Raw genomic sequence first — 70,130 nt, 5'->3', positions numbered from 1 at the left:
TTTCAATGTTGCAACAGAGCGTTCGATGGGAAAGTTCCCATCGGACGGGGCCCTAGCAACCCGTTTTCCTTTACATGATTGTGATGAACACGCTCAGATTCTAGGAGAGAAAGAGGTAAATCAGAGAGGAATTTGGGGAACTGGGAACAGCAGAGGAAGTTTCAGGGTGGAGTTTCGGGAATAGTTCATAACCTTGTTCATCGATGCCGTCTCTGTTTAGGCGGTCAGCCTTTATACAAGCCGCATGCGGCCGCCACCCGTTACATGTGCCGGATCAGTAACAGTAAAAGCCGTTAAGGCGATAGGGTCACATGGACCAGAACTCCGAAACCAGGCCGAAGCGGTGCTGTAGCCGGTCCTGACATTGCCGCCCCCTTAAAGAACAGCTTGTCCCCAAGCCGGTGCCACCGGATGTCGACGACGTAAATCCGCTTCATCTTCCCAGGTGGCCATATTGAGAGGCAGCGCACCCAGCAAACCTTGATTCGGGCAGCTGTTGCTCCAGCCTTTGCGACCCGAGCACGCTCCAGCACAGCCGTTGGCAGCAACACCTGTTCAGGACCAGTACAAACTGACAGAAGGTCTGCACTCACCTCAGCAGAAGTAGGAATGTGTTTCTTCAACTGAGAAACATGTACTACTGGATGGATTTGAGCATGGGTCGGTAGATTCAGTTTATAAGCAACAGCACCAACCTTCAGTAGTACCTTGATTGGTCCAAAGAATCGAAATGACAGCTTGCTATTGCCACGTGGAGCTACTGAGGACTGCAAGTGCGGCTGCAGCTTCAAATATACCACGTCACCTACTTGAAACTCCCTTTCACTGCGATGAGAATCACCCTGAGCTTTCATGCGCTGCTGTGCACAAAGTAACTGCTGCTGAATCAACTGTGTCAGCAAATTACGTTCCCAGAGCCAACTCCTCAAACCGGGGACGGTGCACTCTTGCAGATTGGTGACACCAAAATGTTGTGGTGTTTGCCCATATAGAACTTCAAAGGGAGTATGGCCCAAAGCTGACTGAAACGAGGTGTCATACCAATACTCGGCAAGAAACAACCACTTACTCCACTGTCGAGGACAGGAGTGAACCGTGCACCGGAGAAATGCTTCTAGACATTGGTTGAGGCGTTCAGTCTGGCCGTCAGTTTGGGGATGGTAAGAAGAGCTCATGAGTAGCTTTGTATCAGTGAGCTTGAACAATTCTTGCCAAACCTGACCGGTGAAAACTCGATCTCGATCTCGATCTGAAATAATTGCCTGAGGAAGTCCATGTAGTTTATACACATTATCCAGATAGAGTTGAGCCACTTCCAGAGCTGTGTATGGATGAGCCAGGGCAATGAAATGGCCATATTTTGAAAATTTGTCAATCACAACTAGAATGACATCATGATTGCTAGATTTGGGAAGTCCCTCTATGAAATCCAAATACACAGTAGCCCAGGCCTGCTCAGGTATTGGTAATGTCTATAAGAGCCCAGGTACGTGCTCACTTTTGGCTTGCTGGCACACCTAGCAACTCTAAACATATTCTACAATAGAAGCTTTCAATTTGGGCCAAGCAAAAAGAGACTTAACTCTGTGGTATGTGGCATGAATACCCGAATGCCCCCAATGCCACTGCTGTGTAAGGATTGCAAAATGTGCTGCTGGGCCAACTTGTTGTTGCCAATCCACACCCGGCCTTTGTACCTGATCAGGCCATTAGTTAGGGAAAAACCCTTGTCATTCTGAGATGTAACGGCAAGTTCTGTGAGCAGTCGTTTATCCACCTCATTGTCCATGTAACTGTCATGCAAGTTATCCATCCAAGATGGTGTACTGACAGAAATTGCCTGCAGGGAAGGTGAACCAGGACACCTAGACAAGGCATCTGCAGCAGTATTGGCAGACACTTTCTTATATTGAATCTTGAAATTAAGGTCCATTAACTTGAGGAGAGCATTCTGCTGCAACTTTGTGGAAGCTCTTTGTTCAGTTAAGAAAAGCAGACTGCGATGATCGGTCTTGATAATAAACTCTTGGCTCAAAAGGTAGGACCTCCACTTTTCCACAGCAAGCAACACAGCCATACATTCCTTCTCATAGGTTGAGAGGCCTTTGTTTCTGTCACACAAGGTTTGGCTCAAATAAGAGATAGGATGGCCCTCTTGCATCAAAATAGGACCTATACCCAGATCACTAGCATCAGTTTCAATAGTGAACTGCTTCTGAAAATTAGGTACATCAAACACAGGAGCTTGCACAAGTGCCTGCTTGAGAACAGCAAATGCCTCTTTAGCTACCTGTGTCCACACAAAAGGAACTCCCTTCTTCAGCGTGTTGGTTAAAGGCTTGCAGATCATACTGTAATGTCTGATAAATCTTCTGTAATAACCAGTAAGACCCAAAAAATCCTCTAAGTTCCTTTATTTTCGAGGAGTAGGCCAGGCTGACACAGCTTGAACTTTGGTTGGCTCAGTAGCAACTCCCTCAGCACATATGATTGTTAGATGCTTTAGGATCCCCTAACCATCAATTAGCTCGGTAATTGACTAACTAGGCAACAAAGTTGACTAATCTAGATCGGAATCGAGAGAGAGAGAGCCGTACCCCCCGTGGACGAACCGGCTTCGCTGGTGTTGGCCATGGCGTTGAGGGAGTCGTGCCGGAGTCGTGGACGAAGGCGTACGGGCGGCGGCGAGGTCGAGCGGTGTCGGCGGCGATGGTGCAGAGGCGGCGAGGCTCGGTGTAGGGGCAACGGCGGCGCTTCCCGCCGCTTCAACGCCTCCCCTTAGATCGGGATCGGATCGATTAGGGTTTTAGGTGAGTTCGTGGGCACACGGCGAACTTCGTCGTCCGTGCCCCCCGGCCCTCACCTCTCTTTTATTATGGCGCTGCGCGACGGGGGCCCACCCGCCATTGGGTTGGCGGTGCGCCCCCGATCGGGGCGCGTATCCAAATCCGGATCGGTCGTTGGACCGATCCGGGTTGAAATCAAACTAACATTCTCCCCTTTGATTTCAACTTACTTACTTACTTCTTACGTTCGATTTCATTCAGATCAAATATATTGAGCATGCCTCGTCGCAACAGTTATTACTATTGGATTAACAGCCACAACATACTTTTCCGTTTGAAACAGAACCGTACTTTTGGGCCCTTACTTATCCAGGAATCATAGGCTTTCCCGTAAACCCATGCCGGCTAAGTGTTCTCTGAACACATTGGGCGGTAAGCCTTTTGTGAGCGGATCCGCTAACATTTTCTTTGTGCTCAAATACTCAAGACTGATTATATGATCCTGGATTTGCTCTTTAACAACATAAAACTTTATGTCGATGTGTTTGGCAGCTCCACTCGACTTGTTGTTGTGAGCGTAAAATACTGCAGGCTCATTGTCGCAGTACATCTTTAGTGGTTTTTCTATGCTGTCAACCACTCTTAATCCGGGTATAAATTTCTTTAGCCATTTAACCTGCCCCGATGCCTCATAACAAGCTATAAATTCTGCATACATCGTAGATGATGCAGTTACTGTCTGTTTGGAGCTTTTCCACGATATAGCTCCTCCTGCAAGAGTAAAGACATAACCTGACGTGGATTTTCTATCATCCTTATCTCCCGCAAAGTCTGAGTCTGAATAACCCTCTATCACTAGAGATTCAGATCTCCTGTACGTTAGCATGAGGTCTTTCGTTCCTTGCACATAACGCAAGGCTTTCTTAACCATTTTCCAGTGCTCTATCCCTGGATTGCTTTGGAATCTGCCAAGTATCCCGGTGACAAAAGCTAAGTCAGGGCGTGTACATACTTGAGCATACTGTAGGCTTCCGACAGCTGAAGCATATGGTACCGCTTTCATCTGATCGATTTCGTACTGATTTCTGGGACACTGAAATTTCCCATAACTATCGCCCTTGACTATAGGAGCAGGTGTTGGCTTACTCGCATGCATACCGTACTTCTTTAGTACCTTTTCTAGGTATGCTTTCTGTGACAATCCTAAAACCCCCTTGTTTCTGTCTCGGTGAATCTCAATTCCTAAAACGAATGAGGCTTCACCTAAATCTTTCATATCAAACTTCGAGGACAAGAATTTCTTTGTCTCTAATAGCAGATCAATATCGCTGCTAGCAAGCAGGATATCATCCACATATAAGATAAGGAAAACAAATTTTCCATTCTTAAATTTCGCATAAATGCAGTTGTCCTCCTCATTTTCTTTGAAACCAAATTTCCTTACGGTTTCATCGAATTTTAAATACCACTGTCTGGAGGCTTGCTTTAACCCATAAATGGATTTCTTTAGACGACATCCCATCCTTTCTTTTCCTTCCACGACAAAACCTTTCGGTTGTGCCATGTAAACGTTCTCATAAAGATCCCCATTGAGGAACGCCGTCTTTACATCCATCTGATGTAATTCTAAATTATAATGTGCCACTAACGCCATTATAATTCTGAAGGAATCCTTGCATGAAACAGGAGAAAATGTTTCATTATAATCTATCCCTTCTCTTTGCGTGAAACCTTTCGCCACAAGTCGCGCTTTATATCTTTCTATCTTCCCTTTGGAGTCACATTTAGTCTTGTAGACCCATTTGCAGCCTACTGTTTTGGCTCCTTTAGGAATTTCTTCTAAATCCCAAACATCGTTGGTACTCATCGATTTCATTTCGTCTTTCATGGCTTCCAACCACTCAGACGAATGAACGCTTCTCATGGCTTCTTCAAACGAAGTGGGGTCACCCTCCATCTGAATTTCCTCGCTATTATAGATTTGATAATCACTCGAAATAGCGGGCTTTCTTATTCTTTGAGATCTTCTCGGTGCCTCAGCTATCGGCACTTCCTCCTCTTGGGGCTGATGTTGCTCCCCCTGATGCGCGGCTATCGGCTCTATCGGATCCTGAAGGACAGGTTCCTCGTTCTGACTTGTCGCCGCAGCTGGGGAACTAACAGCAGGTGCTGGCACCGAAGGTGACGCAGCAACTGGTGAAAAACTAGCAACAGGTGCTGACACCGTCGGTGAAGCAGCAACAGGCAACACGAAAAAGGGATCTTGGATCATCGGAGTAGGTACGAAGACCCGCTTCTCTTCAAGATCAATCTTCCGAGCTACCGTGCTCCCCCTCATCATCTGATCCTCCAAAAAGACAGCGTGTCTCGTTTCTACGAACTTTGTATATCCGTTGGGACAGTAGAAACGATAACCCTTCGACTTTTCCGGATAGCCAATAAAATGGCAACTTACTGTCTTAGGGTCTAACTTTCCGATATTTGGATTAAATACTTTCGCCTCAGCTGGACAGCCCCACACATGTAAATAGTTCAGTGTGGGTTTTCTCCCTGTCCATAACTCGTACGGTGTTTTGGGCACCGACTTACTCGGTACGCGATTAAGAATATGAATGGCGGTTTTTAACGCCTCCATCCACAAATTAATCGGTAACGTGGAGTAGCTTAGCATACTTCTCACCATATCCATTAAGGTACGGTTACGTCTTTCAGCGACTCCATTTTGCTGAGGCTCGCCCGGTGTAGAGTACTGGGCTACTATTCCATTTTCCTGTAGAAACCTTGCAAAAGGTCCAGGAACTTGGCCATACGGGGTGTGACGACCGTAGTACTCACCTCCACGATCAGATCTTACTATTTTTATTTTAAGATTTTGCTGATTCTCTACTTCAGCCTTAAAAATCTTAAATTTATCTAACGCTTCCGATCTTTCTTTAATTGGATAAATATATCCATAACGCGAGTAGTCATCCGTAAACGTTATGAACGAATCATAACCGTCCACGGACTTTATGGGAAATGGACCACAGATATCTGTGTGCACTATCTCCAAAACCCCTGAACTGCGTTTAGCCCCTTTCTTTATTCTCTTAACGTACTTTCCTTTAACGCAATCGATGCAATATTCTTCATTTGAAAAATCTAACGGATGGAGAATATTTTCTTTAATTAATCTCTCAATTCTCCCCCTCGAAATATGGCCTAAACGACAGTGCCATAATTTCGCTGAATTTTCGTTGTCGCATCGTTTGCGCTTATGACTTGCGTCGTTAGACGTGCGTTCAATACTCGTGGTATTGCTAACAGAATTTACAGTCTCATGCATAGGCAACATATAAAGTTTGTCTTGTCGGATGGCAAGACCAACACACTGACTTTCAATTAAAATCTCACATTGTTCTTTGCCAAAATGGCACTTATAACCATCATCTGCTAAGCATGATACTGAAATTAAATTTCTGGACAAAGAGGGTACATAAAGAACATTATGTAACTGGAGTTTAAAGCCATTCTCTAATTCTAACGTGAGTTGACAAACTGCTTCAACGTCGGCTCTAACTCCATTGGCGACTTTCAGCCATCTATCCCCTCTTTGCAGCATCGTCTTTGTACTTATACCCTGCAAAGAATTAGCAACATGAACAGTTGCACCTGAGTCAATCCACCAAGTAGATTTAGAATAACTTACGTACAGGGTCTCATCGATAAATGTGATAACATCCTCACCTTTCTTAATTAAATGCCTTAGAAAATCCGGGCAATCTTTCTTATAGTGTCCCGTCTTGTGGCACCACATACATTGATCCTTTTCAATGTGTGGTTGATCTTTCTTCGCACCCTTGCCCTGGTGAGTCGAAGAAGAAGAAGAAGAAGTGAAACCTCGTTTGAACTGAGGTTTCCCTTGTGGCCTCGTGTTTTTATCTGAAGAGTTATTTCTTTTGTTGTGCCTAACATAGTTGAGCGAGTCACCATGCGAGGCTTTGAGCCTTTCCTCTTCTTGCACACACATCGCAATGAGCTTTTCTAAGTCCCAAGTCTCTGGGCTGATGTTGTAGTTAACAACAAACGTCTCAAACTCTTTCGGCAGAGAAGCCAGAACCAAATGGACAACAAAAGCATGAGGAAGCTCCATGTCCATAGGTTTTAGCTTAGATGCCATATTGCTCATTTTCAATATGTGCTCTCTCACACCACCGCCAGTGTACTTATCATTGACTAACCTCTGAATCAGAGTTTGAGCATAAGCTTTTGAAGAGCCAACAAATTGACTCTCCACTTTCTTTAAGTACTCGACTGCGGTGGGGCAATCTGGGATTGCTCCCCTGATACTGTCTATGATGGAACTTTTGATGACCATCAAACACTTTCTATTGGAAGAGATCCATTTTGCTTTCTCAAGGTCAAATTTCATTTGAACACTTGCATGTTCTCTCTGACGAGCCTGCCAAGCGGCAGTGGTCTCTTCCGGGTCCCTCACCAGTTCCTCAGGGCAAACGGGAAACGGTGAGGTGATGGCGAAATCGATGTCTGACAATGCGAGAGCCACTTCTAACTTCTGTGCCCACATCCCGTAGTTGGAACCATCCAACGGCGGTATGGCATTAATAAATGTCATGGCATTAGATCCTGAAATTTAAATCAAGAAGGGTGAGAACTGCTTTTATGAAATAATAATAATTGCATATCTCAATTTAACGTTGGTCAATAGTAAGATATACAATTAACTAGCTGCATTAATTCTAAAACACCGTTGGGCAGAATTAGATGAAATGCATGGAAAACTTACTTAAAAGATTATAATACTGCTATTATCAACGTTGGTCAGAAAATAACAATATTATAACTATAAAAAACTGAAAACTGACTTTAAAATTGTAATATTGCTATTATCAACGTTGGTCAGAAAATAACAATATTATATCTAAAGAAAAAACTGAAATCTGACTCCTTTAATTATAATATCGCGTTGGGTCTAAAATAATTAAGGATATAACTTAATTAAAATTGGCAGCGGAAAAATAGACAGTGCTAATTTTCAGAAACATTCTTACTTACTATCCCTCCACAGAAAAAATTCACGTTGGTGAAATTTAAAACGGAGATCAAATCATACTTGAATTGCTTGAAAAGGGTTTCTGAAAATATATTAAAGCTCACTGTTCATTCAACCCAAAACCGGGCAAAATTGGGCCCAAAATGGCCCAACGCGGCCCGGCCCATCACGGCCAACGCGCGCTCGCGGGCGCTTCCCCGCGCACCAGGCCGCAACCTGGGCCTGGGCCGGGAAAGTTGCTTCCCGCCTGGGCCTAAAGAGGCCCGCGCCCCTCGGATCGACCTGCAGCCGTCGGATTGCATCGGACGGCTGTCCGCGCGTTTCGGCCCGAACAAAACCCCCCGCGCGGCGCCTCTCCCCCGAAAACCCTAGCCATTCTTTCTGCCTCCTTCGCCCGCTCCTCCCCCGGCCTCTCCTCTTTCTCCGCGTGACGGCGACCAACAGCGACGGCGCCGCCACGGGCCTCCTCGCCGGCGAGCGCGCTCGCCTGTGCGTGAGCGCGCCGCCGTCGAGTGGGCTCGCGGTGGTGAGCTAACCCGCGCGCGAGGCGCGGTGGGAATCCCCGAGCGACGGCGCGCTCGGGATGGCTCCGTTCATCGACGGCGGAGGTGCACGGGAGCTCCTGGGGCGGTTTAGTGCTGACCCTTGGAGCGTGGAGCTCCCGGTGAGAGGTAAGTACCCTCCTCCTTCTTTCTTTCTTGATTGAGGATAAGGCTAGGGTTAGGGTTAGCACGGGGTTAGGGTTTTGGGCTCGGGCTCAAGGGATCTTTCACCCGTGGGGTTGGATCTTGCTTTTGTTTTTGTTCCCTTGTAATTTCTCTCGGATTAATTGAAATCCCCTCCTTCTAATTGCTTTTCTTACTAACCCGAGGCTAACTACGATTAGGTAGGCTTAACTGATACCATTGTTAATCTCTTAGGGTCTCCTAATCATCAATTAGCTCGGTAATTAACAATACAAGATGGAGCTTATAGCAAAACGTGTAAGAAACAGAAAGAGAGAGTAAGCAGATTAGGGCCATACCACCGGTCGAGGCTCCAGCTTCACCGTTGTTGGCCATTGCTTGAGGGTGAAGCGGATCGGAGTCGTGGACGAAGGCGTACGGGCGGCGGCGAGATCGAGGGACGACGGCGGCGATGGTGCAGAGGCGACGGTGATCGGTGTAGGGGCAACGGCGGCGCTTCCCGCCGCTTCAACGCCTCCCCTTAGATCGGGATCGGATCGATTAGGGTTTTAGGTGAGTTCGTGGGCACACGGCGAACTTCGTCGTCCGTGCCCCCCGGCCCTCACCTCTCTTTTATTATGGCGCTGCGCGACGGGGGCCCACCCGCCATTGGGTTGGCGGTGCGCCCCCGATCGGGGCGCGTATCCAAATCCGGATCGGTCGTTGGACCGATCCGGGTTGAAATCAAACTAACAATGATATGATCCAGGTATCCCAGTTTTGGTTGGGCAAACACAAATGTGTAACACAGATCCTGAGCTTTGCGAGAAGCCTTGATCTTAGCCCATTTCTCATTGGGTGGGTGCTTCTCAGATAGCTTGGCATCGTCCTTCTTGTGATAGGATCGCCTTCTATAACCGGTAGTGAAAACCCGACTACCAGTTCTTACAATGTCTTTGTGCTCAGATTTGATGACAGGTTTGCGCCGAGCGGCTTCCACTTCCTCTTCATGCAACAAGGCCAAGGCACTAGCAGTATCCAAATTTTGAGGATGATGCAAGGCAATTGGAGCTCTAATTTCTTCCTTCAGACCTCCCAAAAAACGAGTAACAAAGTACACATCATCATAAGCATTGTTATAAAGCAGGATGCTGTGTGCTAGTTGCTCAAATTTAGCATGATAGTTAGCCACCGATCCAGTTTGTTTGAGGTTATCGAGTTGCTTAATATGTAACTGGTACTGGTCACGGTCAAAGCGGGTACACACAGCAGTGTGGAGCGATTCCCAACTCTGAACGTGACCTCGGAGCTCTAGCGTTTGAAGCCACGCAGCCGCAGGCCCAGTGAAATTCAAGGCGGCAAAACGGGGTTTCAGAGCATCGCTAACTGAGTACACCTCAAAGTACAACTCACACCTATCCTTCCACAACCGCGGATTCTCGCCATCAAACTTCGGAAACTCAAGTTTAGACAGAGGACTTGCACGGGGAAAACTCTGATGCAAATCAGTAGGGGGATCAGCTGGACGGGAAGCTGGCATAGGTGACATACCCGTGACCGGGCGTGACGGGGGAAATCCAAGGATCCCGCCGCCAACATCCCAGTGGTTGGTGGCAGAATGGTGCCCGCTGGGCTGCTCCGCGGACGTCGCAGGTGAGCGCGACATCCCTGGTGGAGCCATATTCAGGTCGAAGGGATCGACCCACGCCGCTGGTGGAGGCGGTGGTAGTGGGGGTTGCTGAGGTGGAACAGGCATTGGCGGTGGCGGTGGTGGTTGTGGCGCCAACTAGAGCCGAGCGACGCCGTATCTGTCGCCTTGTTCAGCAGCGCATCCATCGAGTCGCTGGCCGTCGACTTCCACGCCTCCAAGCCGGAATCCTTGTCGAGGATCTGCTGCATGACGAGGTCGAAGCCCTCGTACTACTTCGAGAGGTCGTCGATGGAGTTCTCCATTTGGAGTTGAACTTTCGTCGGCTTCCGCGCGGGTGCCAGGACGACGAATCACATCAATGGGGAGAAAAATTTCTATGTAATCGGTGGGGGAGGAGGCTCTGGATACCAATTGTGATGAACAGGCTCAGATTCTAGGAGAGAAAGAGGCAAATCAGAGAGGAATTTGGGGAACTGGGAACAGCAGAGGAAGTTTCAGGGTAGAGTTCGGGGAATAGTTCATAAGCTTGTTCATCGATGCGGTCTCTGTTTCGGCGGTCAACCTTTGTACAAGCCGCGTGCGGCCGGCACTATTGACGCATGTTACGGTATGATTTCGACCGTTAATATAATTAAAAAAATAGTATTTTTTCACACATATTTATTCTACTATCTAGAATAGTATTATTTCCACGTGTTTCTTAAAAAATAGAGCTGTGCAGGGAATTGAGCAGAAATAGAGAGAAAATGTACCCTTGAATCCAAAGCAAAAGCTATGGACTAATCAGAACACATCATTCAGTTTCATATGAATCAAAGAACCCACCAAGATAGTCAACCGCCTTAGAATATATCCAAACCACGCTCAGCAGTCACCAGGATCCATATGTCAGTCACTCAGCAAAGGCTGAGGTCGGTTGGAGCTCAACCTGATTTGGCCGAACCAGCCAGAGCTCCGCCGGCTTAACCCTTGCACATGGAGCTTCCTTATTAGCTCCCAATGGTGGTTCCAAGTGTCTCCTCTCGATTGCCGGCCGAGAGAGGGGAGGGGGTAGAAATGAAGACACACCTCAAGTTGCTCGCTCTTAAGTTTCTCTCCTGCTTAATCCATAGGTTAGTGGAGTTTAGTCTCAATTAGCTCTTCTTCGGGTTCCAGAGGTTGTCTAGAAGTATTCGGTATGGGTTTATCTCTTCCTTTCCTTTGTTATTCTCGAATATCTTTAATAGAATCATCTCCTAGATTTATATATTCGCATAATTTATATTCTGCGGTGTCAGACATATATGCTATAATTAATTTATACTTGTACCTTATGCCTTGCATGATTAGAAGAGTAAATCTAGTGCCACAACAATAATTCCTATATTGGTATGTTTACTCTAGTGTGATGTGTGTCTACCCGGAGGGTGGGGGCTCCGCGCAGGATGCTAGCGTATCCCTCGTTAGCGTAGACGTGGTGTCTGGGCTAGGTAGTGTTGCTCGATGCGGTCCTATCCCATGGTTTGAAGAGGTAGGCAGTAGGTGGTGACAGCCTTATCCGTCCAGCATAACCCTCCCCGTTCGGGTAGTGGCTAGAGGTTCATTAAGTTGATGAGTTGTCTGGTGGCTCCTCTGCCAGTCATGTGTGATTCTTCCGGTACTGGAAGTCTAGAATTGAGGATAATCATATGTATATGTATGAGTGTATAGTATATCAAGTTAGAAGTACATAAATCTCGAGTAGCTTTGTTCTTCCTTTCTCCCTATCTATATCTTTATCTATGTCTTTGCTTGAGTTTGAGGTTGAGTGACTTGTGTGTCACACTATCTTATTATTAATATTTGTCTTACCCTATTTATACAATAGAATACTCAACTAAGATATGATGAACCTGCTTATTCTATAACCGTCGTTTTCCCTGCGAAAATATAAATACAATATCTAAGGTTATTTATGGATAAAATATTACAATGGTATTCGGCACGTTTGTGAATTTATATATGACATAAAAAATACCGTACAGAAAACCTATTGCTAGGCATTAACGATCATAGTGACGACGCTAACAAAGGTCAAAACTCGTTACATGGGCTGGATCAATAACAGTAAAAGCCGTTAACACGATAGGCCCATGGGCCAGAACTCCGAAACCAGGCCGAAGCGGTACTGTAGCCGGTCTTGACAATGACTTCCACTGTTGGAGATCCGTACAAATAATTTTCCTCCGTCCGATTCGTTGCCTCCGCAATCCACGCCTCCACCTGCCGTACGCCTGCCGCCACCACCATTACTGCTGTTGCTCGGTGCCCACAACCGGGCGTCCGCGCGCTGCCGTTGGTGGCCCCAGCGCACGCCGCCGTCGAGGCTGCTGCTGGCCGCGCGCCCCTCGCCGCGGCTGCCCCGCGTGCCCCGTTGCTACTGGGGCTGTGCGCTGTCGCCGCGGCTGTCCAACTGCCGCCGCCCGCGCTCCTCTATCTGCGCCTCCGCCGCGCGCCGCCGCCATTGGCGGAGAAGCAGCTGTGAAGGATCCATATTTAGAAAAATGTTGGTTTAGGTATTGGTAAATGTCGAATGTTTTCTCTTGAGATGTTGAGATAGTTTGTAAAAAAAAGTATTGAATGTAGTACTTTCTCTAAAATGTTACAATGTTACAATGTGTTTTTGGAAAATGTTGAATCTATTATTTTCAAATGTGAAATTATTTTTCCATAAATGTTGAACCTAGTATTATAAAATATTAAAATTTAGATCTTTAATTTGCACTTAATGGGCTTTAAAGTTAAATTGCTTAACCGGCCTCCACAAGTTATATAGGAGTCCTCATGTGCCCGTGGATATCATGCGCAATGGAAGTGCTGTTCAGAGTTCACACAAGGGGGTGTTTGGATCCAAGCGCTAATATCCTAAAGTGCTAAAGTTTAGCACTATTACATCCCAAACATGAGTGTTAATGGAGTGGGCTAAACTTTAGCTAAGATTTAAAAATTTTAGCAAAAGATATAAGTGCTAATATATGTTAAAGTTGAGCACCTAATTTTAGCCCATGCAAACATGCTCTAAATTATACAAGTATATTGTTTCGAAACACAGTACGCAAAAGTTCACCTACATGCCCCTATGTTTACCCTTGAACCAGTCTCAGAGCGGATTTCATAAAGAATTTTATGGACATTAAATGTTGTACCATGTCAGCAAATTTGCTGACATAGTAGGATGATTATGAAGAGAGAAGAGGGAGAGAGTGATGAGATAGGAGTTTCATCACCATAACACTCCTCCGCTTTGGTTACCAAGTTTTCAGTTCTGGTAACTATGCGGTAAAACCATACACTGAAACTAGTCTTATAAATACAAATTATTCATTAAAAAAGATTAACATCAGATCAATGCAATGGCTAAGCTACACTTTGTATCTTTGCAATGTTTCTCTTCGTGAAATAAGTACATGTATTGCAAGCGATTACTCCACAAAGTCAGCCTATAAAGCTTTATTTATTGGGGCCATCCATTTCAATCCTTGGAATAGAATTTGGAAGAGCTGGACCTTGTGAAATGCAAGTTTTCCACACGGATAGTAGCTCATAAAAGATGCTGGACAATAGATCGACTGACAAGAAGAGAATTTCCTCATCCTACAAAGTGTCCACTGTGTGACCAGGCTGAAGAAACAATAGACCACCTACTTATTTTTTTTCCTTCACCCGTCAAATGTGGTTTAACATACTACAACAAGTTGGTCTAGAAGTCCTTGCCCCACATTTAAATGATCTGAGCTTTGAAGATTGGTGGGCTGGGGCAAGTAGCAGAGTTTCTGGTCACATACAAAAGGGGCTTAACGCCATCATTATCCTAGATGCCTGGTCCCTTTGGAAGCACCGTAACCATTGTGTTTTTTATGAACGCACTCCTAGCCTGATCAGGGTCGTCTCGGATTTCAAAGAAGCAGCGCAGCAATGGTCTGTAGCTGGGGGTCGAGGGAGTTTCTTATCTTATCGCCCTGGCTCCTACCATTTAGTCTGGTCCCGTGTTTTTGGTCCTGTTTTTTAGTGTTTAAGAGAGATAGCTTAGAGTGCTTTTTCCTGTAACCTTTTGTTCTGGGGCCTCTTTACCTCCATTTTTCTTCTTCTTAATATATTGATCCGCAGTTCTCTTGCGCGTTTGGGGGAAAAAATGCCTCTAGGCGCAGAACCTAGAGAACATACTTAGTCATCAATGAATGACTTACAGGAGCTGCTAAGTAAGATACAGGCAAGAGGAAGGAAGATTTTACAACTCGACAGTCAATGCTTCCACCAGCATAGATAGACAGCTTGGGCATATTTGATGGGGACCATATCTAATTGTAGAATGCGATGCCGGCAATAGACAACACAACCAGGGCAACTGCTTGCAAACAATGCGAGGGTGAAGTTCCAGCCTCATTTGGTTCCATCAAAGCAAGGTTGCTGTCAGGACTTAAAGAGTCACCATGTCTGGCTGTGTTGTAAGATGGACCTTAGATTTCACCTCACATTTAGGACCAGATGCTTTACCTGGATTGCAGCATTGCAGCCCTGCACATGGATATCTTCCTTGAATTTTGCAGCCATGCACAGGTACATCTTCCTTGAATTTTGCTTTCTCCTGGTCACGCTTTCGCACAAAAAGATTAAAACCACACTGGTTCAAAGATATTCATTGGAATCACCGTCAGCATCCTCTTCTTCGTCGCTGCTGTAAGTTTGTAAATAGGCCTCCTCCCCTTCATCCTGGAATCGAAGCATCTCCTATCAACTTTCAGTGGCAAGTAAAAGACCTTGAGATAAATATCTCAAGGAACATCTTAATTAAAAATAAAGCTATAACAAAATATCTTGCTGGTGGAAAAAGCAATCTCCGAGCTCATGCAGGAGGTTGTTTCTGCAATCTAAGTATTCGATGCTCTTGCCTCATATATTAGCCTTACCTCTACATCAACATCGTCCGATGAAAGGTCATCCTCAACTGTTTGAAGTAGCTTCGAATCCTCTTTTTCCTTGGCCGCCTTCATCTGTACCTGATGATGGTAAACATAGAAAAGGTATTATCACAAGTGAGTTGAACAAGAAAGTATAAGAAAACTCAGATCCAAGGAACTGAATGCCCTACAAGTTGCGTATTCAACTTCCAGATCTTGTTTTGCAGACTTGAGATATGATGCTTTAACGCCTGAAAATTCAGCCCATCCAGTGAATAAGAGGTAAATACAACTTACACAAAAAGGAAAAATGGAAGAGCAGAGTTCACAGTGCAGTGAAGTTACCTCCCGCCTTTGGAGCTCTATAGAACGCGCCAATGCTTGTCTCCTTGTTAATAGATTCCTAGGCTTCATGATTTCGGGTCGCCTGTAGTTTTTACCCCGGTAGAAAATGATTGCATATCCTTTAGTTGTCTTGTCAACTGAAATGAGAACACCTTCACTCTCAGCTTCTAGAGAGATTGCAATATGCTTCACTTGTGCAAAGCTCTTTCCCCTGACAATAATTTTAACCAATTCTCGATGCTTCCAATGCAAGTGCATGTTTTGCACAGTTCCATCAAAAACTTCTCGTCTGCCTGTGAAATTTTAGTAAATAGATGTGGATCACCAGATGTTCATCTCATGAATTCTAGTATATTGCAGCTGTATAGTGAGAAGCATCAGCAATACCAAGCATCAAAAAGGCCCTCATTTTGAGGCCAATTCTGCGAAATAGGAAACGCTCCTCATCTGTAACTGTTTCCAAATCAGTTGGAAGCTCTGCCGGAGAGAGAAATTCCTGAACTTTCGCTAAAGCCCTCTCTGCTTTTGCAACTTTTGTTTTTGCCTAAAAGTACAAAAAAATTAATATAAACATATAATTATTATGCTCAATAGTTGCAATAACATCTTCTAAATAGAGAGTGGAAATATATGAATGATGAAAATTGAAATATGGAAACTTTGTTCCAGGTAGAGATTTTGAAAAACATACTAAAATCAGTTTTCTCTTCAAGTTATTCAAAAGAGAAGTGTGCTTCATCAAAGCCAAACGCTTCATCTCCTCTTCCCTCTGCTTGTCATTAAGTGAGTCTCCCCATCGAGATTTTGCTTCTGTGGTTTCTGCAAGAGTGCCAGCAACTAGAGGGCCCTTCAATTCATTGGGGATGGTTGTAATTGAGGCTGATGCTTTAAGACGAGCCAGTTCTTCGTCGTCCTGTTGAGTAATGGATTGTTCTTGCTTCTCCACCAAGACCTGCCTTACTTTAGGTGTTATGAAATCATTGCCCCTGTAGAAGATAATGTATTCCTTATTCCTTGACAAGAGCACTCCTCCTGTCAATTTCTGCAAGTGTTTTATTACACAGACTCAAAACACGCACGGGGTGCAATATGCAGCAAGAATTCAATGACCAAAATTTGGAAGTTGATCATCAGCCATGTGTGGCAATCAATCAAAGTAGGTAATTAAATGATTCAGACAAACCAGAGGAGAAAATTAGCATGGAACAGCAAAAAATCATACCGCAAAAGATCAATCAGCGGATGGTCTACAGTGCTCTGTGCAAAATTGTGTCTCATTGCTTCCTCAGCAACCATACTTTTTCATGGCTAAGCATGAGACAAATCCTAGGATCCAATGGCCAGATGTTGGATCATTACAAGATAGTAGAGCAAGAGCAGAATAGATGCATATAAACGAACTTATATGATTTTAAGCAGGTAATCCTCATATACAGTTATTAGATTCAGAAGTTACTTAATCATACAATAAGCATGCAGCTGAGCTAACAGATAAAATGTGACATGTACTGAAACTTTATACAGCTTTACCTTGATTTCTTCTGCCATTCTGTCATTGCATGTGTTTGGGACCCCTCTCTTGATGGCAATCTTTGCAATAGCACTTTTCTCCCATAATTTAACCATAGCAGCAGCTAAGCCTTGGTGCTCTCTGTTTCTCCCTGTCCACCGACAAGTACATACAAAGGGTTCAAATGAATTGAAGATTGAGTAATATTTGGTAGAAGCAAGCAATTCAGATACAACTCCAATACCTAGAGCGAAATGAGGAGCAGTTTGCCTTGCAAGCCTACGTAGAGCTGTCATTTCCTTATCTCTTAGAGTGCTCTTAATCTTGTAGGGAAGTATTCTAAATGGTGGTTTGTAGCCAGGTACTACACCAGGAAGCAAGTCAGCATCAACAGGGATAGGGCTGCGACCAGACCAATCCTTGAACCGTGGTCCCAACTGATCCAAGAAGGCATCAATATCAAATGCTTGTGTGTCTTCTAGTTCTTGAGAGAAATTGCCACTAGATGTTGAGCGCTTCACACCATCTGCCCTTGACTTATGCGAGTTGTGACCTCCATGGATCGGTACAGCACTATTAGCATCAGCAACTTCCTTATCAGAATCAATTTCTGTAAATTTCGCATATGACTGCACACATTGAAGGTTGTAGTTCATTCCCCTATACAACACAACTGATCTCCCTGACCTCCATATAACAATTCCTCCAGTCCTATCCTGATTGACAAAAGCAAGATCATAAATGCAAACCATTTTTTATTGGATTGAAAAAATAGCTCATAAACATGAATGAACCATAAAATTAGGTACCTCTAGTAAATCATGAGCTCTCTTCATGTTCAGGCTCGGAGGGCCTTCAAACCTCATCTTGACAACCTCATCCACTTTCCATTTCCTGTGGATGTTCTCCACAATGTCCTGAGTAACCCCTCCTGGTCCAACCTTTATCCTCTCCTTCATCCTTAATGCCGCATCCCTGAGCCTCCGCAGCTCATGCTCTGGGATAGTCCTATCCGCCAGCTCAGTATTGCTGTGCCTCCCCACCTTGCCACCACCGAACACCTCATCATCTTCCTCCTCCCTTTCCCATGGTAGGAGCACAGGACCCAGCTTCTGGACGAAATCTTCCGCATTAGACTGTTCAATTGTGACATTTGGACTACTTTCCTCCATTGAACTCCTCAAGGTTTTAACAATGCTGTTTACACTGCCCCGCCTCATACTCGTATCAGACCCACCGACATTATAACCTCTGTCCACTACCAAATCCCTCCCATAGGAAGAATTCGCAGTCGGTACGACATAATCCTCATACCATTCCTCTTCTGAACTCTCATTAAGGAGCTCATCACCACGGTCCAGTTCCTCATCATCTCCTTCTGCCAAGCCCAGTTCATCATCAGAAATGTCATCCATGTCCACCCCTTCCTCCCCTTCAGCCACCGAACCGGAAACCCACTGCTCATTGGTTGATTCTTCACCGTGCATCCACGGCGCAGAGACTGGCTTGTTCCCAAGCAGATAGCTCGGCCGGAAATGTGGCCCATCGTCCTGGTCCTGCGCCGCTTCAGCCCGGACCGCTGCGGTGTCGCCCGCCCCTTTCTCTTCTCGCTCGCTGTCATCGCCGGAGGATCCGCCAGCGAAGTAGTCCACGATGGACCGCAACGTAGCGCTTGAGCCTCTTTCCCGGTCAGCCTGGTGCGGCGGCGGCGGCGGCGGCGACTGCTGCTCCCAGGGCACGGAGACACGCTTGGAGGGCGCCCTGGCGGACCAGCGTCGGAGGGCCTGATCCTCAAAGCTCGGCTTGAGTGGTCTCCTCTTCTTCTTACCCTTCCCTCCAACAGCGACGTCCGACGCCGCCGGCGAGGAGGTCGAGGGAGAAGACGCCGAAGCCGGAGGAGGGGAGGATAAGCTTGCGGTGTCGGTGGTGATCCTGGTGCATCTTACGCGGGGCAGCCTAGCTGATCGGGGAGCGGAGGGGAAGGGGGGCTTGGGTGAGAGGGCGGGAGGTGGCAACAGCAGCGCCATGGGAGTGGAGAGAGGAGCTTGCGAGGAAGGGAAGGAGATGCCGCCGAAGGGATAGGGAGGGCTTATCTGGCAGGCCTTGGGCTTTTTTGGGCCTTTATTGTGGTCTTGGGCTAGCCGTCCCCGGTTAAACTGGGAAAACCCAGAAGGCCAGAATCAGTCTGTCATGTTTTATTCCTTCTCAAAGGCACTAGGCTGTTTATAAAAAAAAAGGCACTAGGCTGTGCTAGGTTCAGACCCTATTTGGTTACCGTCCCATCACATTGAATATTTGATAATAATTAAAAGTATTAAATATAAATTAATTATAAAATCAATTGTATAAATGAAGACTAATTCACGAGACGAATCTATTAAGCCTAATTAGTCTATAATTTGATAATATTGTGCTACAGTAAATATGTGCTAATGATGGATTAATTATGCTTAATAGATTCGTCTCGTAAATTAGTCTCCATATATGCAATTGGTTTTATAGTTAGATCATATTTAGTCCCCTCTAATTGGCATATAAATATTCAACGTAACACGGGCTAAAAATAAATCAACGGATCCAAACACCCCCTCAGTCATTTGCCTGTTCCTAGCCCCTCCTGTTACCAATTGTGATTTGAACGTTTCCGTAGCATCATATAGTATGTATTCATCCACGGCTCCGCAGCTTGCTTGTTGCAAAAACTTGCTGCAAGTCTGGATGAAGATTTAGTGCAAGTCCGAGTAAGGATTTATGCCATTGCATTTTAGCCTGCCAGTGCACTCTGGCACTTGAAATCAAACTTTTTTTTTGCATATTCAATTGCCTGAACTGAATTTCTTCCACTTTTGCCTGCTGAATATTCAGAAAGAAATGTTCAATTGTTGCCGTTGCCTGTCTTACCTTGGTCCACTGTTGCTTGCTGAAGGTAGCGTCAGGTTCAGGTGAAGCAGTTCTTGTGTATATTCAGTTGAAATTATTGTCAGGTAGACCATTAGAACTAGACCATCAGGACCAGCCTGCTATATGGTTGATTCGTGAAATGATGATATTGCGATTATTTTTTTTAAAAAATACAATCCACAGAACACTATCAGTGTTCCCTACAAAAGGACAGGAGAAACCATGCTGCAGGACCACTAGAAACTTTCAGCTTGCCTAAGCTTCTAGATAATTCTTGCCAAGCGTCTTGCTTCCTACTTGTCTGTACATGGTAAAGATATCTTCAGGACGTGAAAACGATGCTAGTGACATACTGACATGTGTTGGAAGTGACCTGGTGGTATTTGATGTCTTCAGAAGATTGACAAAAATTAGTTTGATTTTAACAACGCACATGCAGTTAAGCTACTATGAAAAGATAACATTACAGCATGCTTACATCACCCGTCACTGCACAATTCTACCATGCATCATGTTGTTGAATATTTCAGACAACAGCATGCTTCATTGCATGTAAACTTCATTAAATGTTTAAAACCCAGTACAATGGACCTAAATATTTTCTACAAGATGACAGTGAGAGCAAATGCAGCTCGATCCCTACAAAATCGTCTCATTTTTATCTATGGGATACTTGTAAACATTACAAAGACCACAAGTACAAGATGAACTGATGAATAAAGGGTAAAGCGGTGCCATGGCACAAGAGTTCGCCACATAAAACGCTAACAGCAGTCTGTCTCAGTAGAGCCTGCCACAGCAATCAGAAGCGCCACAATAGCAATGTTTAACCTTCTCCTTGCCATTCTCGTCAAGGACCTGACCTACTGTATAATTATAATGGTAGGTCAGCTCTTGTAGTGGTGGGATATTCTCAACAGCAAAAAGCATGACATGCGGCATCCTCATGTCATCATGGTCCCAGAGAACATTTTGGGCATAGAGGTTCGGTGAACAACTATGGTTGATGAATCGTCCGACATTGCCGCACTCAGCTGCATCTATTGTAAAGCCCTCCATTGTCTTGGAGGACGAGGTAGAAGATTGTACACCAACGACCGACTTTAGCCCCTCCCAAAGTTCTTCATCATGGTAGTTACTACCAATATCAAATAGATACTCATCATTCTGTCTCTTTTCAGCTTCTTTATCTTCCAGGAGCTCGCCGGCATACTCGCATATGAAACTGCCTGAAGATATCGAACAGAGGGATCTTACACCCCAACCTGTCTTACCTGTCTTGAATATTTCTAGTGGAATTTTGACACCATGCTGACTCACCCTATTGTGGCATGTTGGCGGACACCTGCAAGTAGTGGTTGAAATTTTGGTTAGCTCACTTGCATATAAAGCTGGACTATTAACTAAGTTTGAAGCTAACTGTCTGGCATGCATCAATACGTTTGCTTGTTGTCAAGATCTAGCTAACTTCAGCAGAACTAAACTTTGTGAGAGAATCTTTCATATGTTCACCTTCTGCTGTTCCTAATGTTTCATAATATGTCTCATTCTCATCTGGATCTAAAACCAGCCATCAACCTTAACGTGACATCACATAGAAGTTTCAGGTGAATGGGAAAATTTCTCCTTGCTTGAAATTTAAATGTGTTAACTTCAAAACTCAAAAGAACTAAATAACAACAAATAAATATTATGTCAGGTTGACAGTTATTTAGGTTAATTAAAGTATTTGCACATCCATACCTGCATGACGGACCACACTCATATATGAGAGGGCTGGCCTCGACGATCGCACCATTGGAATTGAACAGGATTTCCCCTCCATTCTTCATTGCACAAGCACATGTAATAGAGTCCGAGCAGCCGTTTGTGCAGTCACAACCCTTTGGAGGTTCTTTCTCATACCAAGTTGGATATATGACTTTGTTGATGTATTTAAATGGTGCTGGCCTCATGTCATCAATTGTGTTGATGACACATATGGGTATTCTCTCGCTTCCTTCAGATATATCAGGCAAACAAAGACCTTCACGAACTTTGGACTTCCTTGTCGCCTTGACTGCGTGTAGGGCTAATTCTGGTTGCCCTGCAATCCTCTGTAACTTGTACTTGAAGACCCTCTCGCCTTTCAGGCCTTCTTGCCAGCATTCTACCACCTGATACAACCCATCATAAATAAATGTCGAAGTTTGCTTGCCTTTAGAAGGACTTACTTCACTTCTACTTTGACCTTTGAACCCATGAATCACTCTAACCAGGGTCTTGGTATCTATGCAATTTTTCAGGGCGAGATTACCCCTCTCAAGCTTTTGATCGTCTCCTTGTTTATTGCCGCCAGCCTTACCTCCGGAGCCAGTGTATATTAGTTCATCCGAGCTTGACAATTCATCAGGATAGCCTCCAGATGCAACAATACTTATAGCAATAGGAACACCATTCACCTTCGTAGTGTCAATACCTCCTTGATATGGGCGATGGAGACCAACCATTGACAACTCAACTCTAAAGTGAAATTCATCTCCAACTTCAACACCGGGAATATTGCCAACAATGGGCCCAGGCTTGTTATAGATAAGGTCTTTCTTTAAAGCCTTAATTGCTTCAAGGTCAGCCCTTCCGAGATCACGATTACCCTGTTCGATGAGTTGTGTAAGCTTTCGGTATGCTGCCTGGAACAATTGGAGCAACTTTCTAACTTTGCTTCGAGCATCTACATCATGGTCCCCAAGTTGCCTGTGGTGTGACCCGGAAGGAACAGACGGAGGAACCATGACACATATTTCTTGCTTTTCTCCACATGCAACTAGCGCCTTGGAGTTGTCGTCATCTTTCAAGTTAGAGTCGTCATCTTCCAAGTTACGGTCATCTTCCAAGTTAGGGTCGTCATTGTCCTCCATTGTCTCATCGTTGATCGATTCACGGGAGGCCACTTTTCCTGTAAGTAATTTTCTTGGAATAGCATCCTTTCCTTTAAGCTTGTTCCTAGTAGCAAGCGACTTGGAAGCACTAGCAATAGATTTTCTTCCTCGTATCCAAGGGCATCTGTCAGGAGCCATCAATGCTACAATTAGTTGGTCAGGGATAAGGTTCATATCACCACTTTCTTCGATTTCATTGGTTGCAACATGTTTTCCAAACTTGTTCAGCTTACGAGCAGATTTATTTTGCTTTATGTTCACATTTGAGCACACCACTTCCTTCTTAGTGCTCAAAGTCTTACTCTGCATCTTCCCACCAAGCAACGCCACATTCATCATGTCACTCTCCAACCTCTTTCCTTTTGTCTTTGCATCAATGGGATCGCTCAAAGGTGACTTAAGAGTACTTTCATGCAAGCTTCCTTCATTTTTATTTTTCATCTTATCATCCACCACTACTCGTGCTATCTGCCTCCCTTCATGTCGTGACAGTTTCCCCTTCATCTTGTCATCGGAACTATTCATCGGTGTAGATTTTGCATCAACATTTCTCTGCATGTTGCCATCTTGTTCAGTGCCTATAAAATCATCTAGAACTTGGTCCCTACTGTGAGCATTGCTATTTCCTTCGTCCACCATTTTCTTGCTTTCCATTTTCTCATTAGAGACATCTAGTGCTAATGTCGGAGAAGCAAACCCTCCTGAAACTGGAATTTCCGCCAAGGCATCACCATTGGTATCCTCATCTCCACTGCCTGTGGAAGTAAGAGCAGACCTCCCATAGCTAGGAGGAAATGTGCTTATGGGTTTGACATCCAAAACTTCTCTGTCTATGGCGGTAAGAGTGGCCCTCCCACAGCCAGGACGAAATGCGCGTGCAGGTGAGACCTCCAAAACTCCACTTTTTTTTGTTGTCACAGCAGTCCTCTCACAGCCAGGTGGAATTTTGCATATGGCTGCGACTGCCATCTTCTTAGGCGGCAGATTCACAGCAGACGTCAAGCATCTCTTCGCTCTGCTACCTGCAAATCCATTTTCCTTCCTCTCTGACTCACCACCACCTGCTCTGTTTCTCATCTCCATGACATCCCCATCACCAGCAACCTCCTCCCTCCCCACATCTCCCTCTGCCGCCAACAAACCACACCTCTCACCACCGTTCTGCGCAGAACTACCAGAACCAACAATGTCGCAACCATCCGGTACCGCCACCCCTGGTGCCATCACCTTGACCAACCTGTTCCCCTCCTGACCTTCCATTGCCGGCACGCCTGCATCATCCAGCAACTGTGTCTCTCCATTCTCACCCCTGTCTTCATCCACCCCTGCCTTCTCCAGGCCCGATTCAGGCAGGGTACGCTGGATGCCGCTGTTGGACGCAACAGGCGAAACAGGTGAAGGAGCAACCGTCTCACCCATCTTATTATGGCCCTGCCGAGGAGGTACGCCGTTTTGCACGGGGCCGAGCGCCGCCTCCACATTATCCAGACCCTGCTGCCGAAGAAGAGCGCCGTTCCGCGCCACAGGTGAAACGGCCGCCTCGTCCACCGCATCCGAGCCCTGCTGCCGAAGTAGGGAGCCGTTTTGAGCCGGAGGCGAAACGGCGGCGGGGTCGGCGACCACCTCGTCCGCTCCGCCGCCGAGGACGCGGGCGCCGCCAACCGCGCCATTCAAACCATCGCCTGCCGCGGGCGGGGGCGCGGGGGAACGGCCGCACCCGGACGACCAGGACCGCTTGGCGGAGGCCCTCCTATGCCTCAACCTGCGCGGCGACAGACCCGCCGCGGCCTCCGCGGGCGGCGCCGGCGGCTCCACGCCGACCCCCACCATCCTCAAAACCTGCAAAAATCCGGATCGCGATCAAAACAGGGGGGGGCAATGCCAATCGAACCGACGCGGCACCAATGAATCGCCGCAACCAAACCCTAGAATCCCCACCCCAACTAACAACAACTCCGCACCGGCCACGCCGGCGAACGCGGCGGGAGACCCCCGACAGGACGACCAGACCAGGAGGAGGGGCGCGCGAAGGTCTAACCTTTTTCCTTCCGAGACGCGCGGGCCGGCGCGGGCGTATGCTGCGGCGGCTGCCGGGGGGCGGAGCGGACCTGTCCGGGGAGGGAGGCTGGAGTGGAGACGGAGAGAGCAGGGGAAGAGGCGACGGACGGTGACGAGCGCGGGGGAAGTCTGCGCGGTGCGCCACGCCCCCACGCCCCCACGCGCGGGCGCTTCGGTTTCGTGGGGGTCGTGCAGCTGCTGCAGCACAGAGGGGGGAGAGGCGCTCGCTGTCTGCCTTTCCCCGAGGAAACTGGGAGCCTGGGAATCTGAAAAAAAAAAAACACGCGTCAGACATCAGTGTGGTCTCTTAATGACGGTAATATTCATTAATCTGGAGGGTGCATGTGCATATGCAATCTTTTTTTTATACCTCGACCCTTCACCTACTCTTTGAATACAAGGCGTAGTATCTGAACTCGAGCGCAAACTGACACCAGCACTCGCACGAACCCACTCACATAAACGCGGTATGCATGCTAGACCTACATATATACCCATAAGCTCCACATGGTTTAGATATATTCGAAGTTAACAACTGGCGTCGTCCGCATTATTGTGGTGCATCCAAATGTGAGGCTGTAATAGAAAAGCTAGGGAATAAATTCAAAAACTCACACCGAGCAGCACTCGAACACGGGTGGCAAGCGCTAAGCGGGGTTGCGGTTATATATCATCCGAGATGACAATTTTACCGACCATCACTTACAAACTCCTCCACCAACTATATTTCATGAGCCGTCAGCCTAACAGGCCGGTGCATGAACTGTTTGCTCGTACAGCTCACTCTGGGGTTAAAAAAAATCTATCTACCGTATCTAACCATGACCACATGTAGCGCTGCACAGTATGAAAACGGTGTGTTAGCAAAGTAAAAATTATAAAATTATGACTCCACGTGCTCAGGACATTTAATATAAAAAAATTATAAATTTCAAACCGAGTATCTAAATTAAATTTTAATTTCACATAATATTTCTTACAACGAGATTTTCGAATCAAGACCACACTTGACTATATTCGGAATAATTAATTTTAACTATTGTGAATAAGATTAGAACAAATAATTATGTAATAAGAACAAAATGATTAAACAAGAAAAATAAAAAAGTTGCACATTCAGAATATTTGAAAACTAAATATCGCAAACAAATAAGTTCACGTCACGGAAAAATTTAGTCTAAATCGAACAAATAATCTAATATCACGAACAAATTAGTCTACAAAATAAATAAAATGTTATTTTTATATCAAGAACAAATGTGTCCCAACACGAATAAATTATCCTTACACATGAACAAATTATTCTTATAGATGAACAAAAGGGAAAACGACGAAAATTAGAAAAAAAATGTACAGAATATTTATGAAAACTAAATAAAAATAAATAACTAAATATAAAAATAGAAACCTAAAATAGAATAAAGCAGATAGTATACAAAAGAAAATAAAAAGGAAAAAATTACAAATAGGCTGTTAGACCCGGGGTCACGGAAGTACGCACATGGCTTACATCTTACAGGATAAGGGGTGGGACATGGTCCACGTTCTACACCAGTTATAACTACTCGTAGCATAGTAAGACTACTCATACGGTAATAAAACTAGTCGGAGACAGTAGGAAACTATCCGAAAAATACTCGGGGAGGACTCCTAAATTTGTATCCGACTAGAACTTCCATGTAACCCTGTTCCCCCCAGACTATATAAGGGCGGAAAGGACCCCCTCCAAATAGGAGATCACCCGATCATCACTTAAGGCAATACAAACCACACAGGACGTAGGGTATTACGCTTTTGGCGGCTCGAACCTATCTAAATCTTGTGTTCCTTTGCACCTTCGAGTTCCTGATCTCGGCGACACCCTAGGATACCCCCGAGGTGGTGAGTTTGTAGGTAAGGTGTTGCCGAGATCAGGAACTCGAATGTGCAAAGGAGGACCAAGGAATACCCCTAAGGTGGTGAGTTTGCAAAGGAACACAAGGTTTAGACAGGTTCGGACCGCTGAGAGCGTAATACCCTACATCATGTGCGGTTTGTATTGCCTTTGATGATGATTGTCCCTGAGGGGGTCCCTGTCCATCCTTATATGGTCTGGGGGATAGATTTACATGGAAGTCCTAGTCGGGTACAGGCCCAGGAGTCCTACCCGAATACTTCTTGGGTAGTTTCCTACCGTGTTCGACTAGTTTCACTACTGTACGAGCAATCCTACTGCATTACGAGTAGTTACAACAGATGTAGCGTGTGGGCCATATCCATCCCGTATCCTAAGAGAAGTATGCCACGTGTACAGCCCCGTGTACTCGGGTCTGACTAGCCCCCGTGCTCTTCGTAGCCAAGTACTGTAGGCATCCGAGTACTTTTGAAGGCGTCTTCGAGTTCTCCTGAACTTCATCTTGAAGGTGTCCTCCGAGTACTTCCTTGGCTACATCGAGGCTGTGAGGTGCTAATGCTCTGAGTAGTTGTCCAGTCTTCTTTATATGGGGTTCGATTATACTCGCACTCCATATGGAGTTGCTCTCGAGCCTTAGGTTGACTCATAGAATCAGGTTGAGGGTTAATTTAGTCTTCAGTCTTCTGTCCTTATTCCATCAGATTTGAAAACTAAGTCGCTGATGATACGTACCCTGCAGCCCCCGAGTCTTGAATCCAAATTCCCAGGTTTTGGAATAAAGGATCCAAGAATCGTGGCATGCAATATATGACGGTAAAGATTTGATGGTGAATATGGGCAAATTGATGCAATAAATTTGAAAACCTCTTTTTTGGGATGAATTTTCTGAAAAAATGGTTAAACAAATACCATCCCAAAAAGCACCCAAAATTACCTCTCATATCAACTTTTGTATCCTGAGCCAATGACTAAATAAGTCCTCTGGGTAATAATTTGAACAAACCCCTTATTTCGGAACAAAATCTCTGAAATAATGGTTAACAGACATCTACTCAAGATAAATCTTAAAAAGCCTCTTGGATCGGGTATTGTCGAATAGTTGTACAGCATCCAGCATGTAAGCATGAGAGTTATCCCTTGAGGCACGCTGAGTGCCTTGTCCCATCAAGCCCCCGAGCCAGGAGCCAGATGATAAGCATAAAGTAGTTGTAGCAGAACGGTGGTGCTAGCCCCCGAGTCCAGCCATTGGCAAATAGCCACTGAATCTTGAATAGTCGATGAAACCATCTAGTCGGAGTCGATCCCGGCTAGGATTGTAGTCAAGATGAGTAGTCGAAATAGTCGAACATATGTAGAACTAGTCGTAAACTAGTAAACTTCTTGTCATGGGAGCGAGGCCCCTTCAATAACATAGTGTACTAGTCGAAAACAAGTAATGTGTTACTGAAAAATAAGGGAGCAAGGCCCCTTCAGCAAACTTGCACGTAGTACCAGTCGTAAACCAGTAGAACGGTATTATACTAGAAGTATGAGGATAATGCCCCTTTAGTAACCCAAGAGACTAGTCGGAAACTAGTAATTAGTTACTGGAAATAAAGGAGCGAGCCCCCTTCAGTAAACTTGCGCGTAGTACCAGTCGTGAACTAGTAAAATGGAGTTGTACTAGAAGTGTGAATCTCCAGGCATCAATAGAAGATGTCCCCAGTTGATCAAGGATGAAACCGACGTAGATGTTTAATATTCCAAGAATTTGGTACCTCGTGGCCATCAGGGTACTATAATCAATAAGATCCAGGGCCTGTAACCTTATGCACGATGAAAGGCCCTTCCCATCGTGAGTTAAGCTTGTGTAGCCCAATATCATCTTGGATTCATCGAAGGACCATATCTCCAACATTGAAAGAGCATCGTTGAACGTTTCTGTCGTGGTAACAATGAACGCCTTGCAAGTAACGGGCCGACTGGAACAAGACATTGCATCTGATTTCCTCAGCTGAGCCAAGCTCAAGATGTCGTGCGGTGTCAGCCTAACCTTCTTCAAACATCTCCGGTCGTGGAGACTTCCACATCACGTCAGCTGGTAATATAGCTTCATACCCGTATACGAGAAAGAAAGGTGACTATCCTGTGACTTTGCTTGGTTGTGTGTGAAGCCCCCAGACTACTAATGAGATCTCATCGATCCACTTGCCGCCTTTTTGCTGTTCTCGTTATAGAGTCGTTTCGTCAATCTATCAAGAATCAAGCCGTTGGCGTGCTCAACCTGGCTATTGGCCCGCGGGTGAGCCACTGAAACATATTTGACTTCAATGGAACTGCGTTCAAAAAAGTCCCAGAACTGATGCGAGTGGAAATTGGATCTCAGATCTGTAATGATAGTGTTGGGGAAACCAAAGCGGTGTAAGATGTCGTAGATGAAAGTAACCACTCGATCCGTAGAGAGCGTTGCGATTAGCTTGTACTCGATTCACTTGGTAAACTTGTCGATGGCCACCAACACGTGGGTGAAACCTTCTGGCGCAGTTGTTAAGGGCCCTATCATGTCCAGGCCCCAACATGAAAACGGCCATGAAGGTGGTATGGTGATGAGGTTATGAGCCGAAACATGAGGCTTTTTGCCAAAGAATTGGCAATTGGTACACCGGCGAACGAGTGCTTCGGCATCTGCCAAAGCAGTCAGCCAGTAGAAACTAGATCGAAACGCCTTGCTAACGAGTATGCGGGAAGCTGCGTGGTTCCCGCACACGCCTTTGTGAATCTCCTGGAGTATTTCTTTGCCCTCCTCCTTGCTGACACACTTCATGACTATGTCTGATGCTGATCCACGCTTGTACAGGTTACCCCCGACTAAAACATACCCTTTGCTACGTCTTAGGATGCGAGTAGCTTCAGCACTCTTTAGGTCGACACCGTGGGGTAGTTTGTGCTCCTGGATGTAGTCGATGAAGGCCACCCTCCAGTCGACCTCGATCATCAAGACCTGTCGGTCGGGTTCCTTTGGACCTTGAGCGATGGAACTTGAGTCTGGTGCCCTGACGGAAGGGTGATGCAACTGGTGAACGAAAACTCCCGGTGGGGCATTAGCTCAATCAGAACCCAATTTGGAGACCACATCCGCGCCCACATTGTTGTCGCGAATCACATGGTGAATTTCCAACCCCGAGAACTTGTTCTTGAGCTTGTGTATTTCCATAACATAGGCGTCCATGGTGTCCTTGTTGATGTCCGACTCCTTGTTGACTTGTTGAACCACCAGTAAGGAATCACCGTAGACGAGTAGTCGCTTGATGTCCTGGGAGACTGTCAGGTGTAGCCCGTGCAATAACGCCTCGTACTCGGCTTTGTTGTTAGAGACCTCAAATAGTATTTGAAACACATACTTGAGCTGTTCTCCTCTCGGGCTGATGAAAAGTACTCCTGCACCACCGCCACCGAGCTTGAGTGAGCCGTCAAAGTACATGACCCAATGCTCTGGCTGATTGGTTGGGGCTTCCACTTGATTTTCTCGCCACTCCGCCATGAAATTGACTAGTGCCTGCAACTTGATGGCTGTCTGGGCTTGAAGTTGAGTGTGAGGGCTCCCAGCTCTACGGCCCACTTGAAGATGCGCCCAGTAGTGTCCCGATTGTGGAGGATATCCGCCAATGTGAAGTTGGAGACCACCAGGATATTGTATGCATCAAAGTAGTGGTGGAGCTTTGTGGAAGTGATGAGTATACCGTAAAGAATTTTTTGAATCATTGGGTAACGAACCTTAGATTCAGAGAGGACTTCGCTAATGAAGTAAACTGGCCTTCCTTCTAGCGTTCCACCACAATTGCCGTGCTGACAACGTGAGTAATCGCGGCGATGTAGAGTAGCAGATTCTCACCTGGTTTGGGAGCCGTCAGGATGGGTGGCGACTGCAAATGGTGATTGAGATCTTGCAGCGCCTGGTTTGTCTCCTCGGTCCACTGGAACTTGTCGTGGAGTTTGAGCAATTTGAAGAAAGGTGGGCCCATTTCTCCAAGTTGGGAGATGAATAGATTCAAAGCTACAATGCAACCTGTGAGCTTCTGGACATCCTTGATCGTCCTTGGAGCGTCCATGGCTATGATTGCATTGATCTTCTCCGGGTTTGTTTCAATTCCTCAGTGACTAACAATGAACCCGAGTAGTTTTCCTTGTGGTACACCAAAGACGCACTTCGTCGGGTTAAGCTTCCATCAAAACTTCCGCAAGCTGTTGAATGTCTCCTCGAGATCAGTGATGAACTCGTTGTGGGATCTGGTCTTGATGGCCACGTCATCCACGTAAGCTTCAACGTTGCGGTGTAGCTAGTCTGCAAGGCATAGTTGGATGGCCCGTTAGTAGGTGGGTTCTACGTTCTTAACCCAAATGACATTGTAGTGTATGTGTATGCTCCGAAGGGGGTGATGAACACTGTTTTGATCTGATCTTCCTCCTTGAGAGCTATCTGATGGTAGCCCGAGTAGCAGTCGAGGAAAGAGAGTAAGACGCAGCCAGCCGTAGAGTCGATGACTTGGTCGATGCGTGGGAGCGCGAAGGGGTTCTTCGAGCAATGTTTATTGAGATCAGTATAATTTATACACATCCTCCATTCATTATTATTCTTTTTCAATACTAGTACAAGGTTTGCTAACCACTCGGGGTGGTATACTTCTTTAATAAAACCAACCGCGAGTAGTTTTGCTAATTCTTTTTTTGATGGCCTCCCTCTTGTCGGGGGCGAAGCATCATAGTCGTTGCTTCTTCGGAGTGGCGTTAGGGTCGACATTTAGGCAGTGCTCGATCAACTCCTTAGGCACTCTTGGCATATCCGCGGGTTTCCATGCGAATATGTCACGATTGACCCTGAGGAAGCTGACGAGTGCGCCTTCCTATTTGTCACCTAATCCACCCCCGATCAAAGAAATGTTGGACGGGTTGCCTTCTTGCAGCTGGATGGCCTTGATGCCGACGTTGCTGGGGTTGGGTTTAACCCTCGACTGGCTAGGCCGCTAGTTGGAGATCTCCATCTCTGAGTCGGTCAACTTCTGCGCGGCCGCGAGTACTTCTGCAGAGGGCTCTGACACGCGTGATGTTGTGGCGTACTTGATCGCCTCTTGGTCGCAGTCGTACGACTTCTTCAAGTTGCCACGGAGTGTGAGTACGCCTATCTTGCCTGGCATTTTAAGTAGCAGGTAGACGTAGTGGGGAACGGCCATAAATTTGGCTAGTGTCGGTCTGCCAAGGAGGGCATGGTATGACGGTCGAAATCCGCCACCTCAAACTTGATGTATTCGGTGCGGTAGTTGTCCTTCGTTCCAAAGGTGACTGGCAGGACCACTGATCCGAGTGGTGTAGCCGCGTTACCCGGGACAATACTGTAGAAAGGAGCTTTGCTGGGGCTGAGCATCTTGGAGATGTCCAATCCCATCTTCTTCAAAGTACTCGCGAAAAGCAAGTTGAGGCCGCTCCCTCCGTCGATGAGTACTCAGGTTAGCTGTGAGCCCGCCACGATAGGGTCTAGGATGAGCGGGAATTTTCCTGGCTCGAACAAGCTGGTCCATTGATCATCCCTAGAAAAGGAGGTCGAGACCTTGTTGTATCTCAGAGGCCTTGTCGTGGTTGGCTCCATAGAGAGTATTTCATGCAAGGTTAACTTCTACGCGTGCTTGGAGGGGAATCCTCCGTCTCTACCAAAGATGATGTTGACAACGTTCTTCAGGTCATGGAAGTCTTGAGCCTCCAGCTTGTCACCTCCCTCATCATCCTCCTGGTCCTTTCGCTTTCCTCCTTGAGGGAGGGGTGGTGCATTGAGTGACTTGCGGATGGTGATGCACTCGAAGAGCGTGTGTTGCGACTTCGGGTGTATCGGACACTGTTTATGCATGACTTGCTCGTACTCCGAGTGGTTGTTGCTCAAGTTCTTACCACGCGGATAGCACTCGACAGTCATGACTTCATGGTCTGGCTTGCGCTTTCGGGTGTTCCCCGAGTGGTTCCACTGGCTTTTGTCAAAGTGGTCATTGCCATTGTCTTGCTTGTTGTGGTTGCGCTTGGGGAAACGGTCGTTCTCCTCATCCTCTTGGTCTGCCCACCGTGACCATCATGTCGCGCAGCTCTACAGCAGTAGTCGGGTGGTTGCGCCTGAAGTCGTGGTACATATGCTTTGAGAAGAGCTCATTCTAGAAGTAGCGGATGACGTCTTCGTCAGTGATGTTGGCGATGGTGGTGCGCATCTCGAAGAAACACTGGGTATAGGACCTCAGTGTCTTGTTCATCTCTTGCTTCACCTGGGATAGATCGTGGTGAGTGCTCGCCCTGATCATGGATCCTTAGAAGTTTTTGATGAAGGCCCGCTTGAGGTCTTCCCACGAGTCGATGGAGTTTGGCTTGAGGCTTTCAAGCCACGTGAGGGGTGCGGACTCCAGAGCCACCGGGAAGTAGAGAGCTTCTGTGGAGTTGGATCCCCTGAAACTTCAATAGCGATGGAGTAGCAACGAATCCACTGGCGCGGGTCTTGCTTACCATCGTACTTCGGGATTCCGACTTGTTTGAAGTCCTTTGGATAGGACTTGTCGGTGATGCTGGTGGTGAAGGTGAGGAAACAGTCGCTGTCGTCGTCGTCATGGTGCCTGCCGGTATGGTCCCTTCTCCTCGCTTCAATAACAAGCCGCACGTTGCGGCCTTTGTTGATCTTCTGCCTGAGGTCGATCGTGGGAGCGTCATGGAGGTTGGCCTTGAGTGGATCTTGGCCTTGATGTGTTGCACCATGCTAGTTGTGAGTGGGTTGTTGTACTTCTTGTTCATTGGTGCCAAGCGCGGACGGGTGGCCCTTGTTGCGTTGGCGGTTGTCATTCCTCTGGCTCCCGGGGCCTCCTCCGGGGGTGCGACTGACCAGCGCGGTATCACCATGGCGCTCAGACCTCGAGGGTTGATTCCGAGTGGAAGACATTGGAAGTTGCCCATCGAGTTGCACGAGCGCGTGTTGGGTCCGATACTGCAGCCTTTGTATCTGAGGGTTGGGTGAGAGTTGTTGAGCTAAGGGCTACTTTTGCGATGGCGCCAATCGGCGTATGGTACTCCCGATCCGCGATTGCTGCGAAAGTGTCGTTTAGATCCCTTGGTTCGCGGACGTGATTCTGTGCATTGCGCCTGCGTTGGGCGCACTTGGTGTTCTTTACCCGCCGGATGCTTCGGTGCTCCTCGTCTTCATCCTGGGGAGCATTAGCTGTGGGCTCATCGGATGAGACATCCACGAGTTGCTCATTGTCGTGCTGTTGATCCAGCTCATCATCCTCCATGTTGCGAAGGGAGGCTATGCAGACTTGATGATCCGGCGAGTGGTTAGCTGTACGGCTATGGTCGAGTAGCTCTGTGCTACTTTCTCCTTCTTCCGTGATGGGAGAGAGAGGTCTACCCTCCTGGAAGGTAGTTCCTGTGTGAAGGCCACAAGGCGGGACTCATAATCGAGTAGTTCGGAGGGCTCAAAGCCCTGCCAGTACACGAAACAGCCTTGCGGTGTTGATATTATGGTTAAACCCAGATGGCTGCCCGAAAAAGATTCGGTGTGGCCGTCGGGTTGCGAGTGGTTTTCAAGGGCGGGGGCTGCCCGACGAGCGGTGGTTCCCTCATCTCCGAGTCCTTTTCGGGACTGGCTTGAAGGTGTAGTACTACGCGGGATGTACTCTCCGTTGGAGTCCGAGTAGATGTTGAAAATGCCCCCCCGGCAAGCGGTGGCTGCCACGTCCTTGATCTTGAGCAGCGGATCCAAATCCTCCTCCAAGTCGAAGAGGGATTTAGATCGTGAGATCTTTTTAGATCGGTTTGCATTCGGCCCGACTAGATTTGGTGCGTCACGTGTGGAAGTTACGCGAAAACGGACATCTTTTCGATCTGCAGGGCCACATTGGGAAGCAACGGATCGTCAAGGTTGTTGATGAACTCGTCGGGATCGCTGTTTGGAGTTGGAGAAGAGGCCTCCGGCTCCTTGGAGTTGGCTAGATGGCTGTTGAAGCCACCCAAAATGTTGGCGACGTAGATCAGGGAGCCGAAGATGAATGTTGTGCCCTCGTGGAGCATAGCACTGGTGAAGTTGAAGGATGCCGTCGAATTCTCCGGTGGATGCTTGATGAACACCCCTACCTGGCGCGCCAGCTGTTAGTATTTTACCGCCACGCCCACCGAGGGATACCCCCGAGGTGGTGAGTTTGTTGGTAGGGTGTCGCCGAGATTAGGAACTTGATGGTGCAAAGAAACATAAGGTTTAGACAGGTTCGGGCCAGCGAGAGCGTAATACCCTACGTCCTGTGTGGTTCGTATTGTCTTTAATGATGATTGTCCCCGAGGGGGTCCCTGTCCACCCTTATATAGTCTGTGGGGACAGTTTTCCATGGAAGTCCTAGTCGGGTACAGGCCCAGGAGTCTTACCCAAGTACTTCTCGGGTAGTTTTCTACCGTGTCCGACTAGTTTCACTACTGTACAAGCAATCCTACTGCATTACGAGTAGTTACAATAGATGTAGGGCGTGGGCCATATCCCATCACGTATCCTAGGAGAAGTATGCCACGTGTACAGTCCCGTGTACCCCGGTTTGACAGCGGGCGTGGCAGTAAAACACCGACAGCTGGCGCGCTAGGTAGGGGTGTTCATCGAGCATCCACTGGAGAACTCGATGGCATCTCTCAGGTTCACCAGCACCGTGCTCGATGAGGACACAACTTTCATCTTCGGCTCCTAGATATGCATCGCCAACAGCATGGGTGGCTTCAACAGCCACCTAGTTGACTTCAGGAAGCCGGAGGCCTCTACACCAACTTGATGCAGCGACCTCAACGAGTTCATCGACAACCTCGACGAGTTGCTGCTCCCCGATCTAGCTAGACAGATAGAAAGGATGTCCGTTTTTCACGTGATTTTAACTCGTGCTGCACTAGAACTAGTCGGATCGGACTCAAACAGATCTGAGGGGCCTATACAGTCCAAGTCCCTCTCCGACTTGGAGGATGACTTAGATCGTTTGCTCAAACTTGAGGACGCGGGAGCCACCGCCTATTAGGGGGCCCCCATTTTCGACAACTACTCGGACTCCAACTAAGAGTACTCGTCGATTAGTACTACACCTTTAAGCCAGAACCGAGAAGGACTCGAAGACGAGGGAGCCACCGCTTGTCGGGAGGCCCCCCGTTCTCGACAACCACTCACAACCCGATGACCACCCTGAATCCTTTTTGGGTAGTCACCTGTGTTTGACCATAACATCTACGCCGCAAGGCCATTTCTTATATTGGAAGGGCTTAGAACCCTCTGAACTACTCGAATACGACTCCTGCCTTGTGGTCTTCACGCAGAAACTGCCCTTCTAGGAGGGCAAACCCCTCTCTCCCATCTCCGAAGGGGGAGAGGGCAGCACAAAGCTACTCGAGTACAGCCATACGGCTGACAACTCATCGGATCATCAATTCTACATGGCTTCCCTTCACAATGCGGATGACGGTGAGCCGGGTCCCGAGTACAACGACGAACTACTCGCGGATGTGTCTGTTGACGAGCGTATGGCAAGCACCCCCCAGGATGAGAATGAGGAGCACAGAAGCATCCGGCAGTTGAAGAACGCTAAGCGCGCACAGTGTAGGCGGAACATAGAAAACCGTGCTTGCAACCCAATGCACCAAAGGAACCTCAACAACGCTTTTGTAGTAGCTGTGGATCGAGAGTATTGTACACCAATTGGCACTATAGCAGATGCAGCGCTCCTAGCTCAACAATTATCACCCAACCCCTAGATACAAAAGTTGCAGTATCTAACCCAGCGCGCGCTCGTGCAACTCGATGGGCAACATCCAGTGTCCTCCACTTGGAATGTGGCCTCAAGATCTGAGCGCCATGGTGACACTGCGCATATTAGTCGCACCCCTGGAGGAGGCCCCAGGTACCGGAGGAACGACAATTGCTAGTGCAACTAGGGCCAGCAATCCGCGCGTGGCAACGTCGAACAAGAGGTACAACAATCCACTCGCCCACCTCGCAACCGGCGCGATGCAAGGCCTCAAGTTGAAGCTCCACATGAGGCCAGCCTTCATGACGCTCCCACGATTGATCTTAGGCAGAAGATCAATGATGGCTGTGCTGCGCGATGCATCATCAAGGCAAGGAGAAGGGACCGTCCCGACAGATACCACGACGACGACGATAACAATCACTTCCCCGCCTTCACCTCCAACATCACTTAGAAATCCTACCCCAAGGATTTTAAATCAGTCGGGATCCCCAAGTATGGCCAGCAAGACCCGCGCCAATGGATTCAATGCTACTCCGCTGCCATCGAGGTCTCGGGGGGATCCAACTTCACCAAGGCACTCTACTTCCCAGTAGCCTTGGAATCCACACCCCTCACTTGGCTTGAAAGCCTCAAACCAAACTCCATCGACTCCTGGGAAGACCTCAATCGGGCCTTCATCGACAACTTCCAAGGATCCATGATCAGAGCAGACACTCGCCACGATCTATCCCAGGTCAAGTAGGAAATGAACGAGACCCTGAGGACCTACACCTAGTGTTTCTTCAAGATGCGAGCCACCATCGCCAACATCACCGATGAGGACCTCATCCGCTGCTTCCAGAATAGCCTCTTCTCAAAGCACATGTACCATGACTTCAGAAGCAACCATCCGACTACTGCTGTGGAACTGCGCGACATGATGGCATGGTGGGTCGATTAGGAGGACGAGAAGAACAATCGCTTCCCCAAGTGCAACAATGACAAGCACGGCAAAGGCAACAACCACTTCGACAAGGGCCAGCGGAACCACTCGAGGAACCCCTGAAAGCGCAAGCCAGAACAAGAAGTCACGGTTGTTGAGAGCAATCCGCGGGGCAAGAAGCCGGGCAGCAATCAAGCTCAGTTTGAAAAAGTCTTGCACAAACGATGGCCGATGCACCCGAAGGCCCAGCACACGCTCTTCGAGTGCATCAGCCTCCGCAAGTCACTCAGCGCTCCTCTCCTCCCTCAAGACGGGAAGCGGAAGGATCAGGAGGATGACGACGAGGGTGACAAGTGGGGGCTCAAGATTTTCAAGACCCGAAGAATGCCGTCAACGTCATTATTGGCGGAGACAGCGGCTTCCCCACCAAGCGTGCCATACAAAAGCCTTTGAGATACAACGAGGTTCTAATCTCCTTTTCCCGGGATGATCAGTGGACCAGCTTCTCCGAGCCGGGAAAATTCCCGCTCGTCCTGATCCTGTCATGGTGGGCTCACAACTGACCCGAGTACTCATCGATGGCAGGAGCGGCCTCAACCTACTCTTCGCGAGTACTTTGAAGAAGATGGGGTTGGACATTTCCAAGATGCTCACCCCTAGCAGAGCTCCGTTGTACATCATCGTCCCGGAAAACGCAGCTACACCATTCAGTTCAGTGGTCCTGCTAGTCACCTTTGGGATCAAGGATAACTACCGCACGGAGTACATCAAGTTCTAGGTGGCTGACTTTGAGTCGTTATACCACACCATCCTCAGCAAACTAGCATTGGCCAAATTCATGGCCGTGCCTTACTACATCTACCTACTACTCAAGATGCCAGGCAAGACAGGTGCCCTCACGTTCCGCGGCGACTTGAAGAAGTCGTACGACTGTGACTAAGAGGCAATTGAATACGCCGTGACATCACGCGTGCCAGAGCCTTCTGCGGAAGTCTTCGCGGCCACACAAAAGCTCACCGACTCAGAGATGGAGATCTCCAGCCAGAGGTCTAGCCAGTCGAAGGTTAAACCCAACCCCAGTGACGTCGGCGTCAAGGCCATCCAGTTGCAAGAAGGTGACTCATCCAAGACTGCTTTGATCGGAGGCGGCTTGAGTGACAAATAGGAAAGCATGCTCGTTAGCTTCCTTAGGGCTAACCGAGATATATTCACGTGGAAACCAGCGGATATGCCAGGGGTGCCTAAGGAGTTGATCGAGCATTGTCTAAAAATCAACTCCAAAGCCACTCCGAAGAAGCAACGACTACGACGCTTCACTCCCGACAAGAGGGAGGCCATCAAGAAGGAGCTAGCAAAACTACTCGCGGCTGGTTTTATTAAAGAAGTATACCACTCTGAGTGGTTAGCCAACTCTGTAATAGTCTTGAAAAAGAATAATAGTGAATGGAGAATGTGTGTGGATTACACTGATCTCAACAAATACTGCTTGAAGGATGCCTTCGCGCTCCCACGCATCAACCAAGTCATCGACTCTTGCTGATCAGCTACATCGCAACGTTGAAGCCTACTTGGACGACATGGTCATCAAGACCAGATCCCACGATAAGTTCATCCCTAATCTCGAGGAAACCTTCAACAGCTTACGCAAGTTTCGATGGAAGCTTAACGCAACCAAGTGCGTCTTCGGCGTGCCACAAGGAAAACTACTCGGTTTTATCGTTAGTCACCTTTCACATCTTTCTACTGATGGCAGCATGTCAAGGAGGTTGTTGGAACTAGAGCCATCCACACCAACTAGAGCTATCGCTTCTGTTTCTACACCGAGCCCTATGACAAGGGGTTATAACTCTTCCACTCTTTATGTATTTCTATTTCTTATGTTTAATGTGTTGATATGTTTTTATATCCACTTGCAGTCGCAAAAGAATGCTGGAACTTGAAGGCATCATAGAGCCCGTTGCTTCTCCAACCACATCTCCAGTTGCTATTGAGAAGGGAAAGGCAAAGAAGTTAAAGGTTGTTAGGTCCAGAAAAAATTAGAGTATGCTGAAAACACATGAAGGCATCATTTTGGAGCATTATAGCTCAAAATGTGTTATTTTCTAGTGCTGTACTTGCTAGGGAAATGTGGCTGAAACATGTGGTGTACTTGATGCCAAATGTGGTTGAAACCATGTCATTTTGTATTGCTGAATTTGATAGTTAAATATGGATCAACCATGTATTTTTCTATTGTTGGATATGCTCCCGCTGCTGTTAAATGATCTATTTGAAGGTTAGGGATATTCTTGTCCAGATTTATATGTCTTGTAACCTGTTTGAGGTGGAAATGTTATTATATGAGCCATAGTGTCTTTCAGCAAATGGGTATGTATTTGTAATGGCTTCTAGCAAAGACATACTTTTTTAGTGGTTTTCAGCAAAGTTCCCCTTCTAACGGTGTCCCAGGGCAAATTTTGCCTTTTTGCGCTCAATTGTGTGAGGTTTGCGTGAACAAATTTAGGGACCAAGCGTGGCATTCTTAGCCTGATTTGCACTTTGCAGTCGGATTCGTCCATTTTTCTAGTCTGAAATTTCCTTAGAAGGTCGAGTGCATTCTGGTAGTGCTAGTGCTAATAGGTGGTTGGGATTTGGACAAATGTTAGCTCCTGTGCTGTCAGTGGCTCTGAAGTTTCGTGTCTGAGGATACGACACATTAGATAAATTGGTTGCAAATAGTGACATTCTAGATCCCTTGATTGTTTGCTTGCGACTTCTGATGATTCAAGAAATAGTGAATGGACATAGTATGTTGCAGATAGTGCAGACTGCTGAATATGTGTTAGATGCGGTATCCTGCACGGAGGTGGTGAAACACTACCGATTTGTTCTATGCTTCTGTGTGACAAAGGAGACTAAGAGCGAGTGAACAAGCAATCCTATTTGTTCTATAGGATGTAGCTTTGGTCTGGGACCTGTGTAAAGATAGGACAGAACTACAATTTGTTTCTGTAATTATACTAGACAAAAGCAGGCTGTGATTGTGTGAGGTTGTGCAAAGCACTTACGACTCAGTAATCATGTAATTTGACAAAACAAAATCCTACAGTTGTATTGAATGTGAATGAATCACCTTTGTGTTGTAAACGGATTAAAAGGGAACATTCTGGTAATGAAATGGGACTGGTTTGTGCATGGTTGGTAGCAGAGTAAAATCAGTTTGTCAAAGGCTTTCCATTGTTTGTAACATGCTAGGCGATTTTCTTTTTTTGCTGTTCACATCTATATAGAAACCTCGGGCTTATTACATCACCCCCAAAAGATATTTCGTGTTTATGATTCAAGGGTGAGAGCTGGAACCTGTTTGCACTTCCTGTCTCACAATTCACTGAGCTGTGATTGTAGGGAGCTTGGATCTTGTACGGGAGCAATAGATACGTGTCTCAACCAACATATATCTAAGGAAGAAAAATAGGTTGGTAGGCAATACCATATACCCTTCCGGATTCATTTTGTTGGCAACTTTCGTTGAATCATCAAGTAATTTATTCATTTTACTTTAGCATTTTTGCATTCTGATTCTAGCATTTTTATGTGTTCCTACTGATAATTTTTTGGATTTCATGCATGCAACTTATGCTAAACCAGTATATAAATTAATCATACTAGCTAAGCACTTTTCTGTTATGATTTTTAGCATTTTTCGCGTATTGTGACCATCTGCCATTCTTCTGTTGTAACAATCTATTCATGCAATTCATGTGTAGGAAACCTTTTCTAAATGAACAAGAAAATTATTCATTCAGTAGCATATTTTCTAAATTATATTTCTAGCCTATACAATGGCTAACTTTAAGATTACCTGTCAACCTCACAGGAGCTAGGAGTAACATGCCATCAGCAGATAGATTGAAAGAGCATAAAGGTAGTTTGGATTTCTCTGTACATGATTGCTTTTTCTAAATCACTATTGCTTCACGAGATTCTGTGCGACATGGCTCTGCTATTGTAGTTGTGCTCGGTAGAGATATACCTGCATGTTGAATGATGATTGCCCCTCTTTAATAAATACCGCAGCATGTTTCTCACTTAAGCAACAATATGATTTTCATTAGTCAATAACATGGTTTTCACTAGGCAATAATATGGCTTTCATTAGGCAACAACATTGTTTTGTGTTAGTCAATGTTGTTACTAGTTAGGCAAAAGTATTGCTCTCTTCTCTGTCAGGCAGAATACTATTTTTATCTGCTTGCACATGTATTCTAAGTTTTTATATTTTGCTTGCATATTTATTCTAGGGTGCTCGTGAGTTCAAAATAACATGCCTACAACTTTAACCAAAATGCTTACTACTGTATGAGAAAAGCTAGTTCTTCAGCTCATCCAACCTTCATTTCCCTTACTTTCCACTACATGCTACTGAACACGTTTTCCTCTTTTTATGGCAGGTCATTAAGTAGTTCAACATGAATGCAAATATGAAGTACAATAATGTTCTGAGAAGCAAATATGATGTGCAGTATGTTCAAGTATTAAGCAAGGAAGCAAATGTTGTATCTTGCAGCACTGTAAATAAGTGGTATTGCAGGAATGCTTGGTCAGTCTCTGCTATGCAGCTATGATAATAATACAGCCAACAATTGCTGGAGTTTCTAACCTGTAGATGTGAACTATGTGTAGGTTTTCTGAAATATTGCTATACTGATACTTACTGCAATCAGTAGCAGCATGGCAGAGAATGAAGCAAAAGAGGAATGTCTGTACGAAACAAGCGCACAAATTATCAAAGTAAGTCCTGACTGATAAGCTGGCTTCAAGACAGGTTCCCTAACCACATTCTTCCACAGTAGCATTTCAAGTGCACAATTGGCACTAGTAAGTCACTGTGAATCGTTGTATAATAGGGCAAAACACTAGGCCAGATTTTGTTTACTCTTTATCCTACAACATCATGATTTTCTACGCTGTAGGAGCTCACAGAACCCTGGTAGAGAAGAGCCATGAACCCAACAAGGGTTAGAACTCAGAATTCTGTTTTTATTCCAGTTCAAAACCATCCAGTGGAAATGCTAAAATGGAAGGTGTTCTATTGAATATTGATAAAACAAGTACCTCCTGTATAACCCCCTCATCTGATCGTTTAGCGTGCCGTTGAACACGTGTTGCACCGAGCGGCAACACCTCGGGGAACCCAAGCACCAGGATCTCATTGCCATCAAAATACACCACCTCCTTGGGGCGCCAAATCCTGCAACTTTGGCCCCAGTTAACTACAGCGTAGAAGCGAGCCCCCTTTTCTTTTCTTTTTTTTTCTTTTCCTTTTTTAATCTATTGTTCTGCGGTGTCACGTACGCACTTGGAAGCGGATCGAGGCGCGGTTGACAGAGAGGTCGGCGGCGGTGCCCGTGAAGGTGCAGGCGACGAGGTCGGGGCGGAGGCCGAGGTCGTAGCGGCGAGACGCGGCAAAGCGCGGGAGCCGCGCCTTCCCGCTAAACTAGCTTGGCGAGCGTGCCACCGCCAGCGACGGTGCTGGCGCGACTTGCGGCGAGGGAGGGCTTCTTCTACCGCTTTAACGTTCATGCCCTGCGTGGCGTGATTAGGAATTTTGGATCAAATAGCAGGATTTACAGAGTTAGAGACTCACTAACCTGTAGTAGTGAAAAAAAAAGTTGCAATCAGGGGGTCAAAATTTCCGCAGAACTTCACCCATTTCAACAATAAGCGGAAATAAAACTAAGATGAAGAAAATTTCAGAAAATTTGAAATTCGCCCTCGCTTCAGCAACGTGCTGAATATCTTGTGCATGCATATGCAGGGTGTGCCTTTGCATTTAAGTTCAGATAAACAAGAGAAAGTTTGGATTTGAATTGTTGTGTTTGAAATCATGAGTTATAAATTCGGTTAACTTATATCACTGCTGGAAACCATGATTTCCCTGTGGGTGAGAAATTAGTTGACGGCTTTTACAAAAAACCACAGGAAAATTAATATTATTCTGTTGGTTTTTGGGAAACGCACAAGAAAATTACTTCGCACACAGGAAAAATTAGTAATTACCTGTCGGGTAGGCAAAAACACACGGAACAATGGTAGATTCATAGTGTATTTGATGAGTTTATTCACGGATATATACCAGTTATCCCTGTCTGATAGTGAAGCAGTGCTATTTCGTTAAGAGCATGCATGGTCTCTCCCACATGCAGCTCAATACTTACAAGTTGCGCCTTGGCAGCTGTCGTGCAAAAAATATAAAAATTTGTGTATAATATAATGTAGAGATCGGTCTCTCAGGCTGGCCACTGTATTGGAATAATTCAAACGCCAAGAATGTTGTGGTAACACTGCACGTACGTCGGCTGGACAAGTTTTATGGTCTTGGAGCTTGCGACACCTCTGCCAAGGCGCTTGCGACACCGCTGATTCTTCGTTCTACGAACGGGACCAGGCGCTTCATCTTCCACGCCGCTTCATCTTCCCCGTTCAGTACTTGTTCTGGACATCTGGTCATCTACCCACCCTCGAAGATCACGTAGTAGCACGGCCGGCCACCGGCGTCCATGTCCAAAACGCTCGCCAGCACAGCGGCTCTACGTGTTCAAAGCCCACGACGCTGTCGCCGTTGCCGCTGGCATCCACGTCCAAGCTGTCGCCGTCGACGCCCCCGGCGGCGTCCACGTCCACGCCGCCGCGGCGGTGCACGTCCAGCACGCCCAAGACGCAGTCTCCCTCACCACCGTCGGCGTCCACGACTCCACGTCCCGTCCGTCGATGATGTCTCGCCGCCGCCGTTGCGGATCTGCATGTCCAGCACGCCCAATACGCGGACGCCATCGCTGCGGCCGGCGTCCACGTTACATCCATCGACGCTGTTGCCGCCGCCCTGCTCGCCCAAGACACGTACGGCCGCCGTCGCCGCGGCCGGAGTCCACGTGCACAAGGCAGCAGTGGCACTAGCTGCCTGTGAAGGTGAGACGAATGAAGCGACAATGCAACGGCAGCTACGGATGTCACAGTGGTCAACCGCGTGGATGCTCGGGGTACTCTTGATGGCCGGCAGCGGGGGCTGAACCAGTTGACAAGGGGAAGATGCTCCAATAGGATCTGCTCGATGGTTTCTCCAGGTACATCCCCATCTTACATGTTCTTCAAAATCAATCCTACTGAATCACCTCTGGAGCCATTTCCTGCTGAATTTGCATGTGCCCAAGGAGGAGCTGGATTCGTTTGAGCGGATCATCGTCCTGTTAGCGCACTGGATCTACGAGGACAACTCCGTCGAGCACAATCTCAACCTCAACTCCTCCATTCCCTCTCAGTGACTTCACCTTCTTGAGCAGGAGCAGGAGCAGGCTCTCTATTAAACTCCGTATTTTAGTTAATATAAAAAAACTAACTCCAGCATGCTCTCTATGAGCCTCTAAGATAAGGAGAACTCCAAATCTTACCTTTCACCCAGGAGGCCCAGAGGCCTCCAGAAACCCACTATCCGTGGGCCCACCCAACTGCCTCTTCTTTCTCTCTCCTAGGCGCGCACTCTGCTCCTCCCTGGCCGAAAACTTCGTCGCGCCGCGCCGCCCTTCTCATCTCTGTAGCCGCGCTGTGCGCCCGAGCTCCGGCCGCCCTTCGCCTGGCCGCGCCGCACGCCCCTCGCTCGTTGACGCCACGCGCCCAAACCGGTCTCCTCGCCTGTCCCGCCGGCGCCGCGCAAGCCGAGCTCCGACCGCCCCACCCGCCGGTGCCGCGCGAGCCAGGCTCCGGCCACCCTTCCCGCCAGCACCGCACGAGCCGAGCTCCGGCCGCCCCTAGAGCCGCCACCGCGCGAGCCGAGCTTTGGCTGCCCTCCGCGGCCGCCAGGCCCGAGCTCCAGCCGGTGCTACGCGAGCCGCCGCCCTCCGCGCGTCGGTGCGCCAGGCCCGAGGTCCTGCCGGCCCTTGCCTGCCGGCATCGCACAAGCCGCCGCCCTCTGCGCGTCGCTGCGCGAGGCTGAGCTCCGGCCGCCCCTCCCGCAAACGCTCGTGCTCCTCAGCTCCAGCTGCCATGGGGGAAGAAGAAAGGAGACATGACAAATAGGCCCAGTATGGCTGGAGGGAGTGGGGGTGAGATTTAAGGGCTGTTTGCCTGCTCGCCGACGGCGCCACACCACGCCTAAGGTGTGGCGGCCGATTCGGCTGATGTTGAATAATTTTTGTGCTCGGGTCATTCTGTTAGCTAGTTAGCAGCACATGGCTGGTTGTTAGGCCATGCAGATTGTAGAGCTCTGACTCGCGCTGAGTTCGTGAAGGAGCACGTCGTGCGCCACGTTCCAGGCATTTGGGATGACACTCGTCGATGAAGAGTGTGGCGTGCATGTCGGGGTTATGGACTCCAGTTGGTTGTTATATTTTCCTTTTATATATAAGGAATGATCAGAGGAGAAAAAGCTGCTAAGATTTGCGGCACAAACAAGACCGTGTTCATCGTTCCAGTTCGCGTGAGTTGTGTGTGTTCTTGAGCTCGCCAGCGTCGCGGGCAGCGACGTCTCTCCGGCGATCTGTGATAGCCGCCACACCTACGGCGCCTGTGGCGTGGCGTGGCGCGGCGTCAGAGGCAGCCCTCCAAACAGCCCCTTAGAGGTTCTTGTTGGAGTTGGAGGAAAAAATTAAGTCCTTATTAAGAGTCTACAAGGTCAGTTTTGGGAGTATTACAGTTGCTCTAAGTCCGCTTACGCCAGAACGTATTGGATACTGTCGCTGCACTGATTGTTGATGCATCAATCATTGTGCTATTATGGTTTGTGCATGGTAGGAGCTGCACTTCTCTCAGGCCCTACATCGCACAGGTGTTCGATGCCATCAACTTGGATAACACCTATATTTTTATGCCCCAATTTCACCAAAATTTATCGATATATATATGCAGCTGAAGTGGCCTCGCACGCACACCAAGCGATTCAAAAGGTAAGCTATGAGGTTGCATTGAGTTTATTTGTCGTTTCATGCTTGTTGCGTGATAGATAATTGATGAAAACTTTTTTTTACACTCGTCATGGATTGTATCCTCTGTAATGCAGACTTGGGTCTGTTGGCAAAAGAATCAATTTAACTTTGTAATTGAGATTTGGTACCTAATTAGAACATACAAACAGCTACAATTTACCTAATTCAAAGAAGCTGAGGCATATGTACTTTTACGCAAGTTGAAAACCAACAACAGTACTACTGAAATTATGCCTGTCATCTGAAGAGCAATTTGGTACACATGGGCTTTATTTATATATTAGTACTGCGATGAACATGATGCTTGAATGCTTAAATAGCAAAAATAGATGTATCCATCTGAATAAACTTATTTCAATTCACAGGCTACAATTTCTTTTTGTTGGAGAAACAGGAGATGTAATCTTTTTAAGATAAAAAGTAGATCAAGGCATCAAGACCATAAAGAAAGGGAAAACAATAAAAAGAAAAGGCAATGGTTTTTTGAGGAGGGAAAAAGGTCAAGGTAAAGTAAAGAGGGGCAAAGGTAATAGAGAATTGGCTAAGGTATACAAAAGGATTCCAGATTGTCATTTGCATTTTTTCAAGGATTGTAGCCATGTTACAAATGTTAGCTGTCTCTGCAGATGTATTTGTTGGTCTATGCAGAATGACAATTAGCATATATATATGTGTTCGTCACTTATTTGGCAAGTTATTCATGAAAATTATGACTGAAGGCCTTGTAATGATATACTTGTTAAATACACTAAACACAGCCAAAGTAATTGCAGGGTATTAGTAATTCCACAGTTTTAAGAATTTAGACTCCAAACCTATGCATATGTATATATATTATATGAGAAAACACCAATAGTAGTGCATTGAGTTCTTGGGTGGAGTCTACACAAACACAATCAACCACCGTTTTGGGAACTGCAAAGATCTTGCAAGTAAAAATTCAGAGTTATGTTTGGTTATAATCTACTTTCACTAAATTGATGCTTCGCTTCTCCATTTCTTGCTGTGTACCCAGATCTGATATAATATATATAGTTCTTTGTTCATCATGCATTTGAGTTGATGTTGCAGAACTCCTGGACAGCTATAATTTTTTTTTGCCATTTGGATGCTTCAGACAAGCAGATTTCACAACTGAAGTTGAACTTCTAGTCATTTGAGCATTCGCAGCCACTGGAATTTTTTCGACAATGTAAACAACCAATATTTGTGGTGGTTCTCCAGACTTATTGACCACTAAGCATTGCTTGTGCCACTGCCTGGGCATGTCCTGTCCCGACTTGTTTGGCCCTGAATTCTGGTACTATGATACCTAAGTAATTGGGCATTCTGTTTGCTGGCCCCAAGATTTAGGGATATCGTAGGTTATTTGTGATTCTACTAGCTTATAAATTTTTTTATCATTTTTATCAATTCATGTAAAGTTATTTGTAATTCAATTAGCTTACAATTTCAATTCTTAAAGATATTTTCAGCTATTGATGGTACCCCGTATGAGTGCTGCTAATACCCAGCAAATTTATTAGTTACTAGGCCTGCAAATTTATATACGGATAGTAAAAGGTGGTTATATTGTTGTTAGCGATTAGTCATTTTTGTTACATACAAAGAAACCAGTGGAAGATGAGCCTGATGGTATGATACTTCAATAACATTGGGTTTGCTATGTCTACGTGAAATCATGTGACAGGTCATTAGCATGTTGTATCTCTAAATTTTAGATTCGAGATTCTGGGCAGGTCGCAAGAAGCCGCTTTTAGAAGGTGTAACCATCTTTTTAAAGCACTCAAATAATATTATCGTTTCGGCTGTTTGATTTGTATTGTAAAATATTACCGTAGCATTAGCACGGGCAACATACTAGTGTAGCTAGTTTTATATTTCGTTACCCCATACAAGAGAGGAGATCGTCAATCATAACGGGCTGGGTTGGCCAATTAACATGGCTCGTTTCTTACAAGGCCCATAGCCATATGCGCCACTCAGCCTGTCAGGCAGCAGTATTGTGAACCTTAGTCAATAATAATACGATCGATGATCGCCGAAAAGACAAAAGGTCACTTTCCTAGTATCCTTGCTTGTTTCCCCAGCGCCCTCACAAAGCATAAACTATATATATGCTTCTAGACAATGCAGGATCCGACCCAGTTAACGTACAGCCGGCCGTACGCCCACTTCTAATTGGGAAAGTTAATCCATGCTAGTAGCACACTTTCCTGCTCAAGTAATGTGGTAGAACCGTCCAATTTATTCTAACTTAAGAGCGCCTGATCATCCCTCGTAGAGATAATCCAGTCAACTCTCCTCGAACGGAACAAATCCAGTAGTCTGCCACGCTTCACCCGAACTTTCCACCTTACAACAGTGTCATGGACATGCAAACAGGATCACTTTGTATAAAGCTTTAGATATTGCACACAGACGTTGAATATGCAAACACGATCACTTTGCATAAAGCTTTAGATATTACACACATACGTTGAATATGCAAACAGGATCACTTTGCATAAAGCTTTAGATATTACACACAGACGTTGAATATAGATCATAAAAAAACAGAAAAGTTTATTACATAATAAGAACAAATCTTAGTGCAAGTCAATGCTACAAAGTTTTGAAAACACACCTACAGTCTTAGGGTTTGTTGCCATGCAAGTTCTTATATTGCAACATGTTTATAAAATATCCAGAGAAGTATGGACTCAACATACTCTCTAGGTCTTGCAGCTTAACTCCTGCGGTTCATCCGGCGGTGCTGCTAAAAATATTCAGGCACAAGCACTAAGCACGAAGGTACTTAGCAAGATTTAACTGAAAAACCAAGTATAAATAAAATAGGATCAAGGATATGCAAAGCTTTAATTTGAGTGGACTGGTTTCATTTGTTCAAACATTTGGACTCTAAAGCAGTAAACCTCTATTCAAGAAACCATATACTACTAATGATGAAAAGGTATCTTTTAGAGATTACAGTCATCAAGATATATCTAGGTTCATCAATCATAACTTTTATGATGGTTGCATCGTAATTACTTTATGTTGTTTAAGCGAGATCAAGCGGTACTCATATCCGAGAAGGGCAGCGATTCGAATCGATTATACTTCCTGCAGGAGATCCCTGTTCACACGACACGTACGCGTTTCCGGTAAACCGTACGTGGAAACCGTTCACGAGGAGGATACTAAACCCTGAACCAAGATTACCCACACCCGGGCTCGCACCCCCATGCAGGATCCCCCATCGGGCCTTATCTCAACACAGGTTTCAGACTACAATCCCGCCATCTTATCCACGCCAAGTGGGGTACAACTTGGTTCAAGAATTTAGGTCAACCAAGTTACGTAGGTTTACTGGGTCCATATACCAGCGTGTGAAGAGTATGTTCAAATCTTAACCCACGGTTAAACATATCATAAATCCTTATTTCTTTCATTGGAAGTGAGAATAGAGCCAGAACTCCACTTCTGCTCTGCACTCAACGACCATCATACTTGTCATGCCCTTCATTCGACAAAGTGTACTTCTGATTAGAATCTTGACTATGTGTTGCTTTTAGAGTAGAATTCTTTTTAGACACTTAGGTTTGATCTAATCTAGTTGAGAAGGTGGCAAAGATGTCCTTAAGTCAAGGAGGTTAGACATACATCAAGTAGGTTCACAATCAACTCCTAGACCTATGCAAACACATGCAGTAATATGAAAATAATGATAAAAGTTAAGAAATTAGTAGGTGCAGATGCTCCGGTGCTTGCCTTGATATGCTTCGGAAGGTGAGACTTCGACTTGTGGCTCAGGCTGAGGCTCGTGCTCGACCAACCTCCTCTTCTCCTGCTGGTCCTTTGGACGACAGCTCGATGTACTCAACGCTGACATCCGTGACTTCAGGTTCTATTCGTTAAGAGATGCAGTGTTAGTGTATGCAAAATATTTTCAAAGAATTCAATTACAACTTTAGTTCACTATAAAGTTGTAATCCAACATCTAAATACCCTTAAAAACCCTAACCACATTTTATCCTAATTGTTTAAGCCTTAAATAAATTTTAAACATTTAATTAAGGTTATTTGAATTATTCTACTTAAGGAAAATAAGGAATTACCAAGGTTATTTTAAACATTTATTATAATTATTTCTATTAATTAGTTAAGAATTACCAAGGTTTTATTTTTATAATAAATAAGGATTTAGATATTTATTTAAATCCCTTAAAAATAAAGGAATTAAACAAATAAAAATCCTTATTAAAAACCAAGGAATTAAACAAATAAAAATCCTTATTAAAAACCTAGGGTTTTTATATTTGTACTGCATATAAGAAATTACAAGAAACTTAACAAAATTTATGAAATAAATTTTGGACACACTCTACCTCCCTCTCTCTGCCATGTGGGCCCCGCCCCTCCCACAGTACCCTCGGCCCTCGCCGTGGGTACACGGGCGGGTAAAAGCCCCAGCCCGCCGGCAATGAGACCTGGTCCCCACTGTTGGGTATTTTAGCGACAGCGAATAAATCCGCAAGTGCACGGATACCGTTATACCTTTTACCTTAGAGTATTCCAAGGGTATCGAATCCAAGGGAACATGTGTGTAGTAACTTGTAATTTAGTCGGTCCAAGAACACACCAAGATAAGTGGCGAGGGTAGAGAGGATTTCTAAGGTAGCACTATAGGTGAGTTAAAGGCGACCTCTCAGGCAAAATACTTGCTTCGGGCACCGGCTTATACTTGGTCTACCAAACGACTCGAGCCAACAGTTCTACGCTATATCCGAACGTGGAGGGGGTTTTTTTTTTGACTTAAACGTGGAGGGTTACAAAGGACTAATAGGGCCGTCACCACCTACGGCCTACCTCTAGCAATCCGTGGGATATAAAACAAATGAAGGATAATCCCTAGCCTAGACACCATGTCTATGCTATTGATTACTACTACAGTCTAACTACGTCTGGATCCACATAGAAAACTACAGCACTTCATATAAATACAGAGCGACGAACCTGCAAGTAAGAGAACTGATCTCGCTCAACTACTATGCTAAAAAGGAACTACGAATACGAACTTACTTCATACCAAAAGAAGCCAGCATTCATAGAGGTACAAGTTGGAGAACAGCGCCGACAGGCCCGTTGCTTCCCCCGAACTACCCCCTCACTCTCTCCCTACTCTAAACACAAGCTAGTCAAGGCTTTGCCTTTGGAGTGAGGCTCTAGGCTCTCTTGGCTTGCATTGCGTGTCTTCATTTGAGCCCTCATCTAGTATTTATAGCCTTGTCCATGGGGAAGTGCCTTGGGAGAGTGGAGTTCCTTCAAGCCGCAACTCCTCTCCTTGTGCCTCCTAGCGCTGTCTGAGGCGGTAACTTCATGGCAAAAGCAGTCATAACCGCCTTTGGGATGTCACGAGGAGCCGACACGTGGAAGATGGGCTCGAGTGGCCACTAGAGTGGTTCGGCCGAACTGGGGGTTCGGCCAACCTCTGGCTGGCTCCGCGCCACCTTTCGTTTGGGACGCTGCCAGGTGGGCCCCCAAGTGGGTACAGGGTGATTGGGGATAAGTTTAGATTGTTTAACCCCTGATGTGGGCCCTCCAATCCGTGTGCTTGCGCCTGATTCGCCGGAAGGGTGTTGCCTTGGATTGAATGTGTTTCCTTGCTCTTGAGGTATGTTTTCTCCTCTAATGCACCTGCATAGAAATATTTACCAACACTTATGAAATTTGTTAGTAATAGCCCATACCACTAATTTGATGCTTATCTTTTATGTGTTTATGCAGGAGTTGACGGTGTGAATTTGGCATTTAAGAGCTGTCAGCACCCACCACCCCCGAGCGGCCTTGCACCCCTAGACCACCTCCCCACCCCCCCCCCCCCCCGCACCAACACCAGCGAGGAATGCCGACGCTGGCCTGTAGCACTGCGCACGCTGGCCAACCACGTCGAGGGTTCCCGACCTCGATCAACAGCCGAGGCAGCACCACAAGCACCCATGAGCATGCCTCGACCCCTAGCCTGGCCCTGGACCACCCCTCTACCCCATCCATGCGCCCAGAGACCCTTCTAGAACGGACAAAATGAACCCTAAATGCTGGAATAACCCAGTTCACCAATGACCCTACCTCTTGGTAGAGTGGTGGTTCAGAACAGGAAGAACAACGGCTCGGTGGCTAAGGTGGAAGAGAGTGGTTTGGATCACCCAAAATGGGTTCGTGGGTGGTTGGAGATGGTGTGGGTGCAAGGAATCGATGGTTCTCGGCTCATGGATGACAAATTTGATCAACCAAGGGAGCTTGGTTTAAGGGGATAGAGTAGCGCGAGGAAGACGAAGGTGATCCAGCACGACTTATATTCAATTTTTCACCATGATCCACTCGCCACCTCTTGCCTGCGTGCATGTGTGTGGATCATGGTGTACCAAGAGATCTTTCTGGCCTTTTCCATGAGAACAAATGATACTTTTGGGTAGCCTGAACATCCAACCTTTCATTTTGATACTTATAACCCACAGTTGATTCATTAAATATTACTTTATTTATGCCCAAAGTTAACCACTTCACACTATTTTCAGACTTAGTAAAATCTTCCAAGTCCTCTGTTTGAACACCATCTAGTTCAAACTTTGTGGCCTTTCAACAATTACAAAACTTCCTCCATTTGTCCCAAGCTTTACTCCATTTTAAAGTCTACAGCTTGTACTAACCTTTCATGTTGACCAAAGGTTGACTTAGTCAACAAAATCTCAATCCATCAGCCATTGAACATGGTTAGTTAGCCATTTTCATTATTTCATGTAATTGAGTCAATTCTTACTCATTTTCTTTCAATTTTAAATTTCAAACCTGAAGTTTGACTTCTTATTGACTTCCAAAATTTTCAAACTTTTAAAATTTGGATGAATTTTTACCAAGTTTGACCTCTCTTTACTCATTTTATCTTATTTTTCTTTTCTTTTCTTCTTTTCATATCTCCTACCAAGATCACTTAGGGTTTAACTCTTCTCATTAACAAGTGAGTTGTCACTAGTAAAGTGAGAAACCAGATGCATCTCATATGTACGCCAGGATCAAGTTGACACATATATGATAAAAGATACAAGCGTATATTGAAACAATATCATAACGAAAGATAGTATTAAAGTACTTTATAGACGATACAAGTGACAACTATCTTGTTCTGAGCAGCATTTGTTTCAAGTTAACCAACCATAAGCCAAAGGTATACGCAACTAGTAAAGCTACCCAACATAAAGTAAATAACCTAGGTTTAGTCAAGGAAGTACAAGGCATGTCCTTAGTTTTGGGACCCATCATACTATAGACACATGCATGCATATGATCAAGTAAATGTGTGTAGTAAAAATGAATTGGGACCAGAACATGATCAAGGAACACTTGCCTTCCACAAAGCACTATCAGTGTCTTCAAAGCCTTGGTCTTGCTGATCCTCGAACTGTGCACCATCTATTGTATCACACAAGTACATACAAGCAAACAAGTACGACAAATAAGAAACAGTACACCAAATAATATAAATAGAGCAAAACAAGGTGATAAAGCTACTGTACACATCGCAAGGTTCGTGTGAGTGCAAGAATTGATGAAACTGCTGGCTAAAACAAGATTTAGCCCAAAACCTAGGGGTTAGATTGAAAATAGAGAGATTTTGGACGGCGAGTTCTATTTTAGAAAACTTCAGGGGCTAAAACAGAAAGAAAAGGATCTTTTTATAAATATTTTTGAACTACGACGGAGTGCGGGTTTATTTTCACAAAACTGAGAGTTTCTTTTGCAAAACGGGCTAGGTTGACCGGTAAAGGGTTGGGTTGACCCCGGTCTAGATCGGATCTGGTCCATCTGATCTAGATCGGATCTCTTTTGCACAGTGGAGCGTCGGCCTCAGTTTCGGACGTGGCTTCGCTTGGGAGGAAGCTGGTGCCACGGGGAACACGATGCGGAGGTCGAGGGAGCGAGTTGGTGCGGCGGCTCGGAGGAGCTCCGGCAAGCAATCACCGGCGTGAGAGGGCGAGAGAGAGGGGGGAAACGAGGCCGGGGGTCTCCTCACCACACGGGGAAGCTCTAGCGGCTGTTGAAGTCGGCGAGGGTGCGGCGGAGTGGCGGGATGTCGGCGTGGCTGAGCTGGGCGAGCACGGCGGCGGCGCATGCTAGGGTTAGCGAGGCATAGGGTGGCGAGTGCGGGTTTGGTGGGGTCATGGGCATGGGGGCGACGGTATTTATGGGGCGGCCAAGGGAGTCTTAGCGTGCGTGCCCCGAAAGCGACGTGATAGCGGACCTCGGTCGGACTCGGCTCGGGTCCGAGTCGGACCAAGGTGGGAGACGGACCCGACACCTGGGTCCCACCTGGCAACGATAGAGAGGGGGCGCGCCGAGTCGGGTCAAGAGAGAGGCTTTGGGCCGGGGTGCTGGGCTGCGCTAGGGGGAAAGAGAGAGGGAGGAGAAGGAAAAAGAGAGGGAGGCGGAGCAGGCCAGGTGAGGGAGCTGGGCCGGCTTTGGGCTGAGCGAAAAGAGAGAGGGAGAAAGAGAAAGAGAGAAGAGAGTTGGGCTGGGCCCAAGAGAAAAGGAGGGGAAGATTGGGCTGCTTGGCTTGGGAGAGAAAGAAAGGGAGAAAGGAAAAAGAAGAAAGGATTTTTAAATAAAAGAGAGGCAAGCAAATTTATTTGAATTTAAATTTAAAATTTAAATACAACTGAAAGACAAATAATAAAACAATGTAATGCGGCATGAAATGCACAAGACCTATATTTTCTTATATTTATTTTTATGGCTACGGAAATTATTTATAAATTCTCAATAAATGCTCTAAATTTAAAATAAATTAAACAAAACCTTATCAAGCTTGCAATAAATCTAACAAAATTTGTTTAGATTTCTAAATTTAAAATTAAGGTGTCACATAAATTCTTTCTTCATGTTTTTTTCTTCCCGTGCCCATTTCTCAGTAGTGCCAACACTCCACCTCCTCCCACTCCCACATCCCACTCTGGCCCACCACATTTTCCTGCCACCACCCACCTAATTCGTTGGTGCTACATAAAATTGCTTAAACATCATTCAATTCTCTGCTAGAAAGTTTTAACCAAGCAATTCAAAATCAAACACAAAAACATTCATCAGGTATCATTCAGCATCAGGGTGTACGATTTCAGGCTAAAAGAGACATCAAACATCATCAGGTATCTTAGAAGACAAAATATTAAGCAAAACACATACATGATGAGGCATCTTAGAACACAGTACCGTCGTTCAACACTTCTGTGTTTCTAGTTTTACTCCACCCCCCTTGAAAAGAACACATAATGTCAGGCATCATAATGCATTTTGAACCATGAAGGGACTGTGTTCAGAACATAAAAAATTTGAATCAGTAGAAACAAAAGATGGCCGGTAATCAGAACATAAAAAAAATGCTAAATTAGAACACAAATGCTAAACTAAAAATGAACATTTGCTTCACAAATTGATAAGCGTATCCGAAATGGCAAGATTGTTGTAATATGAGAAAATGCCAAAGCCAGAACACAAAAATGCCAAACTAAAAACAATAAACTTCTTGTTCATTTGAGTTGCCTAGAAATGAATTCCAGTAGGAGCAATAGATAATCCATCAAAACATGGGAAAATACTACTACCCAATTAAAATGCTTTATTAAGAGATATACAGATATGCCAATTTTGCTCACTAACATGAAAGCAAACTAAGGTCTAGTATAAGAGCACAAGCAGCAAAACTTCAGTGCGTCAAAAAATATACCACTCTTATTGCACAAATAAACCACATAGTGACCGAAATAGAATTGCTTCCAGTTTCAATATAGAAAGCTTATCATGTATAAACTAAATTGCCTAAATTCTTCACTAGACTGTCCTAATTGCACCCCATGGCAAATTGCTTCTAAATTGGATATAAAATTACGGCAAGCATACACTCAATTGCCGAGATTCCAAACTATACAAGTTGTGGATCATGAGTAACACCAAGCTCCATCCCTTGGGAAAGTCATGGAAACGAACCTGCAGGAAGCAGCACCATAATGAGCGCAGTTGTGGATCACATCAAATCGAATGCAATCACTCATTGATCTGTTGAGTAGCCCCATTTGACAACGCCTTCAATTGTACATTGTCTCAGAACTAAAAAATCCACGTGATGGAAACAACATGATTTTACAGAAATGCAAATGTTATGGAGCTGCATGAATATTCTGAACCTGATGATCTAGAGAAGAAATTCAAGGAAAAGGCAGCAGGAGTGGCAAAGCAAGAAAGAGGATATGAACATGACGATCAATGGGAGAGAGGGAGAGCGAGAGCGAGAGAACAGGGAGAAAGTTACTAAAACATCAATAGAAATGTTAGCTATAGTGGCAAGGTATAATTGAAGATATGAAGTATAGTAAATTAAATTTGCTAAAACACAATAAGTAAACTGCTTAAACATAACAGGAAAAATACGATATACTAGAATGAAGAGAAATTATTTGAGCACACAAAACAGTATATCGCTGGTGATGCTAAAAACATTATAGGAAATGTTACAGTATCAAAATATATTAAAAATGGAATATACTAGACTAAATACTACTAAAACACAATAAGTAACACTACCAGAATCTGTGAAGTTCCCTAGTGCCAAGAACACTCGGGACCATCATTAAAACACTCGGAAAAAACTTTCCTGAAGGTAGACACTCGGCGAAATGCACTCGGCGGCGTCAGGTCGAAATTTTTTTTGGTTTCCGAGTGTCTCCACAGAAGCACTCGGCTAATCTGAAACTTCCCGAGAGTAAGCCCAGACATACGGCAAACAACAAGCACATGGGAAACAAACGATTTAACGGTTCTGTGCCACTGTAACAGAGATGTTCCCCGAGTGATTGGCACTCGGGATTCTTTTCAACTCTCCAGAGTGTTTGTGATTATAGACACTTGGGATTCTTTTCAATTCTCCTGAGTGTTTTGCAATTATAGACACTCGGTAAATAATTTACACATTTTAGGATCTGTAGCTTCCAAAAATATTTCCTGAATTTCTAGCATATCAGGAATCCATGAAACCATTGTACTTTGTAGGTGCACTATTCTACTCTCATTTTTCAAGAAAATCATATGACAATTAGATAACACATAGTCAACTAATTTATACATCATTTCCACCAGGCACATGCCTTGAAATCAAAGATCTATAGCTTCCATGCTCACATGTTCTAACAGTTTAGAAGTCACAAAATAGCCATATATACCCTCTATGCCAACAAGGGTCACAAGTTCTAAAGGTTCACAAAAGAGCACGGCATCATCAGATCAATATAAGAGCCACCACAACTTCGACTTAGCCGAGAAGTGTAAGATCATGTTGAATTGGCCTGATTCGGCATGGACTCATCAATATGAGCTTCATCTGCAGCCACTTCCTCTTCTCCAACCTCTCTAGCAGCGCCACTGTTTGCAGGACCCAAGTTGGATCCTCCAGATGTGCCCTTCATTTTCAGCAAGCAAGTGAGATTATCGGAGTTTGAAATGACAATAGAATGATTGAAACTGCAATAACCAGGTGAGATGATCCAGTTTGTGATGGCAGTACCAGTGGAGGGATTGGTATATTGAGATGTGTTTGGATAATCTACATCAATAATTATAAATGAACATACATTAGCTAAGTCACTACAGCAAGCATATTATTCACAAATGAATTCTGACAACTACACATACTGAGATAAAACCGTGGAACTTAGCAATAAACTGCAGAAATGCTCAATACAAGCATATGGTAAAGGCAAAAATCTTTGGCATTTTTCAAGTAAGAGGAAAATTACCAAGGCCAAACCAGCATAACCTTCTTTCGAACAGTTTATTATCTCGGTTTGGCTATCCACCTTCTCCTCTAGAATCTTCCTTGCCTCACTTTCTTGCTGCGATGATCCATAACGAGGATAGGTTTGTTGACATCTCTGATAGTGTATTTCATTTTGTGACCGGCAACCTGACCCATAACGATGATTGGCCGGCTATTCTCGATTGGTGTAGAAGTAATTTTCATGTGCACCCATTCGCGATCGAGGAGCTCGCAGGCTCGCTGCTCATTACCTTGTCGACCGGCCTTGGCTAGCGGCGAGCCAGTGATATATATGCATGGGATGGGGTGACGCAAGCAAAGCAACTAGCTAGCGCCACCGCGTTGACTACTGACTGATCGAGACGATCGAAGCAGCGGCGAGCTGTGGCCACGCGCGTTCGTGCGTGTGATCGAGAGAACGGACGAGCCGCCGTAGAGAGCCATGCCCGCGAGTCACGTATTGGTGGGATCACGGACGCAGCATGTGCACCGACGCATCGCGGGCGCTGGCCGGAGGGCAGCAGGTTGCATGCCACGCCGACATGGTTGTAGATGGGCACACGGCGTATAGCTTGGCAACGAAGCGAAGGGTTTACTACCGAAGGACAGCAGGGAGAGTGGTGTCAAGGATTTTGTAGTAGGATGGAGTTTGTGGGAGTTATGATTTATGAGGAAGCTGGTATGAAGGTGATGCCGGTGGCAATCTAAGGGAGGCACATGAGAAAGACCACTAATTTTGGGTTAGCATGGCGGTAGGCGAAGAGTGCATAGATTCGGGGACCAGGAGTGCTGCTACCAAAGATGATGCGGCTAGAATGGGAGTTATATGGTGTTACAAGTGTAATACCCCATTTTGTTAATATCTTGGCTTGGCTGGGTCCACGTGCATGGCTCCTAACTACACATGACCGGTTGTTTTTCTACCCGAGTAGGGATGCAAGTGGGTATCTAATGGTATTTTCTGAGTTAGCTGATTAATTACGATGGCATGCCGCTCTAATTTATTTTCTCGCCTCAATTAATTTGATGGAATATCATTCTAATTCATTTTATCAATTTATTAGATTGATCCGATGACCAAAATATTTATGCATCCCTAACGTCCGAGTGCTAAGACAAAAGCCAAATAATTGACAAGCATGTCCATTCATCCATATAAGATGGCGAGGTTGCACACATGGACAAGTATCGTTGCTGTAACTTTCTTCGTAAAGCTAGCATGTCATGCCATTTCACCTGGCCTGGAAGGCACGTAGGCACATATACTAGTGATGGGTATGCGTGCACAATGTGATCGATGAGCATGCTTTTATTAAATTAATTCTTTGGAAAGTAAGAAAAAGAAAGGAAAATATACCACACATGCTTGAGCAAATCAAGTAATACCCACCGCCCGCTCACTGCCTAGCTCAACAGCCAGCTTGCTGCCAATTGTTTGCATGGCTGGTGCATAAGGAAATCTTGAGCACGTTTGCATAGAGCTACACTTGGCAATTTGATAGTGATGAGTCACGCGCTATACATCTCCTGCATAGAGATACATCAAGTGTCTACATTCACAACAATAGACAACACATACACACGGTACACATGGATACAACGCAACAAACGCATACTCTTTACACCTCATCCGGTTGAGTGAAAAACACGATGCTCTGCACCGATCACCAACAAGATCACGATGCCCCGTCACTAGTCTTGTCCCAAATGGATGCACATAGCCCCAATGCGAGCAACGTGAACACTGCACCAGTCTACCTCCTTTGCATCACAAACATCTTGCGATGGCCAGAGCAGCAGCTCGTACGCGCACATCTCAGCAATAAAGGTTAGCGAGGCCGCCGACCATGTAATATTGCTTTGCCGATGGCCGGGGGTGGGATGCATGAGCGACATTTACGTCCACTGGAATCACAAACCAAGGCAGGCAAACAGGAGGAGATCACAGCAGGCACGCTAGCAAAGATCTTTAAGATGGTGAGGCACCTGTATTTAGCAGTCGTGGCACCAGCACGAAAGCGACTGTATGGTGCGCAAGGACAACCGTGGCATAGTTGGAAAGAACAAACATCCAATTGCTAATAGAAACGGACAACACCAGATAAAAAGGGGGAGAGGGATCGTGGAGAGGCTTCTGCAACAAGTGGCTTTGCTAAGGCACGCCTCTGGCCTATTTAAGCCACTGCAGTCCCTACGCAATTGCGACACAGTAACTCGGGCTACAACCACTTAGAGCTCTATCTGAGAGATCCAAACTGATCGACTGATAGATTTAGAAGTGTTTGTACATGTATGTCACTGTTTATTTCCTAAGTACTCTATATGTTCCTAATTGCTTAGTATTGTTGTTTGCTTAACTTGTTGATGTGATCCTAATAATTTAATAAGGACCAAGAGAACCATGGGAGACCAGCAGCAGCCACAGGGGATGAGCATCGGCGATAGCCTCAAGCTACCTCCAGGGTTCCGGTTCCACCCCAGAGACGAAGAGATCGTCACCTTCTACCTCACACCCAAGGTGTTCCAGAGGGGATTCACCTGCATCGCTATTGGAGAGGTCGACCTCAACAGGACAGAGCCATGGGAACTCCCAGGTACATACGCACTCTATACATATACACCTTGGTTGGTCCTTGGATCATGGATGCAAACTTATGAGTTGTGAATTGCATGGTGCAGGAAAGGCAAAGATGGGAGAGAATGAGTGGTATTTCTTCTACCAAAAGGACCGCAAGTACCCAACGGGTATGAGGGCGAACCGGGCCACAGAGGCTGGCTATTGGAAGGCTACTGGCAAGGACAAGGAGATCTACAGAGTCGCAGGAGGGGTAGCCCCACCTGTGATCATTGGCATGAAGAAGACTCTCGTCTTCTACAAGGGGCGGGCTCCTAGGGGCGAAAAGACCAACTGGGTCATGCACGAGTTTAGGCTCGAAGGCAGCAGCAGGCTCCCCTGCCCTACATCAAGCTCAACCTCCACCGGAGCCTTGAAATCTTCATCTGCTTCCAAGGTGGTAGCAGCACTAGCATTCATGCATCCATGCATATTACTTTCTTTGCCTGACCTAATCTAATTTTGCTACCATTCTAAATATGAAATTCACACAGGATGAGTGGGTGGTCTGTCGTGTATTTCACAAGACCACTGGGATCAAGAAGGTGCCTGCGCCTGCGCCATCATCTTATGACATTGCCATGGCCTATGCTGGGATTGATCAGAGCGGTATCCCCATGCCCATGCCAATGCAGTATCCCATCCTACCAGATTTCACCATGGATCCAGCAATACCCTACTACTCCACTGCCTGTGCGAGCTCCATATCGGTGCCACCCGTGATGCCACCTATGGCAAGCATGGGTAGTGCTGGGCTTCATATGAATGGCGCTATGTTTGGGAACCCAATTGCCAACGCGTCGTCAATGTCCTTCTTCCACCAGATGGGCATGGAGGCAGAAGGCACCAGCAGCTTCATAGCCACACCTGAGAGTAGGCCTTCGTGAATGGTGGCGGCACAGTATATCTATAGCTGCATCGTATGCATTTTGTGGAATAATGCATGGTTTGTATATATATATATATACATATATATTTCCGAAACTAGCAAGGCATATGTGTGTATAGGCATGTACTAGTATATCCACCGTATCATGGCATGTGCGTATATGTGTGTTTATTCACAATAATCAGGGGATATGTGTGTATTCTGTATTCCATAAATACCTAAACATATGTTGATGGTTGCTCTGTAATAGGCAGGCTGGAATTTGTACATATTATTACCATGAACTTATTATGTGAATTAAGTATGTTGTTTAATTATAAAGTTGATTGTCAGATCTACCATGGAATGTTTGGGTTTTTTACTTTGTGAATTGACTTTTAGGTATTGTTAATATTTACGAAAGTGGATGTGTTTATAGTTGAACACGTGATGAACCATACTATTTTTCCGAGAATTATGAACACAATGAACTCACATCCAACCTTGATCTAGATCGTCTAGCTCTTATCCTTGCATTGTAATACGATTCTACAACAAATACCAGCGTTCCTACAAAAATGTGCCAGCTGCCAAATGTGACTACTGCTTCCATGGCATGAACTCTAGCTGGTGGCTAGGACCCTAGTGTCGTTGCTCCCTACTCAAGACGGCCAAAAGCCTAACTACCTCCACCGCCTCCACCACTCCCTTTGATCTCGCAACCAAAGCGGGGGTTATTTTAAGTAACCATGACATAGAAAGACCTGGTAGAAATATATATACTACGATAATAGAATTTTTAATACCATTTCCGAGCACTGCGTACATTGTACTCCTGTGTACCTATAGATAGGAGTAAGTGATAAATTGATTCATCAAAGCTGGCATGGGTCTACATAACATATGTAATGTGCATTGTTTAGATTGTAAGTTCTGGAGTTGTCAAAAATATTTTTCCGGTACACACTTAGAGTAGACCTGAAAACAACATTTACCACATACACTTTCTAATATTTATAGCTGTCAAGACTTTGATGACGGTGGGGATATCAATCTCATCTAGCAATTCCAACGCAATCCATGAAGTTCCCAAAAGCATTTCTTTCTTGAGACATTTAACATTATTCGACCTCACCCAGCAAAATCCAGTCATTTCCTTTTTATCTTTTCTGCTGAAAAAAATCACAATAATTTGTATAGTTGATGTACCAATCAATGCCTTGATGGCTTGCCGTATTCTACGATTGGCAACCTTAGACTTCCATAGCGCTTCAGTTGGCCTTGGGAAAGAATCAGATAAGGATAATCCTCATGTGTCAAGCATGCACTATGTTTGGGGGCATACTGCACTACTACAGAACATAGTTTTAGTAACACCAACTTGTGTTACTATAGCTTAATAAATTGTTACTAGGTCTTCTAACAACACATATTGTTTGTGTTACTATGTTTGATGTTACAACTCCCTGATCTACTGGAACACAAGACATGTGTTCTTCTTCATAGAAAAAATTGTTACTACTATGTAACACAATTATTGATAAACTGGAACATTTGTATGGGTTACAATGATTCTCTTGTGTAACATATTTTTGAGCTCTAGGAACACTTGTATATTATGGTAGTAACACTTTGTGAGAACATAGTTTTGAATTTTCATAACATATGGTTTGTAACACATGCTTTACCTATTGTAACACATCCATAATTTAAAATAATAAACTATTATACACTTCCATATATCATATATAATGTTTTGATTCATGTAATTTTCCGAGGGAACATGACATATTACACAAACACACAAACCCACAATTTTCGATAATCACAGGAAGCTGCATTGATTTTAGGAAGGGAAAATAATACTTGTTCACATCGTGTAGGAGTATATTTACAAAACATCACAAAGAGCAAATGTACATAGCAGTGGATGCTACAAGTTTGTACTACTAGAAATGAAATGTAAATATAAATATGTCATATTCTGGAATTTCATTGCTTTTGATCCATTCTCTTGCTTCAATTGTATGGCTTCAACCATTGATCATTTCACCCTGCATATTGAAAAGTTTTTATAGCATTAATCATTTCAATCTGCCTAGTAAAAGGTAGTTGTAAAATATTTTGAAAGGTAGTCATAACATACACAAATCAATGGCCAAGCAATTGGTGTTCCTTTGGCATGAGCATCACCGATGGTTTTGCAGCCAGTCAAGGGCCTTATTAATGGCTCATCTTGTACAGTTGGATGATTGATACGCACTCTGTAGAACTGTTTTCCAATCTCAACTCCAACATTTGCTTTTGGACTAGAGCTCAAAATTGTTGCATATGCCACAATTGTCTTATTTGGATAGTTTATAGTTTTAAGTAGCACTGTGGATCCAACCTATATTGAATTAACATAGTCACCCACTGATTAGTTGCTGACCACGAAGCATTAGTTGTATAAAAAGAACCAGTCTGAACAATTGCCTTTATGTTTGCTCACCTTAATTGAAAGAGATGGTGTATATTTTGGATGCTTATGGCTTGCGGCCTTATCATGAGCTGCAACATGTTGTGTCATTATGGCAGCATCTTGGAGTGCTTCATGTTGATTTTTAGCCTTTGAATTAAGATACAAAATCATACAGTAAATCATTCAATATTTTTGGTAAAAATACTGCTGTAATGAATGGAGAAGTGTGATTATTACGTACCTTTATTTTTCTTGTTATCCTAACATCACCTGAATTCTGAGTATATGCATGAATCCGAAAGCAAGTAAAAACCAATTCATTTATACAATGGTAGGGAGTTCAATAATTAAATTCTGGAATGAATGAAACATTGCATGGCTAATATATCATTTTTCAATGAATCAGCAGGAGCAATGTACCTCCTTTTTTATTGAATAATTAGTGGAACACTGTGGGGATGATGGCCCTGTTTCTTGGTGATGGGATAATTCCTCGTAATTAGCATCATCTTGACACTAGTTCCAACATATTTAGATATAATCATCTAAGAGTTGATTGCAGTTAAATCACAAGTAACAATATGCTAACCTTTGTGTTCGAAAAAATTAGATCATCATCATCAGTTTATTCAGATTAACTTGTATTTTTATTTCAGTACAGTTTATCATACACATGCATGCTAGGAGTAAATTTTACCAATCCATCCCTCTGGTTAAATAATGCATCTCCACAGTTTGGTTGAGCACATTGACCTCTCTGCAAAGTTTTTAACAATGTTAAAGCCAATATAGATTATACTATGTGAATGTGAAAACATGAAAAATGGAAAAGTATACCTTTCTGCTAGAGTGCACTGCAGGTTCTTGAAAGTTGCCATGATCAATTGATATGCAATTGGCCTAAAAAAGGTATATAGTTTTAGTACAATTTCAATATAGATAGTGGCTGAACTAGGAGGCCAGCAATTGGCCTAACTAGCATGGTAATTTTTTTTGAAACCCCTTAGTCATTAGGCCTTTTTTGTTCTGTTCTCCAAAGACAAGTAGCTTGATAGGATTATTCTGATAGGATGGTACAAATAGTGAAATTTTGATTACACATACATCTAGTCCCTATATTTTTTTCATTAGTAAACACTATATTTTTTTGGCATATACACATAGCACGAGATATCTACATTGTCTGGCTCCACCCCCCCCCCCCCCCCCCAAATTTATTTCTTGGTTCCCTCAATTGAATACAGAGTCAAGGAAAAGACAATGGTACCTTTGTTGTTGGTCCTTCATTATCCTGGTGTCCCTTCTTGTTTATGAGTTCTTCAATAAGTTTGTCTTCATTTCTTGCATGCTCTTTGAGTTGCTTTATTTCCTCCAACATATGTGTCTCTACATCAGATGACGACCCATCTATTGTAGCTATATTAATGTCCTTGAAATGGCGTGTTGTTCGGCCATAAACTTGTTTAGGAATGGGAAGCAATCCCATGCCATGTACTTGTCCAGGTTTCTCTTCTCCTAATACTTGATGTAACACATCACCTTCCCATGCAAATCTTCCCTCGCTATTTTGTGCTAACTCTGGTTGTTTATCTATGATATTTTCCAACTGCACCTGTATGTGGAAACGCACAAACATAATACTCCTGTTACTTAAGGACAGAAACTTGATATTTGCATGTGTGTGTGTGTGGTAAATAACATACCGTAGGCTCATCTGTCCCCTTGACCCTTTTTCGGTGAGTAGCTAGGTAAACTTTCACTCTATGTGGTGGTTTTTTTGCGGGATCAGCTTGCCTCTAAAAAGATGCCAATAACATAATGATAAGAGAAAAATAGAGCAACATATTGAACATATAATAGGGGCTCACCAAGTCCTCAAACCAACTAGCATAACTCTTTGTGCCTGCTGTATGTGTTGTCTTCTTCATTTCACGATATTTTTTGTTTATGTCACTAAGGGCCTGCATTATATTAAATCTATAAATACTGGACATCTTTATAAATAAAAAGAGAATACCACAAATTATTATGCACTTTACTTAGCTTTCCTTCTGTTGACTACCAATATCTTATTAGTGATTTCCATTGATCTTCATCAATATCATTTGGACAGAGCTTGTATAAAGCTGATTTTTTCTTCTTTGGATTAAATAGCTTCTTTTTTAATGTTGCCTTGTACTTTCTCCAATCTCTCCCAATTAACTTTAGTATCCATTTCTCACACGAGTGAGGATACAAGAACTTTGGCTAAAATCAGATAGATGTAGTGAGTAAATTTAACTAGGTGGCACATTTTAATGTTGCCTTGTACTTTCTCCAATCTCTCCCAATTAACTTTAGTATCCATTTCTCACATGAGTGAGGATACAAGAACTTTGTCTAAAATCAGATAGATGTAATGAGTAAATTTAACTAGGTGGCAGCTCAACCTAAATGTAGCATGCTTAAAGTTCATGCCATACTATGAGCAAGGTGGTCCCGCATCTTCTCCTCCTGTTGCGGGCTTTTGTGACATGATGCACGACTAGTCCGAGCACGAGGAGAAGATGCAGGAGCGGTTCCCGCGGTGCCAAGATAGCAATCTGAGGCGACCAAATGACAACCGCAACGACAAAAGCCAGCGGGACTATTCGGGTCCACCCCGAAAGCGCAAGCTAGATGATCTCATCGCGGCTATGGATCGTCCCTTGTGAGGCAAAAAGTGGACGACGCAGGAGGAGTTTGAGAAGCTCCTGCAGAAGAAATGCCCATGGCACCCAGGTGCCAATCACGCGGCCATCGACTGTTACCACCTCCGGAGGACATTCAGCAACTCTGGTGGTGGTAAGAAGAGCAAGAAGCCAGCGGACAAGGAACCCGAGGATGACGACCAAGAGGACCAAGGGCGCAACGCGAAGTTCCAGGATGCTTCGAAGACCGTCAACGTCATCTTCGGGGGCGATGGAGACTTCGGCTCCAAGCGGGACCAGAAGCTGCTTCTCCGGGAGATCATGTCCATCGAGCCGGCCGTACCACAGCCACTCCGTTGGTCGGAGGTCCCATCTCGTTCTCCCGCGATGATCAGTGGACGAGCTTCTCGGAGCCTGGCAAGTTCCCCCTGGTCCTGGATCCAGTGGTGGCAGAGGTCAGGCTCACCAAGGTGCTCATCGACGGTGGGAGTGGTCTCAACCTCATCTTCGCCAGCACTCTGAGGAAGATGGGTCTGGACTTCACGGACATGCTGGTTCTGAGCAAATCCCCCTTCTATGGCATCGTCCCAGGTAACGCGGTGCACCCACTTGGTACGGTAGTTCTTCCAGTCACCTTCGGCACGAGGGAGAACTGCCGCACCAAGTTCATTAAATTCGAAGTGGCTAGCTTCGAATCCTCTTATCATGCTATATTGGGTCGTCCGACACTCGCCAAATTTATGGCAGTGCCGCATTATGTTTATCTACTTCTCAAGATGCCAAGACTAAGTGGAGTACTCACTCTCCGTGGTGACTTGAAGAAATCATATGATTGCACTCAGGAGGCGATCCAGTATGTTTCGACTACTCGTGTGCCAGATGCTTTAGCGGAAATACTCGCGGCCGCACAGCAGCTCTCCTAGTCCGGGCTGGAGATCCCTTCGAGGAAGGCCAGCAAGTCGAGCATCCAGTTGACTGACGACGTGGCCCTCAAGATGATCCAGCTCCAGGAGGGTGATTCATCTAAGACCGCCGTCATCAGCGCGGGCTTAGGTGAGAAATAGGAACTCGCGCTCGTCAGTTTCCTTCAGGCTAACCGATACATATTCACGTGGAAACCAGCGGATATACCAGGGGTGCTCAGGGAGCTGATTGAGCATAGTCTGAATGTACACCCAAAAGCTGTGCTTAAAAAGCAATGCCTGCGAAGTTTTGCTCACGACAAGCGTGAGGCAATTAAATGGGAAATAGCTAAACTTCTCGCGGCTGGATTCATTAAAGAAGTAATCCATCCAGAGTGGGTAGCTAATCCCGTCCTTGTAAGAAAAAAGAATAATGAATGGAGGATGTGCGTTGACTATACTGATCTCAACAAGCATTGCCCGAAAGATCACTTTGGGCTACCGCGCATTGATCAAGTAGTCGACTCGACGGTAGATTGTGTCCTTCTTTGTTTTATTGATTGCTATTCAGGATATCACCAGATTGCGCTCAAGAAGGAGGACCAAATCAAGACAGCGTTCATCACCCCGTATGGGACATATGCTTACAAAACTATGTCCTTTAGGTTAAAAAACGCAGGAGCAACTTATCAGCGTGCGATCCAGATGTGCTTCGCGGATCAGCTACATCGGAACGTTGAGGCTTATGTGGATGATGTGGTCATCAAGACCAGAAATCCTGACGGCCTGATCACAAACTTGGAAGAAACGTTCACCAGTCTACGCAGGTTTCGGTGGAAGCTCAATCCAACCAAATGCGTTTTCGGAGTACCTTCAGGGAAATTGCTCGGGTTTATCGTTAGCAACCGGGGCATTGAAGCCAATCCTGTGAAGATCATGGCCATCACTGATATGGAGGCTCTAGCCACAATAAAAAATGTGCAGAAGCTAACTGGATGCATGGCAGCCTTGAACAGGTTCATCTCCCGACTCGGGAAGAGAGGACTACCCTTCTTCAAGCTGCTGAAACGCCAAGACAAGTTCCAATGGACGGAGGAGGCCGAGTGAGCCTTACAAGACCTGAAGCATCACCTTCAGTCCCCTCCGGTCCTTACAGCACCACTGCCGAGCGAAGATCTGCTACTCTACATCGCGGCAACAACACATGTTGTCAGCAGTGCTATTGTAGTCGAGCGAGGCGAAGAAGGCCATGCATTTGGAGTGCAGAGCCCTGTATATTTCGTCAGCGAAGTACTCTCCGAATCCAAGGTACGATACCCGGCAGTTCAGAAACTTTTATATGCAATTCTGATTGCATCAAGAAAGCTGCGCCATTATTTCGACGAGTACAAGATTACTGTGATTACGGATTTTCCGTTGCCGGATATTCTCCAAAATCAAGATGCCACAGGGCGTATATCAAAGTGGGCAATGGAACTGGGGGCTTTGTCTATCGACTTCAAGCCACGCACTGCAATCAAGTCTCAAGCTCTAGTCGATTTTATGGCTGAGTGGACAGAGAATCAAATTCCAGCTCCAGTCGACAAGCCAGAGCATTGAACTATGTACTTCGATGGATCTCTCAAGCTCGACGGCGGTGATGCTGAAGTCCTATTTATTTCTCCACGAGGCGAACAGTTGAAGTATGTCCTTCAGATCCTTTGGGAGGTATCTAATAATGAAGCCGAGTATGAAGTCTTGCTTCACGGGCTACGTTTGGCGATATCACTAGGGATCAAGCGACTACTTGTGTATGGCGATTCTCTTCTTATCGTTCAGCAAGTCAACAAAGAGTGGAACTGCAACAAGGAGACGATGGACGCTTATGTACAAGAAGTGCGCAAGCTGGAAAACAAATTTTCCGGCCTTCATCATGTGTTACGGGAACACAACGTTGGTGCGGATATACTGTCCAAGCTAGGATGCACCCGTGCTCAGGTTCCAGTGGGAGTTTTCGTCCAGGAACTGAAACAGCCATCCATTAAGTCCTCACCTCAGGTAATCACTAATAATGGCCTTCACCAGCCTGATCGGGAGGTTATGATGCTTGGGGAGGACTAGAGAGAGGCTTACATCGACTTCATCCGGGATCAAAAACTTCCAGCAGGGGTGGACGCAAGAAGCGCAGAGGCAGCTCATGTCATGCGCAGAAGCAAGGGTTTCGTCCTGATCGACAGCAAGCTTTATCGGCGTGGCGCATGATCAGGGGTGCTCATGAAGTGCGTCACGAAAGAATACGGTTACGACATATTGCGGGAGATACATAAGGGCGTTTGCGGCAATCACGCAGCTTTGAGAACGCTGGTGGGCAAAGCATATCGAGCTGGTTTCTGGTGGCCCACTGCAGTGACCGATGCTGAAGACCTCATGCAGAGATGCCAAAACTGCCAAT

At 45.5% G+C, this 70,130-nt stretch overlaps 3 protein-coding genes across 6 annotated transcripts; 1 reads left to right on the top strand and 2 right to left on the bottom strand.

Moving 5' to 3' along the window:
- Positions 1-12,117: 12,117 nt before the first annotated feature.
- Positions 12,118-18,991, bottom strand: LOC112880654 (CRM-domain containing factor CFM3, chloroplastic/mitochondrial-like). 4 transcript variants are annotated; one of them, XR_003226415.1, is made up of 10 exons: positions 17,736-18,991; positions 17,171-17,642; positions 16,947-17,077; positions 16,108-16,458; positions 15,804-15,960; positions 15,417-15,709; positions 15,263-15,322; positions 15,081-15,170; positions 14,668-14,883; positions 12,118-12,652 (listed from the first exon to the last, which is right to left on the bottom strand). XR_003226415.1 is itself a non-coding variant. In XM_025945384.1 (9 exons), the coding sequence occupies exons 1-9, from the start codon at positions 18,951-18,953 to the stop codon at positions 14,800-14,802; spliced, it is 2,856 nt and encodes a 951-aa protein (XP_025801169.1). In that variant the 5' UTR covers positions 18,954-18,991; the 3' UTR covers positions 14,293-14,799. The 4 variants fall into 4 exon arrangements, 1 of the variants encoding a protein (XP_025801169.1); XR_003226416.1 differs by lacking the exon at positions 12,118-12,652 and adding an exon at positions 14,296-14,589; XR_003226414.1 differs by lacking the exon at positions 12,118-12,652 and adding an exon at positions 14,296-14,580.
- A 1,322-nt stretch (positions 18,992-20,313) lies between these two features.
- On the bottom strand, positions 20,314-25,031 carry LOC112880488. Its single transcript, XM_025945124.1, has 3 exons — positions 24,784-25,031; positions 21,571-24,584; positions 20,314-21,172 (listed from the first exon to the last, which is right to left on the bottom strand). Exons 2-3 carry the CDS (start codon positions 24,573-24,575, stop codon positions 20,608-20,610), a joined length of 3,570 nt encoding a protein of 1,189 aa, XP_025800909.1. The 5' UTR covers positions 24,576-24,584; positions 24,784-25,031; the 3' UTR covers positions 20,314-20,607.
- A 35,377-nt stretch (positions 25,032-60,408) lies between these two features.
- Positions 60,409-61,686, top strand: LOC112881047 (NAC domain-containing protein 79-like). The gene is made up of 4 exons (XM_025945755.1): positions 60,409-60,475; positions 60,574-60,779; positions 60,865-61,196; positions 61,294-61,686. Coding segments are annotated over exons 1-4 (933 nt in total). The 5' UTR covers positions 60,409-60,473.
- Positions 61,687-70,130: the final 8,444 nt, after the last annotated feature.

The sequence above is a fragment of the Panicum hallii genome, chromosome 2 (genome assembly GCF_002211085.1).
Source record: "Panicum hallii strain FIL2 chromosome 2, PHallii_v3.1, whole genome shotgun sequence".
In the NCBI taxonomy this organism is placed as follows: domain Eukaryota; kingdom Viridiplantae; phylum Streptophyta; class Magnoliopsida; order Poales; family Poaceae; genus Panicum; species Panicum hallii.
Note: the sequence above shows the minus strand (reverse complement) of the source record. Positions and strands in the feature narration are given on the sequence as shown.

Excerpts from the sequence above, each read along its gene's own strand:
- LOC112880654 (XM_025945384.1), bottom strand. The coding sequence starts at position 18,953 with ATGGCGCTGCTGTTGCCACCTCCCGCCCTCTCACCCAAGCCCCCCTTC. Across the intron at positions 17,643-17,735 it reads GAGCTCATGATTTACTAGAG|GATAGGACTGGAGGAATTGT; the intron begins GTACCTAATTTT and ends TTTGTCAATCAG. Across the intron at positions 15,171-15,262 it reads GGAAGTTGAATACGCAACTT|GTACAGATGAAGGCGGCCAA; the intron begins GTAGGGCATTCA and ends TACCATCATCAG.
- LOC112880488 (XM_025945124.1), bottom strand. The coding sequence starts at position 24,575 with ATGGTGGGGGTCGGCGTGGAGCCGCCGGCGCCGCCCGCGGAGGCCGCG. Across the intron at positions 21,173-21,570 it reads GAGTGTGGTCCGTCATGCAG|GTGTCCGCCAACATGCCACA; the intron begins GTATGGATGTGC and ends CACTACTTGCAG.
- LOC112881047 (XM_025945755.1), top strand. Across the intron at positions 60,780-60,864 it reads AGAGCCATGGGAACTCCCAG|GAAAGGCAAAGATGGGAGAG; the intron begins GTACATACGCAC and ends TGCATGGTGCAG. Across the intron at positions 61,197-61,293 it reads AATCTTCATCTGCTTCCAAG|GATGAGTGGGTGGTCTGTCG; the intron begins GTGGTAGCAGCA and ends AAATTCACACAG.